Source organism: Vicia villosa, linkage group LG7 (genome assembly GCF_029867415.1).
Source record: "Vicia villosa cultivar HV-30 ecotype Madison, WI linkage group LG7, Vvil1.0, whole genome shotgun sequence".
Classification (NCBI taxonomy): domain Eukaryota; kingdom Viridiplantae; phylum Streptophyta; class Magnoliopsida; order Fabales; family Fabaceae; genus Vicia; species Vicia villosa.
In genome coordinates, this window is record NC_081186.1 from 28,921,789 (window position 1) to 28,993,877 (window position 72,089).

General features: G+C 36.4%; 2 protein-coding genes and 1 non-coding gene across 3 annotated transcripts in view; 1 reads left to right on the forward strand and 2 right to left on the reverse strand.

Annotated features, from left to right (window-relative positions):
- The window catches only part of LOC131618805 (uncharacterized), a 7,287-nt gene extending 5,496 nt beyond the window's left edge, over nucleotides 1–1,791 (reverse strand). Inside the window, exon 1 of the mRNA XM_058889961.1 lies at nucleotides 1,189–1,791. Coding sequence (XP_058745944.1) covers nucleotides 1,189–1,791 — 603 coding nt within the window. The remainder of the gene's footprint in view (nucleotides 1–1,188) is intronic.
- A 692-nt stretch (nucleotides 1,792–2,483) lies between these two features.
- On the forward strand, nucleotides 2,484–2,590 carry LOC131621175 (small nucleolar RNA R71). Its single transcript, XR_009289502.1, has one exon. It is a non-coding gene; the product is annotated as a small nucleolar RNA R71 (small nucleolar RNA).
- Nucleotides 2,591–44,572: 41,982 nt separating this feature from the next.
- Nucleotides 44,573–45,436, reverse strand: LOC131618806 (uncharacterized). The gene has a single exon (XM_058889962.1). The coding sequence runs from the start codon at nucleotides 45,434–45,436 to the stop codon at nucleotides 44,573–44,575; it is 864 nt and encodes a 287-aa protein (XP_058745945.1).
- Nucleotides 45,437–72,089: the final 26,653 nt, after the last annotated feature.

A 72,089-nucleotide genomic window follows, 5' to 3' on the forward strand; every position in this document is an offset into this window, starting at 1 on the left:
TTTTTGAACATATTTTGAACTTAATTTTTAGGTTTGAAATTTATTTTCATCTTTTTTCCTTATTTTAATTTAATTAATCGTGCATTAATTATAATTAAAATCAATCATAAAAATCCAAAAACATTTCTTTTATATTTCTTGCAATTTAAATTCCTAGATAAATGTATAGGTTGTCAAATTCATGTAAATAGTGTAGTTTACATTTCCCGCACAATCGATGTAATAGCGTAGATTTACTTTCCGCATTTTGCATTTCCGCATTTTAAATTCCAGCACATATAAACTGTGTACATGCCAAAGATAAAATTGAATCGTTAGATCACTAACTTCAAAGATAAAATATCTGAATCCAAACACAATCACACTTGCACCTCTTAGGGTAATCCTTTTCTCATTCTTTTCAAAATCAAAATCAAATTCTATTATTTCAAACGCAAAATCGAACTTTTGTTTATATCCGGTGAAAGGATAGATTTTTAAAGGAAATAGGATAAAGACCTTATAACTCAGGATAGACCTCCTAATTTGCTTGCTCAAATCAAAACAAACAAATCTCTCATATATCATTGTTTTTCAAAATAAAACTTTCAAAAAAAGACAATACTTTGTATATATCCAAACGAGGATCATTACGAAGTTAACGTTCTTTTTTCAAAAAACATCTTTTGAAAGATAAAAACACTTTGTATACATCCGCACAAGGATCATTACAAAGTCAATTTACAAAGGTATTTGGAACCACATACGAGCATTTCAAGGCAATCGAAAAGTAATTGAAAACAAGTGAGCTAAGAAAATTAAAGAGCCCATGGATAACCATGGATACAAAGGGTGCTAACACCTTCCCTTTGTATAACCTACCCCCTTAACCAGAATTTCTTAAAGGTCTTTTTTCTGTTTCTTTTATAAACCTTTCCTTAATTGGATAAAATAAAAGGTCGGTGGCGACTCTCTGATTTTCAAAAATACAAAAGCAGAAACAAAAAAGAGTCAGTTCGCGTATCTCTCCACGAGAGGTATGGCAAAAAACCGAGCGCACGACAATAACTGACCGATTTTGACACGTATGTCTTCTAAAATACCAATGGGGTATTTGAAAGATATATCGGCTAGTTGTAATGACATCTTAGTAGGTTGAAGTTCTCCTAATTTTAACCTCTTACAGACAGCCAAAGGCATCAGACTTACGCTTGCTCCTAGGTCTAAAATTGCTTTGTCTATCATATGATTTCCTAGGACGCAAGGGATAGAAAAACTTCCAGGATCTTTGTCTTTCTTGGAAAGTTTATTCTCGGATATGGAATGACATTCTAAAGGTTTGGGATCGTCGAGTCTCCGTTTGTTAGACAAAATATCCTTCAAGAACTTGGCATATGATGGTATCTGGGTTATTGCCTCGGTAAAAGGGATCTCTACGTGGATTTTCTCTATTACCTTAATGAACTTTTGGAATTGGTTCTCTGTTTTGGTGTTTTTCAACCTTTGTGGGAATGGAATAGGTGGCTTGTAAGGTTGTGGTGTGCGATTCTCTACCTCTGGTTTTGATTGCTTTTCGGGTTTCTCTGGTCCCTTTGGTTCCTCTACCTGGTCCTTTGGTTCACCATCTTCCTTAGGTTTTTCTGATGTGCTTAGGTTAGGATTTCTAGGTCCTTCATAAGCGGTTCCACTTCTCAAGTTGATAGAATTTTCTTGGCCTTTGGGGTTGGGTTGAGTTTGTCCAGGGAATTGTCCTTCAGGTACAACTTGTGTAGAGGTGGTTTTGGCTACTTGGGAAATATGGGTCTCAAGCATTTTGGTGTGGGTTATCATCTGGTCAAACTTGGTTTCCAGTTGAGTAACTAATTTGTTTGTGTGAATGTGTTGATTCATAAACTCCTTATTTTGCTGAGTTTGATTCTGAATAAAGGTGTCTATTTTCTTTAAGGTTTGGTCTTGGTGGCACAACTTGCATTGGTTGGTCTTGTTTTTGTGTTTGGAATCCTTGGGGTCTCACTGATCCGGAATTTTGGATGGGGTTATTGTTTTTGTAAGCAAAATTTGGGTGGTTTCTCCATCCAGGATTGTAAGTATTCAAGAAAGGGTTCCCTTGGGTATAGTTAACTTGGTCTGAGCTAGAGTCGTTCAAAAGGTTACAGTCAGTGGTTTGATGTCCTTGAGTTCCACAGAGTTCGCATTCTGATTGGATTGCTGCCACTATGGTAGGATTTTGAGACATATTCTTGACTTTCAAGGCCAAGGCGTCCATATTAGCTTTCATCATGTCCATGCAACTTATCTCATGCTTTCCTCCATGGCTCTCCTTTTTCTCTACCGTCGCTCGTTCTATTCCCCATTGGGCGTGGTTTTGGGCCACGTCCTCTATCAGGGCACAAGCGTCGGGGTAAGGTTTGTTCATTTATGCTCCACCAGTGGCAGCGTCAATGGACATCTTCGTGTTGTAATGGAGTCCATTATAAAAGGTGTGTATGATTAACCATTGCTCTAGGCCATGGTGCGGACAGGCTCTCAAAAGTTCTTTATATCTTTCCCAGGCATCAAAAAGTGATTCGCTTTGGTTTTGAGTGAAACTAGTGATTAGGTTCCTAAGGACAGCGGTCTTACTTGGTGGAAAATATCTGGCAAGAAAAGCTCTCCTAAGGTCTTCCCAAGTCATTATTGAGTTGGCTGGAAGGGCGTCTAACCAGTCATGGGCTTTACCTCTAAGGGAAAAAGGAAACAATCTTAAGCGGATGGCTTCGGGTGTGGCTCCATTTTCCTTAAGGGTATCATCTAACTGGATAAACACTTTTAGGTGTTGATTCAGGTTCTCAGTAGCGAGACCAGCGAATTAGTTTTGTTGTACTAGTTGTAGTAATGAGGGCTTAAGTTCGAAATTATTGGTTGTTATAGCGGGGTTTACGTATAGCCTAAATATAAAACTGCAACTGCACAGCCTATCGAAGTAATATATAAGATTATCGAACCACAGAGACCAATCGTCAATCTATCAACTCTATTGCTAAGGTGCTTATCTAAGGTGAACAAGAATATTGTTGTGAGTGCAGTGCAACAAGGAAAGTAAGCAAAGTGAATAACAGTTTAAGCGACAAGTTGGAATGTAAATCATGAAATCAGGCTATGATCCAGACATGCATAAATGAAACGACTCATGGGGCAGTATTTTCTATTCGTAGCAAAAAATCAATTTAACGGGAACTTGTAGCTTTTGGCTACTAAGAACCGAATTTACCCTTTAAATTAACTTCCTTTATTGTCACGTATAAAGGGTGCCTTCGGCGTTAAAGAGGTAAATCTATTTTTAAGAAATTGATAGTTTTGACTTAACAGAAAAGTAATTTTGACTTGGAAATATTAACTTAAAGAGACTTTTGGCTTTTGGCCAAGAGTCAGATTCCAAACCTACAAACGCGTCCGAAAATAGTTTCAAAATCGTTTTCTAAAAAGAGTTAATGATTCCTTTTTAACCAACCAAATCGCTTTCGCTTCTTTTGTTTGGTTAAATAATAATCAAGTCATATCATTAATATGGACGACTTTCGATCTTACCCAATAAACATTTAAACACAAATTGACTTAAGTTAAAAGCAAAACATCCCCAGAGTATTTTCACTAGCATGATATTTGGAACACAATCATAATGACAATCATTACATTCAAACCTTTATAATTTATACAGACATAATAAGTGCAAGTCTATCACACATGTAGACTATGATAAGAGCGAGTAATTAAAAGGGTACGAGTCTATAAATCGTGTAGACTATGGTAAGAGAATTTAGAGTCTATAAAACATGTAGACTATGGTAAGAGCATTTAGAGTCTATAAAACATGTAGACTATGGTAAGAGCAAGAAGATAAATAAAGCAATTAAATTGAACCTTACTCCGATCGGAGATTTGAATCTGATACAAAGTGAAGGCTGGTATGATGAACTTCAACCAGAGTGCTCCAAGACTCGATTACAACTCAATCTACACCATAGTAACTCCCCGATGTGAAGAGATTATTACTTTACAGAAACTTATAGTATATGGCTTAAGATTGTACTAAGCTTGGATGAAACTAAAAAAATGAAAAACGAAAACTATATATAGTGGATTCTGGAAGTGCGTAAGGACAGGAGTGCCCCTTAACTCCTTCTGAGCGGGAACTGCTTTGTGAAGGCCGTGGGCGCGGTGTTGGGTAACGGACGGGATCGTGGGATCATGGCAGTTGGCCCCATCATGGAGTGGGCCACATCATGGCATCCCCTATGGCCGGCGCGGTGCTGAACGCTACAAGTGTGAATCTTCTTGAAAAACCCTATTTTCTTAGCGTTTTGGCTCGTTTCTTCACTAAAGGCTCCGAAAGGTCAAAAATCCTGAAAACAAAGGAAATAGAAGGATAATACAAGAAAATGATAATAAAAACTAAGGAAAACATGTGATATTCGAGCCAGAAACATAGTGCGATTCAGTGTGATCAGACACCAAAGCATCCTCATTCCTTACTTTGATAGCTGAAAAATAAGAGTTAACAGAGAACTCTTCGTCGACTTCTCGTAACCAAGCAGACTCATACTCCACCTTCTACACAACTTCATAATTTAACACTATGGACAGGAATTCTACCAAAATGTAACTATCAATTGCAGACAGATCTACCACTAGATCTTGAAAATTCCAGCACCACATCCCATCCTCCCAACCTCATGTTCTGCAACACTCATAAACAAAAAAGAAGTTGCATCATAAACTTCCGGAAACACATCCTTAAGAGCTTGATTTCCAAGCCATTTACTATGCCAAAAGGAAATTTGTCTGCCATCACGAAGTTTTAAAGAACGACAAAGTATAAATAGGAATATAATTTAAAAGTGTTTATCAAATCAACTTTCCCTCCCAAAGAAAGAGACTTGTCCCTTTCCACTTAGATAATTTGTTCCTTAAGTTTCTAATGACATCCTTCCATATAAAATATCTCCTAGGACTATCACCAACCATCACACCCAGAAATTTAAAAGACAAAGGATTGCGGCCACTAGCTAAAAAAGAACAAGTTGCATTTATACTACAATCACAAACATTGATACCAAAGTTGTTGCTTTTAAAAAGATTAAATATGAAACTTGATATCAGCTCGAAACCTCTCAAAATGACCTCCATGCTCCATAAGATATCGCTGCAACCATCTCCAAAAATTATAATATAATCAGTGAATTGCAGGATATCAATAGATTCCTCTTCACCAATTTGAAAACCTCGAAACTCTCCTAACTCCACTATTATATCCATTAAACTTGTGAGTCCTTCCATTATAATAACAAACAAGAAGGGAGATAAAGGATCTCTCTAACACAGACCTCTCTCCACCTTAAAGTCCACCGTCACACTATCATTCACAATTACCAACATAGGATTGTAGAAAACGCAAGCCTCCACCCACTTAATCTAGTTAAATCCAAAGCCCATATTAATAAACAAAAATCTCAGATAGTTCCCACTAACACTGTCGTAAGCATTCTCGTAATCAACATTTAGCACCAGACAACTTATATTTTCTTTTTTGGCCTGGTTCAACACTTCATTCACCATAAGAATACCATCTGAAATAATTCTGCCAGGAATAAACGTCGACTCTTTAATGGAAATAAGATTTCCAATGACTTTCTTCACAATCACATTAAGGATCTTGTATAGGCAGTCGACAAGACAAATAGGTCTATACTCGGACAAAAATTGAGGATTGTTAACTTTGGGAATTAACGCAAAAAATAAGTCGTACAAGCTTTAGCTAACCCCACCTTCAAATGAAAATCCTTCACAAAACACTCAACATCCTCCTTTACAGTCTCCTAATTATTCTTAAACAAGTCGAGAGTGTATCCGTCCAGACCAGCATTCTTTCTCACATCGTAACTCTAAACTACCAATTTAATTTCTTCCTTAGAAGACACTTCTTCTAGGTGCAATCTATTAACATCCTTCAAAAATTTAAATTGGATACCTTCAGGAATAGGCCTATTGAAACAACTTTCTTTGAAGAAATTTTCAAAGTACGTCTTAACTTCTGACTTAATCTCCGACATTCCTTCAACCCTACCCCTTGATGTTTCCACCATATTAACCGTATTCCTCCTATACTTGTCTCTTAAAGAATTATGAAAGAAACCAAATTTTGATCCTTTTCTTTCAACAAAACCTGACGAGATTTCAAACGTAACATGCTTTCCTTCAACTCTAACTTATTCCACAAATCCTTAGAAACCAAGGTTCTCTCTTCCACAAAATTAGATATGGAGTCTCCATGATTTTCTACAAGAAGCTTATCCATATCATTCAACCCTGACACCTTCTCCTCCACCTTCAAATAAACCCACCCAAACACCTCATTCCACAATTTCAGCCTAACTTTTAATCTTTTCAGCTTTTCACAAAGACTAAAATCTCATCGACCTTCAACCTTTATTAACTTTCATTCCTCTTTTATGAAATTGGGAAAATCGGCATGCTTGAACCAGCAGTTGTTGAACCTGAACAATTTTGGACCCCAGTCATTACCACCAGACTTTAACCAAATGCGGCGGTGGTGAGATAATTCCCTTTGACCTACCCATTGATTTGATATCTTCCAAGCAGAAATGAGATTTTCAAACATAAAAAATCTATCCAATCTTACTCATAGTTGTTCTACTACCATTATACCAAGTTGTTAGATCCATGGTTTTATGGTTGGCATAAATTTTTCTAAAACATGGTTCATATCTGATGTTGAGCAACATATTGTAACATCTTGACCAACTGTCATGACAGGTTTTGCTGTCATGTGTTTTGACATATGTTCTGCCAAATGTTATGACATACTATACTAGAACATCATGAAAGTTCATTTGGTTTAATTCCTTGAAGATTTGATTGAAAAATATGAGATTTTAGTGCTCATACAGGCGCAGCCAATCAAGGATATTTAAGGAGCATTGCATATTTGATTTGGTTTCATAAAAAAGATCTTGGAGACTTTTTAGGAAACTTGAATTTGATTTGTTCCTATTTTGTGTGAAGATCTTGTTGCTGATTAAAAAGGAAAATATTATATTTGATTAAAGAGTTCAAGCCCATACTGCAAGAGTCTATAAATAAGGACTTGCTAAACCTAAAAGAGAAAGCACTCACAAAAACAAACCGTGGGTGCAAATAAGGGTTTAGGTTTTGAGAGTACTTCAAGTTCTTTGTGGTTTTTATTTGTATGTTACTCATGTATCTTTTGATACATTGAGTTTGCCTAATTGTTACTTGATTGTAAATTAAGTTATTGTTCTCACTCATGAGCTTTTAAGCAAGGAGTTGAGAATGTTCTTAGTTAAGGTTTTTAACTAATTATTGTTTATTGGAAGTGTAATCTTCTATTTGGTTGTTTTGATGTAGTCACTGGGATTGAGATTGTTTTATCATTGAGGTGTTTGTGGGAAGTGAGAGGGAGTTCTCATATCTAGAAGGTTCCTAGGTAGAAATTTCATATAAATATTGATAAGGTGATAAGTTGTAAATTGGGACTGTTTAGGGTTTGAACTAATACTATTATAGTGGACTTCCTTCATGTCTTTATTACCCCCAGAGTAGGTGAGGTGCACCAAACTGGGTTAAGAATTGAATGTGTTCTTTTACCTTCTACAATTTAATTCTACATAATTTCTGTTTGGTAAAAAGTATTTTTTGTCAGCAGGTGCTGTTATAACATCTGTATTGACATTTTTATTTGTGTTGAGACATCTGTCTTGACATTCGTATTGTAAGTACCAGAATTTCAATTGGCATCAGGGCAGGCACCCTTTCCTGTTTATTGAGTGAGCTCCATGGAAAATATTTTCTGGTACTGTGGATAAGGAAGGAGAATACAACAACAAACCACCGCTGTTAGATGGCTCACATTATCACTAGTGGAAGGTCAGAATGGTGGCTTTTCTGTAATCCATCGAAACCAAAGCTTGGAAGGCTATTTTGAAAGGATGGCATCTGTCATACCCCAAAATTTTCCCATCATATTTCAATATATTTTGACTCACCTGACTTTCAACTGCTCAAGAATATACAAGAATTTGGCGTATTTACCTGTCTCTTAAGCAACAAGCCACAAATTAGGGTTTTGCTCCTCTTAGAGTAAAATCAGGTTCGGATGCCTCAAGTGGACTTCATGGTCTCTCACATGCCTCAAAGGATCTCCATGCCAAGTTTCAAGCCCTAATTCATAGGTTTGTTCAGTTAAGTGTTCAAATGATCAACAATTGACTAGTTTGACCTAAAAGTCAACTATGGTCAAATCATAGTCAAAACTCATGATTTTTGGTCAACGTAAACATTTTGAAGTTGAATTCATCATCTGATCAAGTGTTGATCATGAGTCATCAAGGAAAGCTCAGAAATCAACAAAACCTAAAGTTGCTAAATTAGGGTTTCTGGAAGAAAGTCAACCCAATTTTGACTGATCATATCTCTCTCATACTTTATCAGAAATTCCCCAAAAATAGCTCATTCTCAAGGAAATTCAATTCTCTACAACTTTGATTTTGGGCCCAAATTCAATAAATGCACCATTTGAATGATATGAACCAAAACATTACAGGTCCTTCTAAAAGCTCGCAAAAAGCTGTTTTTGTCAGGAGCCATATCATCAAGATAAAATCCTCAAATGCAAAAAAGGTTCCAAAGTGGCTTATAAAGGACATCTTGAGCTTTCCAAAAAGTCCTAGATCATCTCCATATGATAAATATTGAATGAGTTATGACTTACACAAGTTGGTCGATTTTGAAAAAACACACTAAAGGCAAAATGGAGAAGTTTGATGTTTTGAACTATTGGGCCTAAAATATGGATTCTAAACTTGTCCATGAGCCTTAAAATGATCTTTAAATTATTTTATATTTATAATATTTATCTTATTTACTTGAATTTAAATTCAATTAAATATTGAATAAATCATTATAAAATATGAAAAAATTAGTTTTAATCAAAGATTTGATTTCCAATCAATTTTAATCAATCAAGACGACCCAAATGTTCATTCACGGAAGTCCAAATTTCGTTCATAGGTTATGGAGAGGCTTTGGCCAAGAATAGAAAGTTTGCATGCAAATTATAAATCAAATATTTTCCTAATGAAAGCAAGATATTTCTCCATGTTATTAGACCTAATTCTCTCCTATATATATAGCCAACATATGCAGCCACAAGGGGACGAAAAAAAGGAGAATTGGACGGAAAGCTAGGGTTCCAACTTACAAAAAAAAATCTCACAAAAGGTGTGGCATCGTATCACAATTAGCAGCCACTCCAAGGCCAAATTCACGTTCCATTCAACTCACAAGGTGTTATAGGGTAAGTCTGAACGAATTATAGTAGGTAACCATGCCAAAAGCTCGTGCTAGATGATTCACATATTCATATTTTTTTTTGTGAATTTTGTATCTCATTACATAGTACGTTTTAACCTGAGCTAACAGTTTCTTTGAGTTCTTGGCATGTTTTAGAGAAGGTTTCAATTGATAGTTGGAAGCTTGGACACAAGAATAGGGAACTACCATTACTAGGGCATGGAAGCATCTCGTCTTCATTTTGATCCTTATAAGCGTTTTTACGCAAAACTAACACCACCAATCAATTCAGGAGGTCTTAAGGAGTGAATCTGGGCTGGTAGTTTTTTGTTTGCATTCAATTTTGCAGATTTCATGCTATTGCCATGGAGGAGGACGAACTGACAAGAAAATCTGCAAGAAAGTCCAAGGGAAATTCCGCAGGCCACGCGAAGAAGATGATGAATAGGACCAGGGAGGATCTCGTTACACACACACACGGTTTCAATAGGTGGGCCTAATCTTATTCTCTCTCTCTCTCTCTCTCTCTCTCTCTCTCTCTCTCTCTCTCTCCACGCGTGTCATACCCCAAAATATACCCGACATAATTCACATCTGTTGATTTATTAAGGGTGTTAAAAATTAAGAGCCATGGGATTTAACATATCTATTGTTAAATTTGCTCTCTTATAAAACCCTCTTTAGTTAAATAGAGATGTGTAATTGGCAGATATTTGGGCCCACATTGTTGGCCCAATATCTCCCTCAAAGGATTTCTTTATATTCTACTACAACTTATTTATTCATTTTTATCATTTACATGTCTATTGTTACTAACTAATATTATTGATTACTAGTTGATTTATTATTACTAATATTAGGATTATTATTATTATTTTTTTGTTAAGTAGAGGTTAAATCATATATTAATTTTTCTCATATGTAAAATGTATACAATTTTTATCTTTATTTTATGGGTTATGGTTGCTGTTAGAACAAGAATATAGATATTAACTAATTTTTTATTTATTAATTATTATTATTAACTTTCATTAATTAATATTATTTTATTATTAACCTTTTGTAAATTTATTTTCGTTTTTTATTTTTTTTCTTTGTCATTTCTTACCAATTATTAAATATTAAATATTATAAAAGAAAAAAATGATTTTATTTTTAGAGAGTTGATCGAGTCAACCAAGCCAACTAGGGTTACCAAAACAAACCTTGTTCATCTTCTTTGGAACGGCGCCGCCCCACCACCATCTTCAAACAAAACCCTAATTCAACCAACAAACCCAGGCCCATGAACAAACTTTCAATCGAATCTTCAGCAAAGTCAAAATCAAATCTTAACAAAGTTAAATCTTAAAACGAATTTAAATCAAATATAAAAAATCACATAATTTCATTCAATCAAGATTACAAAGGAATCTAATATGACAATCAACTAAAATCTGAAACGAATCAAATCACTAAAACCTAATTGAATCTAACTATTCCTAATTTAATCTAACCCTAACTAATATAAAAACATAGAAAAAATTAGAAGGGGGGGAGGCGGAATTCTGAGGACGGAGGAACGAAACCCTAAGCGCCGTAAACGCCTGAGCTTGCTTCTTCATCTTCGAACCTGCGAAAAAGAGAGAGGGATCAGAAGAGGAATCGAGGAGCTTACACGTCCAGAATACAAGAACATAAGGTAAATAGTACTAGACACTTAGCTTAAGGGATTCGATTGTTTGTTGATGTGTTTGATTGTTGTAATTTCCCTGGGAATTTGAGAAGTTAGGGCCTCGATTCGAGTTTAGGGCTCATAGATTAATAGGTTTGGGGTTTGTATGCAAGGGTTAGGGTTTGGTTTCTGGGTATTCTGGGTTTATGAGGTTGGAAGGTTTGAGTTCTCCGGTTGATCTTCAACCGGGAACTAGGTTTCTACGGCGGGCTAGGGAGGATCACGGTGGTTTGGTGGTGTTCGGACGGTGGTATGCGGTTGCGGGTGGTGAATTTTTCTGGGTTTAGATTATGGAACGAAAGAATAAAAGGGAGAGAGAAGAGAGGATTGAGAGAGAATGATTAGAGAGGAGAGAGAGAGGAATCAGAAGAATGAAAAGGGAATTGGGGATTTTGTGGTTAATTCCTCTCCGGTCGTGGGATGAACGACATGTGGCTCTCTCATGGCCACTTGTCGCTGATGCTGAACATGATTCAGTATAGCGAGCTTCATCATACGCCCTCAACCTCAACACATGTAGGCTGTCCGATTAGTCTAAGTTCAAATCCAACGTTTCACATGCTGTAACACACCATAACATCATGCGCCTGCGTAATATTGGATCCAAACGGACCCTTAACTTAATGGGCTCAGCCCTTTGATATTAACACACCCCAATAATTACTACTCAGAATAAAATGCACCCCCTGCGCCTAATTTTTTTTCCAATTAATACAAACTAATTAATTTTTTTATTGATAATTTTAATAATCGTTTAATTTTTTTTATTCAATTTAATTTTCTCCTCAAACCGACTAAATCTATTAGTCGTAGTAGACGAGAAATAATCTTTTTGATTATTTAATAATTTAATTAATTCTTACTAATTCTCTCCTCGACCCGACTAAATCTATTAGTCGCTTTAGACGAGAGATAAAAAATACATAAAATCCAAAACACATTTAATTTGCTGCCCGCGACGATCAATCTATCGATCTGAGTAACCAGCAATGCCCCTTAATCCGTTAGCTATACTGACCAAATCTATTGGTCACCGCATCTAACGGTGCCATATCAAATCAGGGTTGTACGCCCAAATAAACATTCAAAACACACTAAATCACGACACTACGGATCTTTATCCTGGGCAATTCAAAATGCCTTTCAAATCAAATTCAAACTACGATAGGCCATTCAAAAAGCCTCCAAACCATATCAATTCAAATTCAAAGGCGTACAATCCTGTGCCCGAACTACGTTGACTCTGATTCTCCCTAAGGAGATACGTAGGCACTTGGATAACCAAGGCGAGTCCCCTTTCCATAAAATCTCATTTTTTCCCCTATTCACTTCTTTAGCTATTAAATCCTAATATTTTAGCCATAAAATTTGACCTTAGATTCAAAGCCATAGGAAAGGGTTGAGGGTGCCTAACACCTTCCCTCGACTTGATTATAATAATCTTACCCCGAATCTCGTTTCTACGTAGGGTTTCCTATTCGCCCTTCAGAATAGGTGGCGACTCTAAGTCTTAATTTTTAGGGCAGGTTGCTACAACACGTGTGATGATCCTAGTGAGTGGTCAAAAAGTCTCCCTCTCTCTGCCTAGATGTCGCTTCTCAAATAGCCAGTCAACATGTACATGGGGCCCACGTGCGTTTCTTTTTGACTTTTACCATTATTAATTGATTTTTATATATTATTTTGTTTAAGCAATTATAGAACAACTAACCAATGCAGATGGGAAGGTAAAACGTGAAGGGGTGTGTCTAACAAGACATGGGTTCGATACCCAAGGAAGACCAACTATTTATTTTTACGTTTTTCTTCATCTTTTCCCTTCATTACATATCCGATGTGTAAGATCCCTTCAAGCCCACGATACACCCTCCTTCCAATGCCACAGGATTCACCCATCTTTTAACCCTTTAGGTTTATCTTGCCCATTAGGTTTTTTAGACACTAAAGTTAACCTTTAAGGTTTAGGTTTACCACTTTTGTCTTCAAACATTGAATTTCTTTTATGCGCGAATTCTCTTCTCATCTCATATTCTGTGATTGTCGAATGTTTTTTGTTTAATATTTTTTGCCTTTTTTAGTTTTGCCTTTTAATTGTTAATTCTTTTATTTAATTATTGCCTTTTGGTTTTATTGTTTAAATTCTTGTCATTTAAAATTCTAGAAGGTGTATAGGTTGCCTATTCAATTTTTGATGTAATAGTAATTAAGTTTTATTTTCCGCCTTTACTTTCCGCATCTTATAACCGTACTATAACTGTTATTTTATTGTTTGTATATATTAACTGTGTGGTTAGTAAATAGGGAGTGGCAACGATTAAATGAATTTTGTTCGCCTAATACAAGATAAATATCTGAATCAAATTCACATGATTGTTGCACCCACACACCTTTAAGGTAATCTCTCTTATGATGCCTTTCGATCAAAAATAGTCAAGTCCCTCAGATGTAGGGATACCTTAGGCTGCTGCCTTCGATTGAAATCATCATAGTCCCTCCGATAAAAGATCATAGTCCCTTCGAGTTGCCTACGATTAAAATGATCTTGTCCCTCGATGTTGCCTTCGATTAAATGATGATTGTCCCCTCAATTGCTAAGGTATCCTTACTGGTTGCCTACAAATGACTATTCACATCCTTTCCTAAAGACTTCCTGCCTTTCTTATGGTATGGATAGTCTTATAGCGAACGATGACCCTCGATGACCCGATACATCCAATGAAAAGACTACCTACCCTCGTTGTGGTATGGATAGCCCTTTCAAACGAGAGACTTGAAGAATAAGATCCACTCTTACGGTAGGTGCTCTTAACTTCTCGCTCATAATCAATTCAAATTCAAATTACTTTTCACACCTCTTTTCAAAAACAATTTCCAAAAGGCTACACTTATTTACAAGTTAAAGTCCTTATTCAAAAATCTTTTCTAAACACACGACACCTTTCAAATAAACAAACAAAGTGAGCTAAGAAATTAAGAGCCCATGGATAACCATGGATACAAAGGATGATCATACCTCCCCTTTGTATAACCTAGCCCCCGAACTCAAAATCTTTCAAAGGTCTTTCTTGTTCTTTTTGCCTTTCCAATTGCATAAAATAAAAGTCGGTGGAGACTCTTGCTATCTGCAATATTTTAAAAGTCAGTTCTCCCACCGTGTTACAACATCATCCTATTATGAAGGACAAAGATGGGAATGTGTCCTTAAATCAAGAAGAAGATTGGTCAGAAGATGATGATAAATAAGCTGTTAGAAATTCCAAGGCTTTGAATGCTCTATGAAATGGAGTAGACAAGAATTATTTTAGGTTAATTAATACTTGTATTGTAGCTAAAGATGCTTGGGAAAATCCTCAGAATAAGGCACATCTAAAGTAAAGATGTCTAGACTTCGACTTCTCACTACCAAATTTGACAACCTAAAGAGGAATGATGATGAAAGCATTCAAGACTTTCACATGAATGTTCTTGAAATTACAAATTCATCTAGTGCTTTGGGAGAGAAGATTTCAGATGCAAAACTAGTTAGAAAGATTCTCAGATCTTTACCTTAAAAGTTTAACATGAAGGTAACTGCCACTGAAGAAGCTTAAGATATCAACAACATGAGAGTTTATGAACTTATTTGGTCTCTTCAAACATTAGAAAAGACAGTGATGATCAAAGAAGAGTAATAAAAATAGATAATTCTTACAGTAAGATTGATAAAGAAGTTACAAAGAAGGTCATAGACCTAACGGGGAGGTATGAATCTGATAAAGATTCTTGTAATGAAGATCTAACCTATGAAGAATTAGATGTTACTTTGTGAGAAAAGTGAAGAAGTGTGTAAGTTGAGTGAAAAACAGAAGAACGTCTTGACCCAACTTCAGGAGGAAAAAGAAAAACTCTTAGCCATAAACCTTGAGCTTCCAGATAAGGTAAATCTATTATCTTTTAAACTTGAAAACATAACTAATGAATTTGGTATGGTGGATGAAATTATTCAAACTGAAGAAAGAGGTAGATAATTCACTAGTATAGGTTTTAACTAACAGTCTTTAAATAATAAAGGAAGAACTTCTGTGACAAAACACTTCTTTGGTAAAAGGAGGATGAATTAGCAATGTCAGATCAAATGTTCCAACATCATGTCAAGTTACAAAAAGGTCAAATCAAAGCTAAGTTTCAACCATGGAAGTGACATTTCTATGGAAAGTATGGTCACATCAAAGCTTTCTATTTTAGGTTGTATGGTTATCCAAGACATTCTCCTCATCCCAAAGATAATCATGTAAGGAATAAAAACAAACAAAAATGTAAAGAAAAGAATCCTATCATTGGTCCTATAAATTGTACCTCTACGGGAAACTAATCTGAGGTTGTTATTTGTTTATTCACATGTTCAATATTTAAGAATGAAGGAATCAAAGAAGATTGTCATAACCTTGAGGTTCTAAATCTGATGTTGCCTAAAGCAGATAGAAGAAAATGGAATCAAATAGATAGGTAAAATGAGTACAATGTCAAAATGAATGTTTTGACCACTTATTGTGAACACCGGGTCATCAAGAAACAACAGTCTGAAATCTCCAACCGTCTTTCAATATTAGACCGCTATAAGAGAAGTTGTCTTAACCAATCAATGATGCACGCTAATTTAGGAAAATCATTGCATTCATTATATAATTCATCTCAACACGGTATCATATCATATTTTACCCTTTACATTCCTGAATCTCTTTCAGTAAAAGAAAACACTGCAACAACTATTTGGTGTTCTCGTACTTCTCAACCAAAACTCATGACAAATGGTTCTAACTCTAGCTCTAGCACCGACTCCTTCGAGACCATAATGAATGTTGTTCCTCTCGCCACTATTCCTCCACTTGTTCCAACAAAGATGAGGACCAAATCATCTGGTACCTAAACGGATGCTACCTCCAGGGTAAGAAAATCCTCCCCATTTGTGTCCATTCCGAAGGAAACTAGTGATGTTACGAATATAAAATCTAGTAGTAATGAAAAAGAACCTCACTCTTGTCATACCCTAATTTTTGACCCCCCTGAGATGACATATCTTCAGGATTTTCATCAGGTCAAAGCAAGTACCCAGAGCAGTCACTTCTTCATCTGGCATTTAATCGAGGATGTTCAAAGACAAGAAAACTCAGGCAAAGGATCAATCAGTAGAAGGATTAGTCTCTAACATAATCATAGGACTCAAGAGCTTCATTTTCTCACCTATGATTGATTAGACACCCAATCCTCTGAATACAGATTTACTCAGGTCACCAGACTAGGGTTTTTGAGCCTATCAAGGACTAAAATCAGGGATCACCTTTGGGAAACCCTAAAAAGCCCCAGGGGATCATTCAAATACATCAATCATCTTCAAATAGCTCATATGAAAAGATCCACTGGACATCACACCTCAATTCAAAGTCTACAGTCATTATTTTCATATGGTCGACAATTAGGGTTTTTGACCTAATTCACCAGGATAGTTGACTTTTAATCAGAGGCATGGATCCAAAACTCAAGAAATGATTCAAGAATCTCTACTACCTCAATATAACCCATTTACATCACTCATTTGAGGAGAAGATCTTGATTCTACACAAAAATCCAAAATCTCACTTTATCTGGAAAAAGTCAACTGTATGGGATCACCTTTGACTTTTAAGATTTTTGGTCAAACCATGACTTTCAAAGATCAAAATCATCAATATATAGATATTAAAGTCATTTGATCAAAGAAATTCAAAAAGAATCATCAAGGAGCAAAAAGTCGGGAATTAGGGTTTTTGAGGGCATTGTGGGAACTCAAAATTTCACCTACACAACTCAAAAAACTTCCAACATGAAAGTTATAGATCTTGCAAAATAAAACAAAATCTTACATTGAACTTTTTTCAAAAGATCAACCATTTAAGAGTTTTGGAATTTTGAAGCTTTAGGTTATAAAAACTTAGAAATTTTTCTAAGTGTTTTTAACCTAGTTTTCATCCAACTTTGGGCTCATTTTTCACAAATTTCCCTAATGATTCTGAAGGAACCATAAACTAATGATTTGAAGTAGATGTTTAGGGCTTTCCAAATTGTGTTCAAAGTTCTCCAAATTCATTTTGAGCTAAGAGTTATGCTTGTTCAAAGTTGGCCTCATGAAGTGAAATTATAGGTCATGACCTCATTTATGGATGCTACACGACCCATACCACATCTGAAAACATGCCATGCATTCATTTTCACCATAGCATAAGAATTGAGGAAGATTCCCAAAACAAGAACATGTGATTATGTAATGATTACATTTGGGAATTTATGGCAAATTGATGAATCACCCAAGGAATCTTCTCACCAACCAATTAGAGCTCATTTTTGTCTCAAAATTGTCCCCTAAGATCAAGCAAAATCGAGGGCTAGGGGATTGATCAAATGGAATCAAAATTCTCATCATTGCATAAGAGATATTTGCAAACTTCCTTCATGGCCAAGAAAACCAAATCAACCTCACTAAGCAAGCTCACTCCTCTGCAACTATACTGAACCATTTGCCTATAAATAGGAGAGCATACCTCAGTAGAAAAACACACCAAAGCAACAGAATTCTTGCTTTCTCTTTTCTTTCTTCATACTTACTTTTCTCAAAGGTCCTTTGGCAAGAAGACTCGGATTCTTCAAACCAAAGCTCTCTCTTTGAAAATAAGTATCCAAACACATTGAGGGAGGCATTTAGAGGTGATCCAAACCTCTAGAACACTTCTGGGCGTGGAGAATCATCATCTTCACCTCTCATTTGGAGCACTTGCAGTTGGAGGACCACAGAACAATTCAGGAGGTTCCAAGCAAGGTTAGGCATCCAGGCACGTTCCTCAGATCATAGTGAAGCTGTTCAGATGGCTGCAGCTCATCTGTAACTCCAGATTCATCATCCTCCATGTTCACTTGAAGCTCAAATCGAAGGAGTCGAGTAGAGCAATTCAGAAGGTTTGAGGACACAATAAGCATCCAGTTAGCATCACTGAGTCCCAAGGAAGCTTTTGGGATCATTCATACAAGCCCAGGTGCTCTTTATCATCCTCACGACCTCCATTTTCAGAGGTAAGTTTCTGAACTCCACCTCTTTAATTTAAGCACTCTTTGTGATGAAGCTCGATTCTATCTTGTTCAGCATCATCAGAGGATTGAAAACCCACTATCATCATTCATTTATCTTTCAGTATAGTCATTTAATTTGATTTTCAAATTTTAGGGTTCTTCATGTTTTTTAGTAAATTAGTTAGATGTAGTTAATATAAATTTGTGTTAGTTACATATTTAGAATCGTGAGTGAGTTTAGAACAAGTTTCATGTTTACACCTGGGCCATTGGTTGAGATTTGAGAGAATCAGAATTTCAAAAATGTTGGAGCTTGAGGTTGAAGACGAAGATGGAGGGTGGCGCCATTTTTCAAATCTCTGAACAGAGTTTATTTTATATTTAATGATATGTGTTTCATAAACGAATGAATAACTTGCCCCAGTGGTCACACATGCGCTCTTAGTCTCCTCATGCCCAAGGTCTGAGGTTCGAATCCCCCTCGCCTCAGACCTTTTGATTTTATTTTCTTTTTTTGCTTCTATACACTTGAACATTATATGAATTGCATTGAAACCAGCTTACTATCACCACACGCGCGTTGGCTCAGTGGTGTTTGTTTTGAGTGTGTGACCTAGAGGGCGTGGGCTCAAATCCTCCAAGGGCCAAACTATTTTTTTTAACACCCATTTTCTTTCATTTTTCTCACAAACTTCACACAATTAATTCACCTATCAAATTAAGTTATTTTCACTTCATTTTTCACACACTTATTATTTAATATATCTATTTTGTGAATAATCAAAAAATCATAAAAAATATTATTTATTTCATGTATTTTTATTAGGTTTAAAATAGTATGTTTTTAAGTGTTTTCTTAAATACTTTAAATATATATACTCATTTTGTTTTAACCTAATTATTTTGTGGATAATTTTATGATAAAACCCTAATTGTTTAGGCCTTAATTAGGTAAAGAGCTTTATCTTTACCTTAATTAAGTTGACTTTTGTCAATTTTCAAAATTGTTTTCAATCTCCGATTAAACAAGATGATTAAGGTTTTCAAACAACAAAAACTTACATCATTCCAATCTTCATTTTCACTGCTTCACAAACAGTAAATAATCTCTAGGCCTCTATTAGAGTGTAAGACCCAACACCTTCTTTCTTTTCATAGTTTGTTTTACAAAACTGTATTTTCAAAATCTTCTTTCTGTTTTCAAAACATTCTTCTGGTATTTGAAGGGCATTATTCCCGGTGAAACTCTTCGGATACCTATGTGACCTATGTCCATCTTCACTTCTTCTGTTTTCAAAAAACCATTAACTGTTTATCAGATATATATTCAACTGTTATCCATCAATTGCTGGTAAGGCTTTGTACATACTTCTTCAAAGGCCTCCACTCCATCCAGGTTAGGCTTTACAAGCTTTCAATTTACAGTCTTTGTTTAAATTATTGTCAAATAAACTATGCATATATTTGTTTAGAACTACGTCTGAGTGTAAACCTTAGGACAGTTAAACTATATATATATTATAGGAATATGACCTAGGATTGAGAATGTCTTCCCGGTGAAGGCTCTTTCCTAATTAGAGATCTGTAGTTCAAACCCCCAAGATGAATTATTCCCGGTGACACATCTTGGCAAAAACCTTAGAAATCCAAAAAATAGGACACATCCACCCAAAGAGGAATTATTCCCGGTGAAACCTCTTACCCATTTGCTTAGAGCCAAAATAAGTTCAAAACTACATAGCTTTCTCTTGTGCTATAACAAGGACCCTCGATTAGCCTCCTCTTGGGCTTTGTACAAGGACCCACAGGCTTCTTAAAAGCATTTCCAGCTTCCTCTTGAGCTTGTATACAAGGACCCATCAGGTTTCTTATAAACATAGGAACAGGTCTTTAGTCACCTTTTAACATACCCTGGTGAGTTTCTTCCAATTAAAACCAGACTTTAAACAAGCTAAGTTTGTCTCAATTTTACATTGAGTACACCTTTTGGAATGAGAGACATGGACAGTCTCTGTCACCCTTATCTTCATCAATTTTCCTTAGCAGAGTCTAAGATCCATGTTTGCTTATCCTCAGTCAGTGTCAGCCTTCATCTTGGGCTTTAAACAAGAAGTCTCACTAGATAATCTTTCTGCCAATCATTTTAATAAAAACCCCTGGAAAGGGTTAGCCTCCAACACATTCTTTCATCTTAACAAAAACCCCTGGAAAGGGTTAGCCTCCAAAATCACTTCTTCAAAAACCAAAGATTCATTTCTCTTAGGAGATAATTTCCCCAAAAGAGTCCAAAACTCCTGGAAAGGGTCAGCCTCCAAAAACATGACAAAAATCAGTCTTTTAACAGACAATTTCACCAGCTGAGTCAAAATCCCTGGAAAGGGTTAGCTTCAAAAAAAAAATCAGTCTTTTAATAAATAAATCCTTCAATAGAGTCAAAAACCAACAAAAAACAGTTAGCCTCAACCTTGGGCTTCATACAAGGCACCAAAAAAACAATAAACTCCCTTGTTAATAGTCAGCCTCAACCTTGGGCATTGTACAAGGCAGATAATAGAGTCTCCCCTAGTGAGTCCTTCATCATTCAGGTAGCCACAACCTTGGGCTTTGTACAAGGCAGATAAACCATATGTCGTGTGTCAAAGATTCCTAACATCTAGGATCTTTTCCCATAGAGTCATCCATACTCAGTTTATTTAAGAGTCCGCCACAACCTTGGGCTTCATACAAGGCAGAAAATAATATTTCCCCTAGTTAGAGTCAGCCTCAATTCTGGGCTTTGTACAGAACACCAAATAAAACCCCTAAAAATAGATTTTCCCTAAGTAAAGTCAGCCTCAATTCTGGGCTTTGTACAGAACATAAAAATCCCTTGTAAATTAATCCCCAGTGGAGTTTTCTCCCAGAATCATAATAATAATCAATCAATTAAAAAGCCTCAAGCTTGGGCCTCATGCAAGCCAGTTAAAAATCAAATCTTTTATACAGTAGATAGACATAGTTTATCTCTATAGAGAGATCTTTCTTCTATCTCACCACATTCAAACAAACAAACATTACATTTCATTTCAATTTCAATCAAGTCTCCCATTTAGGATTTTGAAAGGCATGAGCTGGCAGTAAAACCCAGACATGTGGTAACTTTCCCTAATTTGGATGAGCATCTTTTTTTCATTTAAGAGGCATTTGACTGGTATACTTGCACATACACAAGTAAGGTCCCCCTCTTGAATGAAATGAATTCAGTTATTCTGTCACTCTTTTAATGTTTGTGGTGGAATAGTAGAAATACCTCTCTATAAAGATGACTTCATGTCTCTTTACTGTAAACAGATATTTAATTCAAGCTTCAACCTTGAGCTTCAAGCAAGGCACCCAAAAAATAATTAAAAATTAATTAGTTCCCCGAACTACATTAAGCTCTGACTTCCATTAGGGATATGTAGGCATGAGGTTCACAAGGAATCTCAACGAGCTAATAAAATACCAAAAATAGTCAGTCAGTCTGTCTGTCTTTCTTTTATTCAATTCAATTCCTTCTCCTAACACAAAGGAGAAACTTTCCCAATAATCATTAGCAGCACGAACACATTTAGACACAGAGAAGGTTCCTGTAGAGTACTACAGATATGTAGGGTGTTTAAACACTTCCCTATGTATAACCGACCCCCCGGACTCCAGAATTTCTAGTCTAGGTGTAATCCCCACACTTAGCAAACTCCTAGGGTTTAGTTGAGATCTTTTTTTCCCCTTTCCTACTCGTAGGACAAATAAGAAAGTTCGTGTGATATCGTAGGAAGAACTGAAACAAAATTCATCCCACCACGGGCGCATTCTCCTTCCAAATTTCGCGTGAAGGGTCTAGCGTGCCGTCCTCCCAAGTGAAACGGGGAGGTAAAAAAAACGACAACCACAACTCTATAACTAGCTTATTTTTTATGTTGAATCTAATGCTACTATCCCTATTAAGGAAGGTACTATTTAGAAACCTGAAAGAAACCCTATTGCTACTAATGCTATCTCGGTTGATCAAAGCAATCGTAGGATAGTCTCAAGGGTCTTTAGTATTAACCCTAATGTTGTGCATGATGTTGAAACATCATCAGCACAATCCAACCATCCCACTCAAGAAAATGACAAAGAAACTGAATCCATTGAATGTTCTGAACATTCTCAAGAAGAATGAGTTATGGAAGATAATGAAGGTCGTGTGTCTTTGGAAGAAGAAGGACCCATAAAGAGGAAAACACTGTTATGAACCAGGATGAGACTATTGATGTTGTTCTTGTTGATGATTTGGATACTGATGAGGAATAAATTGTTAGGAAATTGACTCCTGGAATATCAAAGAGGTTAAAAACTAGAAAAGGAAAAGCTATTGAATCCTCAAGCAATCCGTAAAAGACTCCCAAAAGGAGTTCTATTGCTACTATTGGAAGGAAGTGGAGTGAAGTAGAAACTCGTGCTTTTCAGAAGAAGTCCCTGAAGCGAAATAAAGCATCTCCTAGTGATTCAAAGTATGAAGAGGATGTTGAACCAAATGTTCAAGACATTGTTCCATAAGCCAAAAAGATTGTAGCTGGGAAAAAGGTCTTTGACAATATTCCAGAAGTGGCAATTGATAACATCTCATTTCACTCTACTGAGAATATGATAAAGTGGAAGTTTGTAAGTCATGGAAGGTTATCCTTAGAAAGAGAATTGGGAAAGGATGCTCTTGGATACAAGGAAGTTGTCAGTCTCATTAAGGAAGCAGGTGTGGCAATCTGCTTTAAAGTTTTAATAAAAAAACAGAGTCGCCACCCTTAATTTATTTTAAAGGAAAAAAAGGGAAAACAACTTTACATTTTTTAGATTTATGGGTAAGCAGATAATTTAGACAAAGGGAAGGTGTTAGGCACCCTTTGCCTCCCTTGTACTCAAGGGGGCCCGTTTAGCCTTTAGGTTTTAAAAAAAATATGTGAAAAGTTAGAAGATTGTTAGTTTAAAAAAATATTATAAAAAAGGTTTGGCCTCATATAATATGAGTTTAAGTTATTGGCCAAAAAGAGCAAAAATCTCAGGGGTTTGGAAAATTATGTTAGTGCCTTGAGTTATGTAATTGCCATTTATGTTTGGCTAAAACATAGTAGCAGCAATATGTAATAGGATCTATAGAACTTGCAAATATAAATATGAACAAAACAGGTACAACAATAAGATGTTCCATGGAATGTTAAGACATGTTCGTGACATCATGTCTTATGTGATATTACGCCCACTGAAGCTGGAATGTGAAGATTCAATATGTAATTAACAGACGCAGAATATTCTATGGAATATTATGTAATCCTATTTGGCGCGGATTTATAGATCAAAAGAATCAAGTCAGAAATTGAAGATTGTGTAGTTTCTAATTGTGGAGACAATTTAGGAAACTTATGATTAAAGACCTTTCTTTTAGCAGAAGATTTCTGCTGATTTGTAACAGCAAATATACCTGTGATTGTAAGCCCAAGTTCAATTGGGAATATGTTATAAATAGAGAGCTTTGTAACCTAGTTTGTAAGCATGTCGAGTATTGAAAAGATGTAAATATTATGGTTTGTTAAGGTAGACCACCCGAGTTGTGGGATGGCTGCCATGTTCTTCTCAAAACCGGTAGGTGAGAGAAGTAATGTTCTCACTCAAATCCTTTAGGTAAGAGTTGAGAGAATTGTCTCTTGATCAAAGTTATTAAGCAAAGATCAAGTAAGTTTTCTTGTTGATTTTTTAAATAGTTGTTACAGGATTGTAACAGTTAGGTATCACTAGGGAGTGAGCAGAGGTTCTCTTGTCTTGGATGGAGTTCTAAGATAAAGGTTTCATTGGGTAGTGACAAGGTAAACCAGAGGTTGTTTATCTGTAAACCAGAGGTTGTTTACATAAAATAGTACTACTGATAGTGGATTCTTCTTCCTGGCTTGGTAGCCCCCAAAGTAGGTAGTTAGACCGAACTGGGTTAACAATTCTGTTGTGCTTTTATTGTTTTGCTGCACTGTTATTTACTCCTACCTTGTATGTTTTTTTAATGTCAGATCAGATGTCACGACATCCTTATATGACATCTGAGTCTGGTGTCACCAGAATTTCAATTAGTATTAGAGCAGGCATCCTGTCTGTTTCTGGATGAGATCCATGGGGGATACTTTTTGGTTGTGTACAAGGTAGAAGATTGTTTGAATAAGGAGTGTTCATATTGTATTGTCCCTTGAAGTGGAGGATGTACCTATTTGTGGAAGAAAGAACAACCTGACTAGAGTCGTTGTACCTTGTTGATGAAAGAAGATAACGAAGCTGGAATAAAGAAAGTTAAATTCATAAACTTGATGCGGGAGTGAAGAATTTGAATTAAATTGTTCAGCTTTTATTTAGCTCAGAGAAGAAGATTGTCAAAACCTTCATGCGAGAGTGAAGATATTGATAAGGTAACGTTTGTGCTTATGTGTTTCCATCTGGTTACGATATTGGTCAGGTCCAGTCTATTGTTTGGTGAAGAATCAAGCATATTGTAGGGTTGATTTACTTTCAATCCATGGATGTCATGCTTACAATTAAATTATGGAGTAAGCAGTGTGTGAATTTTGTTGAAGTATGGCTATTTTTCGCTGCATTGCCTATGGTGAAACCCCTATTGTAAAAGAAAGATTCTAGGGCTATTTATATTCGACAGAATGTATGGCAGAACCTTACAACTATAATTAAAGTGTCAAAGATACTTGAGTAATCTCTCAAGTCCACTCATAATGGCATGGTTTATTAGAGTTGATGAATGTCAACTGATTAATGATATTTATAATCATCTGAAAGTGTGAACCTTGAAGAGTTTCAAGGCTGGAGTGTTCCTAGAAGGAGGAACAAATGTCCTACTGGATGTTGGGACATTAGTACTGGTATGCAGCTACCAGTTGAAGAACAGATATTCTGGTGCTAAACTAATGTAGTGTGAGTACATTGGTTTGGAACCTACTCCTGACCTGAAAGAGGAGACATATGATTATAAGTTGATAAGGTCACGATCAACATGTACTTCTACTCCAAATCTTAATTTATGGGAGTTTAGAAGAAAAAGCTCAGTGCTAAAGAAGACTCGTGAAGGTATTCCTTTCTTATCCTTTATGTTTAAATCAAGATAAGCTTATATCTGGTATCTTCTTCTGATCAAAGGAACTAGATATGTGGATTTTCATTCATAACCATAAAGCAGTTGTTGGAGCTGAATACTGTGTCTCAACCACAGTGAAATATGGTCACGAATGTCGACTGCCCTAGTTTTTATCTAGAAAGGGTAGTGTTATTTAGAATCAAGGAAGTCAGATGGCTTAGAAGAATCTGACTAATTCAGTGTTATGCCATAACTGAGTCTGTTCCAGAAACCTAGATGAGGGAATCTCCTCTATATGTACAGACTATGGCTTCATTCATCTCAAAATCAGAATGAAAGTCTGAAGAAAAGCTTATTGAGATGTTGGCTATTTTATACCTTGATATGTCTGGATGTTGCTGATAATTACACTCTATTGTTTCCACCCCAAGTTCTATGAATTAGATGTTAGAGATGTTAACCAAGAACCATGAAGGGTGGTGTCATATTAGTTGTTACATCATCATCTCATTGTCTTCAGTTATTTGAAAGTATTTTAATTACTAAGAGAAAAGTATATAAGTGTGAAGATGCAATCAGTTAGAATGATATAGTCTGAGTAGTCAATTCTAACTGAATAACTGATAGGTGACGGGAGACTTAGTACTTATTAAATGTGCAGCCTGAATGCAAGATTCATATACTCTGTCAGGAGTTGAGTATTTGTAAGAAGAATTCATGGACTAGTGTGAACTAAGTATCAGTATTAAAGTTCACTGTTATCTTCACAAGTTTAGGTAGTGCGACAATGTTGTCTGGTGATTATTTAAAGAGTTGGTTCAAGCAAGAAGAAAACATATAGGTACTGTTAAATATCTTGATGGGAGCTTGATATTAACAATAACTGCATGGAAATCTGAATCAAGAAAAGAAGAAGTATGTGATGTATAGAAGAGAATGTTCTACATAAAGAAGTAACATCACAACTATTGAAGACACCAGAGAGATAAGATTCAGACTTATCTACTGAAGATTGATTTATGGTTATACAATTATAGTTTCTTCTACTTCAAGTTACAGAGTGTGGCAATTTGAATCTTGTGTAGCATGCAAACTGAAGATTCTAAATTTGGAAACTGTGACATGAAGGGTGCTTTAAGGACAAACATCAAAGATGTCCTAAATTTGTATATTTTAGGGGGAGTAAGAGAGTATGAAGATCAGCAAGGAAAATGTTATTATGCTTCTATTCATATGGAAAGTTTTTCAAAAGCTAATCTCTTAAATCCAGAAGAACAATGTCATACAAGATGTCAGAACATAACTCAAGACATGTTTTATCCTTGAAAACCAGCAAGGATCATTCTTTGTATTATCATCTAAAAACATGTATTGATGGTGTATATCACTTGTTCTGATATAATGCATGTTCCAACCATTGCACAAGTCCATCTGATGCAGTTCTTTCTCAAATAACATCTCTTGATCAAGAAATTGGTTAAAGTCTAGGTATGTTATTTAAATTGCTCAGGTCTCTAGAGTATTTTCTTTTTCATTTTCTCTTGAGTCTTGTTTGAGTCTCTCATGTCCTTCTTTCGGATATGGGTAACTTTAGAGTCTATTTAGGTTATGTTTGTCAACCTGTGACAAACATAGGAAATAAGGGTAGTGTTCAGACATTGTTAAGTCTGAGGTCCTTCTTTGCAGTTGTTTGTGCAAAGGTATTGAATAGGCTTTCTATTTTATGTCAGTTTGTCTTTTGCTTAGAGTCTTGTTTTTAAGTCATGAACACAAATTGTTTCCCGTGTTCTAAGTCATCCAATATAGAGGAATGTTATCTCTATGGATAGTCAGAGTGTTTGAGTCCTGTTTAGAGTTATAAACTCTGGTTGTCTTGTGTTCTAAGTCATCCAATGAAGAGATTTGGTTCTCTATACTTGTATATGGATGATTCAAGTGAGTTTGTCTATCAGTTGAGTCAGTTCTCAGTGTAAGGGGGATCAAAGAGTACACTACTGCAAACATTTAAATCTTGTTGAAAAATAATATATTTTCTCAGAACTAAGGAAGATTTACTTTGCTTGGATGTCCCAAGGGATGTTGGAACATCATCTCCAAAGGTTTTATTGGTTCCTCATCCAATGATTGTGAAGTTTGAAGAAGCAACATTATTGTCTGAAGTGGCTGTTTTGACATAATGTGGATTAGAATGGGCAGGTTCTGATCGTGTTGGTAGTAGTATGTTCTGGCAATACATGATTACTCTCATGAAAAAGATTTCACTAGCTGTTAGTAATTATAAGGACAGAAGTCTGATATCAGATAGTGTGATATGATCAGAATGGCTGAAGATGAGGAGGTTTCTTCTGCTGTTAGTAAAAGATTGTGGCTGTCTTTATTGTGTGTAGAATGTAAACCAAAGACAATTGTCATGGAATATGTGAGAAATTCCAGATCAAGTGAGCTTTTGTGTTGACTTAGCAGACCATGTATCTGAAATAAACATGGTGAGATTATGCTCAACAAAGTGTAAGAAGTGGCAGTTCTTCATGTTCAGAATGAGGCAATATCTTTGTGTTTTCATATGGTGTCAAGTGGTCATCTAAAGAAAGAGCTTTGGTTGCTCATGTCATGGGGAGTCAATGGATTGATAAGTGTATGAAATTGTGTTCCCTTAAAAGGATATCAGATAGGTGTACATGATTCAACAGGATACAGTTTGTTGTGCCCTTATTTGGATTTGTGTGATTCTAGTCTTGAATAGCTAGTTTGTAAGATGTTACACCAAGAGGAGGTAATGGCATGTCATTGTTGAATGAACCAGCCAATAAGAAAGAGATTCTGGTTCAGGGTATTTTTTTTAAGCATGTGAGAAGATATTTATTGTGTGCTGAATTGGCCCTAGAACAACAGGAGTTCTGTATCTGTAACAGAGAGAGTTAGTAAAGCTATAAGGAAGTTATTAATTCGTCTGCTAGGATGGTTTTCTCGAGGTTAGTTTATGAGGTTGGTCTGTGTGCATGAGTAGTAAAGAGGTGACAATGTCTGACAGGATGTCCTCACATGTTTGAAGACACGGTATCTAATGAGCTAAACAAAGAAATTTGCCTTGATATTATCTCTACACATCAATGGACGGTGTATAGTATATCTGCTGACAATGCATGCGTTGGTTTTAAAGAGATAACTCATTCCAAAAGAAACAATCAACAACTGCTTTGGAAGGAGTAAATTTTATTTTAATGTTTCCTAATAACACGTTTGACCATAGACCAAAACCAAGACCATCGTTAATTCAAATGCTCTCAAATGGCTATATAAAGAGGTCTTTTCTCTTCTCCTGTCAGAACAGATTCGTGTATCAACTTCCATAACCACTATGTCTTTTTTGGGTGTTCAAATTAGTTGTGTCTGGGTTTGGTTCTGTGATGGGTTTCTATGCCAAGCTATGGCCATAAAAGGAGAAATAATGGCTAGGGATATTATTCGCTTCTATCATGTACTTTTATGTGAGATCATCAAAAGTGTTCCATCAAATACAGTGTCACGTATAGGATGTATTGTAGTTGTGATTTGTGGTCTGAGTTATGAACACAATTGTGATTTGTGTTCTGAGTTACAAAAAATGGTGGTAGGAATGCATTCAAGTTCCTTCTTAGAATTCAAGCTTGGATTGGTTTCTAGTTGAAGACTGAGTAAGGGTTCTCTTATGTCACCATTGGTCCTCAGTAACAATAATTGGTGCTTGCGCTGAGGGTCTTCTCTCCCATCTTTTTCCTCATGTACATCTCAATGCATGAATATGCTCCACTGCATATTATGACATCGGTGCAATCTTTGTCATATTATGGCTAAAAAGGGGGAGAGATGTCCGATAGTATTTTGAAGTCCACTACTATCAAAAGAAACAAAGGATTATTTGAAGACAGTGTGGATTGAAGATGCTATGATGTGCTGTAAAAGATCTGTTCTTTGAAGTGTATGCTGTTTTGCTGCAATTTAATGTGTAGTTTTAGCCAAAATAAGCCAAAGGGGGAGATTGTTAGTGCCTTGAGTTATGTGATTGGCATTTATGTTTGGCTAAAACATAGTAGCAGCAATATGTAATAGGATTTATATAACTTGCAAATATGAATATGAACAAAACAGGTACAACAGCAAGATATTCTATGGAATGTTAAGACATGTTCTGTGACATCATGTCTTATGTGATATTGCGCTTGCTGAAGCTTGAATGTGAAGATTCAATATGTAATTAACAGATGCAGAATATGCTATGGAATATTATTTAATCCTATTTGGCGCAGATTTAAAGGTCAAAAGAATCAAGTCAGAATATTGAAGATTATGTAGTTTCTAATTGTGGACACAATTTAGGAAACTTATGATTAAATACCTTTCTTTTAGTAGGTTATAAGTAGAGAGCTTTGTAACCTAGTTTGTAAACAAGCCGAGTATTGAAAAGATGTAAACATTAGGATTTGTTAAGGTAGACCACCCGAGGTGTGGGATGGCTGCCATGTTCTTCTCAAAACCGGTAGGTGAGAGAAGTATTGTTCTCACTCGAATCCTTTAAGTAAGAGTTGAGAGATTTGTCTCTTATTCAAAGCTGTTAAGCAAAGATCGAGTAAGTTTTTCTTGTTGATTTTTTAAATAGCTGTTACAGGGTTGTAACAGTTAGGTATCACTAGGGAGTGAGCAGAGGTTCTCTTGTCTTGAATGGATTTCTAAGATAAAGATTGCATTGGGTAGTGACTAAGTAAACCAGAGGTTGTTTACATAAAATAGTACTACTGATAGTGGAATATTCTTCCTGGCTTGGTAGCCCCTAGAGTAGGTAGTTAGATCGAACTAGGTTAACAATTTTGTTGTGCTTTTATTGTTTTCCTACACTGTTATTTACTCCTACCTTGTCTATTTTTTAACATCAGATCAGATGTCATGACATCCTTATATGACATCTGAGTCTGCTCTCACCAGAATTTCAAATTATATTACAATCGTAAAACTTAGACCAAAGTGTAGCAATAATAAAATACAAAGAGAGGAGGAAGGCCTCATGTATCATCACTGGACAAAATAATCATTTTTAAGAAAGGGGCCTCATATGAAATTATTGGCCAAAATAAACATTAAAAAAAAAGATTTTGAAAAAAAAAGGAAGGCCTCAGGTATCATCATTGGCCAAAAATATTGTAATTTTAGATAAAGGATTTGAAAGAGGTTTTGCATAAAAGGAAAAGGTTTGTCGGTCGTTATCTGTTAAGTCAACACGGCTAGGGTTTATTCAAGACAAACCCTAGGACAAACCTTCAAGAGGGAGGAGAAAATCCTAGGAAAAATAAAAGAGTTGAAAGAAAGTGTTTTGAAAAATATACGTGAAATGAAAGAAGCCTCCTCCCCAATAGGATTCCCAAGAATCCTATTTATAATGTGGAAATTAGGTTAAAGATCCCAAAAGGGAAATAACCCATATCCAAAAATCCCAAAATTGGATATGTCGAAAAAAGGAAAGAAAATTAGTAAAGATAGAAAAAAAAACCAAAATGTCACTTGTGGGATTCAAACCCTTGACATTGTGCTTACAAGCTTTGCTCCTTTATCAATTGTGCTATATTATTTATTCGAAATAAAAAGCCAATTAAAAGTATATGAAGTGCAAGCGAGTATTTGCTATTTAAGATATACAAATAATTTTAAATATACTATTATATATTTTTAAATAGATAAAATAAATGAATATAAAATCCAAAATGTTAGCGTAAATACCAAAGAAATTAAAACCCAAAAGGTAAATAAGCCAAAGAATTTTATAAAAACCCATTTTTAAGATTTTATGCTTTTTTGAAAACGGGGTGGACAAATAGGTATCTTGGAAGATGTGAAGATGCGCAAAGTGAGGTAGAGGTAACTAATAATGCCATCTACAAAGAGATCACTGCTGGACAAGTGACTCAATGGCTAAGGAAAAGGAAACTATTTATGAGTAATCTAAGTGTAAAGTATGTTGTGTTGAATAGGATAGGAGCTGCCAATTGGGTTCCTACAAACCACACCTCCCCAATATCTACAGGGCTAGGAAAGTTCATTTATATAGTTGGAAATAAAATAAATTTTTATTTTGGGACCTACATCTTTGAGAAAACCATCAAGCATGCGCATTCATTTGTATGAGTGAAAATGCCCATTGCATTTCCTACTCTCATTTGTCGCATAATTCTAAATCAGCATCCTGGGATTCTGAATAGCTTAAATACAATAAGCAAGAGGGAGACAAGGGTGTGACTGATTTGGGTGAAGAAAATCAAGAAGTTGAGGAAGAGAATGATGGAAGTGGAGAGACCAGTGGAAAAGACGAAACAAATAGCAACACTAGTACTTGAAAGAATGTGCTCATTTGTTTGTGTTTGTTTGCATTGATAACATTTTGTAAGGGCTTATGACCCATAATTGTTTGTATGCACCTATGTGCTAATTTTGTTTGTAATCTTCAACAATGTGTTTCCATTAATGAATATGTTTGTTTCCATCAGAATTGTGTGTTTCCACTTGAGATTGTGTGTTTCCATATGAGTTTTGTGATTTCATCTGTGTTTATTGTTTGTGTGCAATGTGTGTGCTTCCATTTTTATTTACATTTACTCTATTTTTTTGTAAATTTTTGTCTAAAAGGGGGGAGTAAAGTGTTAGTGTATTATGTTTTTCCTGATGGAGGATTTGTATGCATGATGTCTTACCTTATGTTCTGATATCTTGTTTGATATGGAGAATGGAGGATTTGTGTGCATGATGTCTTACCTAATGTTTTGATATTATGCATGATGTAGAGAATCCTAATGTGAGGCTTTATTTATCTTATGCTGCATGTGCCTCTGATTTGTGAACTTGGGTAGTTCATATCCGGTGATTTAGATTTTCCCTTGAGGGGGAGAATCGGTTATGTATGACAGGGGGAGTAATGGACCTGTCTGATTGTACAAGCTCCAAGAGTTGTGTTGATGTGATGTCATACCATATGTCTGAACATTTGGTTTCTGGAGAGCTTTGAAGAAGTCTCTCATGTAAATATTGTGTATCATTGTAATATTATGTTTGTAGTTTAAAAAAGTTTACATGTTTTCATGTAGATTGTTTTTTTCGTTAAGGTTTTACTCCTATCTCCAGATTTATTATGCTTTGGTTGTTTTAGTCAAAATTTGCCAAAGGGGGAGATTGTTAGATCCTTGGTTTTAAGGTTGGCATAAATTTTGCTAAAACATGGTGTAGAAATGAAATTTTTGAGACTAGAGCCATTGATTGACTTGACTCATATATTTTTACAGAATCCCCATCGCGCTTTATTATTTCCAAAAGGAAATGGGAAAAAGAGCGAAATAAAACCCACAAAAGTTTTTAAAATTAAAACTAATAAACTTATCAGAGATTTAGGTACGAGGGGTTTGTTATGGAAGGGGAAGGTGTTAACACCCCTCACATCTACGGTGCTCCGTAGAAACCTTTTTGAAATATATATTATTGTTGTTATTGTTATAAAATGCCTTTGTGTTTTTGTTTAAATAGAGTAGGACGATGAGAAAAGAAGTTTTAAAAGTGAGCTCGATAAGACATCGCATCTTAGGCCTACATACCCCTTAAGTGTAATAGGGAAGTCAGAGCTTTTGTAGTTCCCCATTAAAGCAAAAATAAAAGGGCCAAGAGGCAAAAATATTTGTGGGTGTTGAGCTTTAACAATACTTAACGAGTTTTTAAAATTTTAATCTTTAAAAATACTTAACAAGCTTAACAAGTTTTAAAAGATACCAAGTTTTAACAATACAAGGCAAGGGTTTAATAAAAGAGGTTGGTTGAGCTTTAACAATACAAAACCAAGGTCTACTTAAAAAGGTTGAGCTTTAACAATACAAAACCATTTTTAAAATAAGGAGGGTGCAAAGCTTTAATAATACTAAGCACAAAGTAAAAGAGCTTGAAAAAAAGATTGAGTACCTTGACAATTTTAGTCAATACCATTCTCATTCCTTTGGAGTTTAGGCAACATCTTAAGCAACATATTAGGGAATATCTCAAGTGTGTGTGTAATATAACATGTGTATCATGGATACAATCAATGGTGAGTTTCAACAATACATCAAGGACGTAAATTGACAAGTATATGTACAAGTATATCAACAAGGATGGATCATAGCAACAAGTTATATTAACATCGTATTGCTAAGAGGTCAAGAGACCAAAGGATCAAAAATTTAGGGTTTTAGGTTTTTTTAGATATGTACACCTAAAACTAATTAAATTAAAGTTGATTAACTAAAACCCTAAGTGGAGTGACTAGGGGAACACGGTACAAAAGTTCAAAATACAACTTCAAAAGTTCAAAATACAACTTCAACTTCAACCTTTGATCAAACCAATTTCCAAATATTCGAATTTGTTCATCTCTCAACCAATTGCAGTGATGTAAACATGAAAATTACTCAGAATTTCAATATGAATCCAGACATGTATCATTCATGAATTAATTTTAACTGTAACTTAAGAATTTCTCAGAAAACCTCAAGAACCTTAAAACTTAACAATTAAATTAAGTGATGCATACCAATGATCAATAACAACTAATTGAGGGTTAATGACCCTCATATGATGCTTAACAACATAGAATCGAGAACTACTCAAAATGGTACCATAATCATAGAGTTGAAAGTCAGGTTGACTTACCTCTGAAGTGAGACTCGGAAGTTGGATTAATGGACTCTTGGAGGTGTTGTGATGATCTGAATAGCTTCATTGAACTCCCAGGAAGCTATTGCAATGCTCACTATGGATTGAAAGTGCCTGGATTCTTCTAGAGACCTCGAGTTGCAGAGTTGTTTTGGCTTGGATTAGATGAAGTGTTTGGGGTGTTTCAGTGACAAACTAATGCATACAGAAGCTTAGATATGGTGCGTAGCGGGGAAAATCTGAGATCGAAGCCATAAGATTGAATCGACTCAATATTTCAATGAAAATTGCCACCGCGCTTTATTGTTTCCGAAGGAAAAGGGAAAAGAACGAAGAAAACCCAAAAATTGTTTTTTTAAACAAAAAGAGATCTTAGGTACGGGTGTTGATTATACAAGGGAAAGGTTTTAAGCACCCCTCATATCTGTGGTACTCCACAGGAACCTTTTTGAAAATTTGTGTCGTGTGTGCTAAAAAGGGTTTGTTTTATTTTTTAAAATAAGCTCGGCAAAGCATTAAGCCTTGTGCCTACATACCTCCTCGGTGCAATGGAGAAGTCAGAGCTAATGTAGTTCCGCTTAAAAAGGAAAACATTTTAAAAACCGAATAAACACTTTATCGTCGTCGGAGAGAAGTACTCAGCCATTGATCATGAGTACAAACGAGTTCTTTGCATCACAAATGAAAGAAGGGCTCCAACTCTGATGAAAATCAATGAGTATGCCTCTAGCTCTCTCACGTGGAAAAGATCTCATTATATCAATCAATTTCAAGATCGTGGGGTATCACAACTCACTACAACAATTAATCGTGTCTAAACTATTGCAAAAAAAGGCCACTGAAGGCAAAAGATATTTTTTAAAGAAAAAGGTTTTAAAAAGGTTACAAATATAAGAAGATTTTGAAAATATAAGAAGGGGAGGAGATGAAGAGGCTATCCTAGTGCATAAAATAAAAGCTAAGGAGAGAACGATCTAACCAAAAGAAGAAGCCAACACTTGACATTAAGAGTCAAGGTAGATTTCCCATCCTTTAGACTATCCACACTAAGCCAACACATTACCACTTGGGGATCTAGATGAACTTATTATCTTTAGCACCACTTTGCATTAAGCACATTAAAATTCTGATGAAAATCGGGCAGAGTAACGACTGTTTTTGGGTAAAATCCTTATCATAATGCCTTGGAATTAACCATCAAGGGCTTTCAAGGAAACACCTACACACACAAACAGACAATAATTCAATGCCAGACAGACAAAATAACGACAGAGTAACAACAGAATAATAGGGTCCAGAGGTGCTAAGTCCAACAAGTCTAAGTCTCCAAAATGCTCGGGATAGTAACCAATAGTCCATAGGGTCTTATGTATTTTTTAGATTTTTGTTATTTATCAGTGTTTTAGCACAAAAATAGAGTATGGCCCCAGTGGACAAAAAGAAAATAGCTGAAACATAAACAAAACGTCCAAATGGACAAAAGAGAAAATAACGGAATATAAACGTCCAAATGGACAAAAGAGAAAATAACGGAATATAAACGTCCAAATGGACAAAGAGAAAATGGCGGAAGCATAAACATGATGAAATGATAAAATAAAGCAATAAAGCAAAAAAAATTAGCGGTATAATAAAGTGCGGAAATTAAAGTCAATTGTTAGATGTTAAAGATAACCATCTTGAAACTTGTCAAGTATGTTATCAAAGTTAGTAATAAATATCGATGGTGAGTGAAGGATGTTCTCGGATTTAAATTCAATGGAAATTTATCAGAAGCTTGATAAAATCATAGCGACTACACGATAAAATTCCATAAGTTTTAAATCAACCGCATACAATTCTCTTCCATTTTGATATTTTTTATTCGGGACACGAAATATAACGCTATGTTAAGCAGATCGCCAAGTGATTTATGTAGAAATCACCCTACAACGAGGCCGGTCAAAACTTTATGTGCTAATGCATGCGAGAGAAGCGATATATAGATCACTCTCCGAAAGCAATACCGCACGAAAAGAAATTAGATAGCGATCTAGTCTTTACCAAGAATCCATAAGAATTCTCAAGGTGTTAAGACTTTCATCGATCAAAAGAAAAAAAGATAAGAAGAAGAATAAAAATGCATAAAGTAAAATCAACTCACACTATCATTAATATCATTCATCTAATATTATGGATTTAGTCATTTCAAACCTATCAACATCCTAGATCCAATGATATTAATGAAGTAGAGGAAGAAGGAAGGAAATATAAGCATAAAAAAGGCAAAAAAAAAAACAGTCTGCCTCACTGGAAATCGATTTACCTCTGTAGGAAATCGATTTCCTGAGTGCAGAATTCAAATTTTGCACCAAAACAAGGTGGAGATCGATTTCCCCCTGTAGGAAATTGTTTTCCTACGCGCAGCTTTCAGAAAAACAGCATTATGAAGCATAAAACCTTATTCAAGCAATAACACAAACACCTTATGATCTCATATATCAATGTGCACGAATTTTCCATCAAATCTTCACCAAATGTCACCAATATTGCATCAAAGATGCATCACACACAAACACAAAAGAATCACATTGTGAAAGATGAAAAAGAATGGAGAAAATTACCAAATCTTGAACAAAACTTAGATCCTCTTCAAGAACAACCAACACAAATCTTAACCTCTCAACAATTGAAGAAAAAAGTGAGATGGATGATGGTTTAGCTCAAAGTTAGTGAGGTTCAAGATGTAACTCACTAACTTTATGAAAGAAGAAAGAGCTTTAGGTGAATTTGGTAGGGATGAGGAGAGAAATTGCAAGAGTTTATTTGGCTATTCAAGCTTGTCAAATGAAGAGGCGAAGGCCTCAATTAGGGAATATCTCAAGTGTGTGTGTAATATAACATGTGTATCATGGATACAATCAATGGTGAGTTTCAACAATACATCAAGGACGTAAATTGACAAGTATATGTACAAGTATATCAACAAGGATGGATCATAGCAACAAGTTATATTAACATCGTATTGCTAAGAGGTCAAGAGACCAAAGGATCAAAAATTTAGGGTTTTAGGTTTTTTTAGATATGTACACCTAAAACTAATTAAATTAAAGTTGATTAACTAAAACCCTAAGTGGAGTGACTAGGGGAACACGGTACAAAAGTTCAAAATACAACTTCAAAAGTTCAAAATACAACTTCAACTTCAACCTTTGATCAAACCAATTTCCAAATATTCGAATTTGTTCATCTCTCAACCAATTGCAGTGATGTAAACATGAAAATTACTCAGAATTTCAATATGAATCCAGACATGTATCATTCATGAATTAATTTTAACTGTAACTTAAGAATTTCTCAGAAAACCTCAAGAACCTTAAAACTTAACAATTAAATTAAGTGATGCATACCAATGATCAATAACAACTAATTGAGGGTTAATGACCCTCATATGATGCTTAACAACATAGAATCGAGAACTACTCAAAATGGTACCATAATCATAGAGTTGAAAGTCAGGTTGACTTACCTCTGAAGTGAGACTCGAAAGTTGGATTAATGGACTCTTGGAGGTGTTGTGATGATCTGAATAGCTTCATTGAACTCCCAGGAAGCTATTGCAATGCTCACTATGGATTGAAAGTGCCTGGATTCTTCTAGAGACCTCGAGTTGCAGAGTTGTTTTGGCTTGGATTAGATGAAGTGTTTGGGGTGTTTCAGTGACAAACTAATGCATACAGAAGCTTAGATATGGTGCGTAGCGGGGAAAATCTGAGATCGAAGCCATAAGATTGAATCGACTCAATATTTCAATGAAAATTGCCACCGCGCTTTATTGTTTCCGAAGGAAAAGGGAAAAGAACGAAGAAAACCCAAAAATTGTTTTTTTAAACAAAAAGAGATCTTAGGTACGGGTGTTGATTATACAAGGGAAAGGTTTTAAGCACCCCTCATATCTGTGGTACTCCACAGGAACCTTTTTGAAAATTTGTGTCGTGTGTGCTAAAAAGGGTTTGTTTTATTTTTTAAAATAAGCTCGGCAAAGCATTAAGCCTTGTGCCTACATACCTCCTCGGTGCAATGGAGAAGTCAGAGCTAATGTAGTTCCGCTTAAAAGGGAAAACATTTTAAAAACCGAATAAACACTTTATCGTCGTCGGAGAGAAGTACTCAGCCATTGATCATGAGTACAAACGAGTTCTTTGCATCACAAATGAAAGAAGGGCTCCAACTCTGATGAAAATCAATGAGTATGCCTCTAGCTCTCTCACGTGGAAAAGATCTCATTATATCAATCAATTTCAAGATCGTGGGGTATCACAACTCACTACAACAATTAATCGTGTCTAAACTATTGCAAAAAAAGGCCACTGAAGGCAAAAGATATTTTTTAAAGAAAAAGGTTTTAAAAAGGTTACAAATATAAGAAGATTTTGAAAATATAAGAAGGGGAGGAGATGAAGAGGCTATCCTAGTGCATAAAATAAAAGCTAAGGAGAGAACGATCTAACCAAAAGAAGAAGCCAACACTTGACATTAAGAGTCAAGGTAGATTTCCCATCCTTTAGACTATCCACACTAAGCCAACACATTACCACTTGGGGATCTAGATGAACTTATTATCTTTAGCACCACTTTGCATTAAGCACATTAAAATTCTGATGAAAATCGGGCAGAGTAACGACTGTTTTTGGGTAAAATCCTTATCATAATGCCTTGGAATTAACCATCAAGGGCTTTCAAGGAAACACCTACACACACAAACAGACAATAATTCAATGCCAGACAGACAAAATAACGACAGAGTAACAACAGAATAATAGGGTCCAGAGGTGCTAAGTCCAACAAGTCTAAGTCTCCAAAATGCTCGGGATAGTAACCAATAGTCCATAGGGTCTTATGTATTTTTTAGATTTTTGTTATTTATCAGTGTTTTAGCACAAAAATAGAGTATGGCCCCAGTGGACAAAAAGAAAATAGCTGAAACATAAACAAAACGTCCAAATGGACAAAAGAGAAAATAACGGAATATAAACGTCCAAATGGACAAAAGAGAAAATAACGGAATATAAACGTCCAAATGGACAAAGAGAAAATGGCGGAAGCATAAACATGATGAAATGATAAAATAAAGCAATAAAGCAAAAAAAATTAGCGGTATAATAAAGTGCGGAAATTAAAGTCAATTGTTAGATGTTAAAGATAACCATCTTGAAACTTGTCAAGTATGTTATCAAAGTTAGTAATAAATATCGATGGTGAGTGAAGGATGTTCTCGGATTTAAATTCAATGGAAATTTATCAGAAGCTTGATAAAATCATAGCGACTACACGATAAAATTCCATAAGTTTTAAATCAACCGCATACAATTCTCTTCCATTTTGATATTTTTTATTCGGGACACGAAATATAACGCTATGTTAAGCAGATCGCCAAGTGATTTATGTAGAAATCACCCTACAACGAGGCCGGTCAAAACTTTATGTGCTAATGCATGCGAGAGAAGCGATATATAGATCACTCTCCGAAAGCAATACCGCACGAAAAGAAATTAGATAGCGATCTAGTCTTTACCAAGAATCCATAAGAATTCTCAAGGTGTTAAGACTTTCATCGATCAAAAGAAAAAAAGATAAGAAGAAGAATAAAAATGCATAAAGTAAAATCAACTCACACTATCATTAATATCATTCATCTAATATTATGGATTTAGTCATTTCAAACCTATCAACATCCTAGATCCAATGATATTAATGAAGTAGAGGAAGAAGGAAGGAAATATAAGCATAAAAAAGGCAAAAAAAAAAACAGTCTGCCTCACTGGAAATCGATTTACCTCTGTAGGAAATCGATTTCCTGAGTGCAGAATTCAAATTTTGCACCAAAACAAGGTGGAGATCGATTTCCCCCTGTAGGAAATTGTTTTCCTACGCGCAGCTTTCAGAAAAACAGCATTATGAAGCATAAAACCTTATTCAAGCAATAACACAAACACCTTATGATCTCATATATCAATGTGCACGAATTTTCCATCAAATCTTCACCAAATGTCACCAATATTGCATCAAAGATGCATCACACACAAACACAAAAGAATCACATTGTGAAAGATGAAAAAGAATGGAGAAAATTACCAAATCTTGAACAAAACTTAGATCCTCTTCAAGAACAACCAACACAAATCTTAACCTCTCAACAATTGAAGAAAAAAGTGAGATGGATGATGGTTTAGCTCAAAGTTAGTGAGGTTCAAGATGTAACTCACTAACTTTATGAAAGAAGAAAGAGCTTTAGGTGAATTTGGTAGGGATGAGGAGAGAAATTGCAAGAGTTTATTTGGCTATTCAAGCTTGTCAAATGAAGAGGCGAAGGCCTCAATTTATAGAATTGGAAAGAGGGGTGTGGGTAATTTGGTAATTGTTCAATTGGTAATTAATTTGTGTTTAACTTGATAAAGTGGGGTTAAAGTGAGGTTAGTGAAAGAAATTAATTTGTGGTGAGGTGGAATATTGGTAAATGGTAAAGAATAATCAAGAAAAATGTGTTTGGTGCTCAAATGATGTCATGCTTCCCACTTTTTTTCAAATTTCGTCCTAGGAAATCGATTTCCTACATGGGTAAATCGATTTCCATAGTGAAATTTTCAAAAATTCTTTTTCTTGCACTGTTTTGATTTTTGCTCGATCTCTTACCTGTAAAACACAAACAAAAGAAACAAAAATGCATATTTTTGGATTTTGGTTAGTATAAAACAAATTAAATAAACATAGGTGCTTGATGGTTCCCCTCAGAGGCGAAGTGAGCATAACACCCAAAAAAATGAAATCTCAAGATTGTGATATTGATTGACGATTGAAAAGCAAATGATGTATGATCTTAGGGTTAAAAATTGGGGTATGAAAACGGCAATATATGCTGACACATTCCACATGGTTGATATCGAGGATGGATCCTTTGAAATACGTATTCGAAAAGCAAGCTCTCACAGGTAGAATCGCAAGGTGGCAAATGTTACTGTCAGAATACGACATACAATATGTCACTAAAAAAGCAATAAAAGGGAGTGTACTGGCAGAACATCTCGCCCACCAACCCCTTGAAGAATATAATTCTATGAAATTCCACTTTCCTGACGAGGACATCATGGTGGTAAGAGATTACGAAATACCAGGGCCCGACGAAGGAATTGAACCAGGGGCAATATGGACACTTATGTTCGATGGGGCCTCAAATGCACTAGGACATGGTATAGGGGAAGTCTTGACATCTCCTGACAATCGTCACTTACCTTTCACCGCGAGATTATGTTTTGACTACACCAACAATATTGCAGAATACGAAGCATGTATATTAGGGTTAGAAGCTGCTTTTGATCTGAGGGTTTAAACTACTTGAGGTGTATGGGGATTCAGCACTGGTAATCCACCAAGTCAATTAAGAATGGGATACTCGATATGAAAAGCTAATACCATACCGGGACCTCATACTAGAGTTAATGGCTGAATTTGAGACAATCACTTTCACTCATATCCCAAGGGAAGAGAATCAAATGGCTGATGTACTAGCAACACTTTCCTCTATGTTCAAAGTAACTTGGCCAAACCACGAACCACGAATAACGGTTAGACACTTTGATGAGCCGGCCTATTTCCTCACGATTGAGGAGCAGCCAGATGATAAGCCATGGTACCATGATATCAAAAGGTATCTGGAGAAACAAGAGTACCCGGAGAATGCCTCTACGATTGACAAAAAGACACTAAGGAAATTGGCAGCTAAGTTCTTCCTGAGTGGAAATATCCTATACAAACGGAATTACGATTCGGTGTTACTAAGGTGTGTGGATAAAAATGAGGCCAAGGAGATTATCAAAGAAGTACACGAAGGGACCTTCGGAACCCATGCAAATGGACACTCAATGGCGAGAAAAATACTACGAGCAGGATATTACTGGCTGACAATGGAAGCTGACTGTTTCCAATATGCAAGAACATGTCACAAATGCCAAATCTACGCTGACAAAATACATATGCTGCCTAATCCATTGAACATACTGAGTTCACCGTGGCCGTTTGCAATGTGGGGGATTGACATGATAGGGATGATCGAAGCGAAAGCTTCTAATGGACAGCGATTCATATTGGTTGCCATAGATTACTTCACCAAATGGGTTGAAGCCGCTTCCTACACCAACGTGACAAGAAGTAGTCACCCGGTTCATTAAGCATAACATCATCTGCCGGTATGGGGTTCCAAACAGGATCATCACCGACAACGGGTCGAATCTAAATAACAACATAATGAAGGAGTTGTGCAAGGATTTCAAGATTGAACATCACAATTCTTCACCATACAAGCCTAAAATGAATGGCGCCGTCGAAGCTGCGAATAAAAACATCAAAAAGATAATACAAAAGATGGTGAAAACATACAAGGACTGGCACGAGATGCTTCCCTTCGCCCTACATGGTTACAGAACCTCAGTGCGAACATCCACAGGGGCAACACCTTTTTCCTTGGTTTATGGTATGGAGGCAGTCCTCCCTATCGAAGTGGAGATTCCTTCATTACGAGTCCTGGCTGACACAAAGTTAGAAGAATCGGAATGGGTAAAAACTCGTTTTGATCAGCTTAATCTCATTGAAGAAAAGCGACTGACAGCTTTGTGTCACGGGAAACTCTATCAGAAAAGGATGAAAAAGGCGTTCGATAAAAAAGTCTGTCCTCAAACTTACAAAGAAGGTGATGTCGTCCTCAAGAAAATTCTACTACCTCGACTTGACGCCCGTGGAAAGTGGACACCTAACTACGAAGGTCCATATGTCGTAAAAACGGTATTCTCAGGAGGAGCACTCGTCCTCACCATAATGGATGGGGATGAGCTACCGCACCCAATCAATTCGGATGCGGTCAAGAAGTATTACGCCTGGCAAAGGCAGGATCATAGGCTATGAGCCGAAGGCAAACTACAAAGGATAAGGATTCGTGCAATTATCCACTTCTAAGGTCAAAGGATTACTGGGACCCTCGATAACAAAGGAGCAACAGCAGTATTAATATCATTTCTATTTGTCATTTTCTTTTTCACATTTTTGTACATTCGCTGATTTAAGGAAATATCAATAAAAGCTTTCTTTTCTTTCATACTACGCTTTCTTGTCATTACAATACCATTTGCAAAGGATGAATTATTTTCATAAACTTTAACTCGGATTTACTATGAGAAACTTACAAATTTTTAATACAAAGCAACGAAACAAAACTACGAAATCTCCGGAGGGTAGCATACGCCTTACACCGTGATCACTCTGATATACCATGACCCTTTTACAAAGGATATTATCCACGGATCATTCAAATACAATCCGAACTAGGATTTGCCCCAAACATCTCAAAAGGGTTAAATAAATTCAATGGGTGATAAGGAGATAAGACGTTGAAATCGTCATACATACATACTCATTTGCATACACGCAACATTTACATGTTTAGACATCATGCATCTACAATGATTATACACGCATATGAGCGTCACACTATCAAACATCATTCATATACAAACTATTCATACATCTACATTGTACAAACAACGGGATCACATGCATATACATGACGCATATGCATTTACAAAACAATCTTTTACACAGGTGACCTTGCTAGTATTATGGCAAGTAATCCCTTTGGTGCAGGTGAGCTTGTCAGAACCATGGCAAATAATCCCTTGGGTGTAGGTAAGCTTGTCAAAACCATGACAAGTAAGCCTTTATACAGGTAAGCTTGCTAGAACCATAGCAAGTGATCCCTTTGGTGCAGGTAAGCTTGTCAAAACCATGGCAAGTGATCCCTTTGGTGCAAGTAAGATTGTCAGAACCATGGCAAGTGATCCCTTTGGTGCAGGTAAACTTTCTAGAACCCTAGCAAGTGATCCCTTTGGTGCAGATAACTGCGAAGACTTACTAGAACTATAGTAAGTGGGTTACACAAACTGCGAAGACTTACTAGAACTATATTAAGTGGGTTACACAAACGGCGAAGACTTACTAGAACTACAGTAAGTGGGTTATTTACAAACAACAAAAGCTTGATAGCACTATAGCAAGTTGACTATCTTCTACACAACAAACTACGAGTCTTCGCTATGAAAGTCTCAGGCGTTAGCAAGACGATTCCCTTCTTTCACAAACTGGTATAAGGAAAATTCAGGGGTCTTCCATTATTTAATAACTCTTCAATTCAAAAAACGTGAGACCTGCGTATTCTCACGCCATTCAATCCAAGGTAATTAAATAGGGGCAGCTGTCATACCCCAAAATTTTCCGACCTCATTTCATCTTCAATAACTCAAGGCTCAAGGGTTTACTCAAGGCACTCTCCTAATCAAGGATCCCCTGAACTAGGGTTTTGCATTCTCTTAAGGAAATTGATGAATAAAGTCTCCAATGGATTTCATATGGCTTATTGGGTTTTAAACTATCCCCATGCCAAAATTCAGGCTTCAATTCCAAAGATTGCTCATTCAATTGCACAGATAGTCAATAGTCGACTAGTTTGACCTAAAAGTCAACTATGGTCAAATCATAATCAAAACTCCTGATTTCTGGTCAAGCATCCTTGTTTTGAAGTATCATTTATCATTTGATCAAGGGTTTACTATGAACTCTTTGACCAGCGTTTCATAGCATTTACTCAGATGGACAACAGTTTTGATTAGGCCAACAGCCTCAATCAAGTCCATTATGTCCTTACAGTCACGCAAATTTTGAGACAATTCCCTCTCAAGGGCCAGTCTCTTGTGATACACAAATTTCCACCTGCTTGCACTTACAGCAAAGTGGAAGGATACATTGTCAATGGGAACTTCATGAACACTAGTAGCAAGCTTGCTAGTTGTGAGCTTCTTCCTTAATGGAATGTCATGGACATTCACCTCAACATCAGACTCAGATTCTTCAACAGCTCTTGCCTTCCTTTTCTTTGGAACAACCTTGCTCCAAGATTTTGAGGGACCAACTCCAATACTTTTAGTTCTGCTTTTTACAGATCCTACAGAGGTACTTTTCTTCTTGATAGAATCTTTGGAAGGGCTTTTAACCGCAGCTTTCTTCACAGGAGAATTCTGAATCACAACTTTGTCTTTTCTCCTGGTCATGAGTCTTTCGGCTACACTAAGGTTTGCAGTAGCAAGAAAATTATTATTAGAGTATTCATCTAAATCCACAACATTTGTACCTCTTCCAGCCTTTGCCCTTGGACTATCATCAGCTTTAGAGTTTCCGATGTTATTGACATCCTCTGTGACATTGGTGTTATCGACATCTTCTTGAACCTCTTCATTGTCCTTCTCTTCAGTCATGTGAATGTCACTACCCGCAGTGTGAACATCATTATGATTGCTCTTGGGAGGATCATGGATCACGGTTTGAAGAGGGACAGATATCCCAGGGACCTGATGATTTTCATCCAAGATTCGTTTGACAATCTTATCTATGAATTTATCTGTCATACCCCAAAATTTTCCTACCTCATTTCATCTTCAATAACTCAAGGCTCAAGGGTTTACTCAAGGTAATCTCCTAATCAAAGATCCCCTGAACTAGGGTTTTGCATTTTCTTAAGGAAATTGATAAATAAAGGTCTCCAATGGATTTCATATGGCTTATTGGGTTTTAAACTATCTCCATGCCAAAATTCAGGCTTCAATTCCAAAGATTGCTCATTCAATTGCTCAGATAGTCAACAGTCGACTAGTTTGACCCAAAAGTCAACTATGGTCAAATCACAATCAAAACTCCTGATTTCTGGTCAAACATCCTTGTTTTGAAGTATCATTTATCATTTGGTTTGATCATGGTTCATCAAGGAAATCTTCAAAATCAACAAGATTCAAAGTTACTAAATTAGGGTTTTGGTCTAAAAAGTCAACTGTACTTTGACCAGGCATAACTCTCACATGGAACATCAGAAATTTCTCACTCAGCCTATTTTGAAGGAAATTGGATTCTCTACAACTTTGTCTCTCACATGCCAAGGCCAAAAATGCTTCATTTGAGAGATATGGTACAAAAGATCTTAGGTCCTTTTCAAAATTCAACCAAAAGCAGTTTTTTGTCAAAGGCCATATCATCAAGATAAAATCTTCAAAAGGGAAAAAGGTTACAAAGTGGCTTATAGAGGACATCTTGAGGTTTCCAAAAAGTCCTAGAACTCTCCCATATCTTAAAAATTGCGGGAGTTAAGCCTTGTCAAAGTTGGGAAATTTTGAAGGAAAAATGAAAAATAAAAGTGGTTCAAATTGGTTTTTCTTGCAAATGGGCGTAACTTTTTAAGATCTAATCTTGGTCCACAAGTTATCCAAGTCACGAATTTCATTTGCCACTAATTATAGGATTGTATTTGATTTTATATGATTTTTTATTCATTTAAATGGTGATTAAAAGTTATATAAATCAAGTAAAAATCAAATATTTGATTGGAAACCTCATAATAATCAAATTCAATCAGCATTTATACCATATTACCAATCAAATTTCGTGCCTAAGTGATTGGAAAGAGATTGGTGCAAGATTGAACAAAAGTGGAAAGTTCCATGAATCAAATTTCACAAATTCTCCATGATTGATCCAAAAATATTTTGGACCATTTGTTTGACCTAATATGTTCAATTATAAATAGAGAACATAGGACATTGCATTAGGGGTCGATTTTCTGGAAAAGAGAGCCTCCTTCAAGAACACAAAAATTGATCAAAAACTTGAATTCAGTTTTGGGGAATTAGGAAGTTTCAAAGGGATTTGAAGATTGTAAAACATTCCTTGGAGCATTCTGAAGCTTTGTGGATCATCACGCTGCATCAACACCCCCAGAATAACCTCCAATAAGCTACGGTATGTCGTTTTCAATTCAAACTCGATTATAGCAATTCATGCATCCTCATTAATTTTTGCTTGCATATTGTGGTTTACATTGATGCTCTGAATGTTTCTGGGCAATAAATTGGTTGTTTACGTGGTTTAAACAAGTTCCACCATTGTTAGGTCGAAGAAGCTTGATTTGGGGTTTTTTGCTAGGGGTAAAATAAGGGAGAATTAGGGTTATAATTGAGTTCGGGATACTTGGACGAAAAGAATGGCATGGTCACGAAACGTTTATGTTCATGTATAGGGTTTTTAGGGTTGTTAGGTAAATCTGCTACGAAGACCATTGATAGCAAAATCGTAGCAAATAGTTACAGGTTTTTTCAGTTTATGTGGGGAAGACGATGATGTGTCTCTCTGCCAATGGTCTATTTGAAAACGCGCGCGCGTTTCATTTACTTTTTTTGGGTTTTACTTATTACGAATTGGAGGCGTATGTATTTCAAAAGGCGCGCTTGGTTGAAGTGGTTGGTGTGGGTGTGTGTGGGTAAAAGGGCGTGGGTTCAAACCCCCCCTCCCACATTATTTTTGTCAAACGTTTGATTTCTTGATCCAATGAGGCGCTTATCCTGTAGCCCACCATGCGCCTCATGATCTAGCCATAGGATCCCTCATTCACTTGGATCTGACGCCCCTGAGTTGTTTCCCATACCATAGACCTTCAATCTACCCACATACAATTAAAATCTATTAATTCTATTTGTTTGTTTTAATTATTTTTTATATAATTATATAATTAAGTTTTAATTATTATTTATATTTATAATTTGACTTTTAAATTGAATTAAAAATATAATAAATATTAAAATTTTATTTATTATTCGTTTCGATCGAATTAATCCGTCGCGATGGTTAATAATCGATTATTTAATTAATTAAATAATAAACTCAAATAAGGTTTATTTGCTAAAGGGTTTTAACCGATTCTATTGGTTACGATGACTAGCAATTTTCATCAATTCGTTATTTATTTTCAGTGTTTTAAAAACCAGACCGGACCGGACGGTCGGACCGGTCGAACCGGGAACCGGCCAGGTAACCGGTCTGGTTCAATAGTCGGATCGGGTATGCCATCAAACCGGTGAAAACCGGGAAAACCGGAAAAACCGGAAAACCGGCGGTTTAATTGTTTTTTTTTTTGTTTTTTTGTTTTTAACTTTTCTTAAAAAAAAATTTTTAAACTTTTTTTTTAACATTTCTTTTAAACTTTTTTTTTAATAGATTTAGTAGTGTATTACTTAAATAGCATTTTCACATAGTTCTTTTAGTGACAAATTAAAAACTTTATTGTCAATTTGTTATCTTTGCTAATAAATTTTCTTAAATAGCATAAACATAATGAATTTTATTTGATTTTCTTTTTAGGAGGATCCTATTTTGAATTAAATTTGGTATATATTGGAGTTATTTTGTTATAAACTATTCAATTAGATTATGTTGTAATTAGACTTTGTTTAGATTATGTTATAATTAGACTTTGTTTGCAATTAGACTTTGTAATTTTTTACTATTTTGTTATGTGTGATACGTTTGTTTAAAATTTGAATTTAAGTTATGAAATTGTGATATGATATGATATTTTTAAAAAATTTAAAAGGTAGTTATATTTTTTTAGAGACTGAATCATCCGGTTCGACCGGTTTTATACCTATATAATGACACGTCTATTCAACCGAGTTATCCGGTTTAATCCGGTTTGGTCGTGCGGTTCGACCAGTAACCTAGTGGTTCGACCGGTAAACCAGTGACCCAATACCCTCACCGGTTTGATGACCGGTCCGGTTTTTAAAACACTGTTTATTTTAATCAAATCTATTGATTACGAGGATTAACGATAATTAATAATCCATTTAAAATACTTTAATTTGTTAATAGTTATAATCGAATCGATTGATTGGGATAATTAACAATCCTTCGCTAATTTATTAATAGTTCTAATCAAATCAATTGATTACGATGGTTAATAATAAAATAAATTCAATTCCCAAAACAATTCAAATAATCTATTAAAACATTCAATCTGCTATTGATGATAATCGAATCAATCGATTAGAATAATTAGCAATTCTCTTAATTGTTAATTATGGTGATCAAATCCATTGATCATCGCGATTAATGAGAACATATTATAATCAGGGTTGTACGCCACATTCAAAACACATTTTCATCTTCAAACTACGAATTTCAAAACTACAATAAGGTAATTCAAAATACCTTCAAACAACCTCGTATTAATTCTAAGGCGTACAACCCTGCCCCGATCTATATTGACTCTGATCCTCCATAAGGAGGTACGTAGGCACTTGGTAACAAGGCGAGCCCCCTTCCCCAAAACCTCAATTAGGTTTAAATCTCACTTTTAACCCTATTCATTTTCTGTCATTAGCCATAAACCACAAACCTTACCATAATACTCTTACAAACCTTAAATGAAAACCTTAGGAAAGGGTTAAGGGTGCCTAACACCTTCCCTTGACCTGAATATAATAACTTACCCAGATTTCTTAACTTCGTAGGGTTTCCTATTCGCCCTGGTAGGATATGTGGTGACTCTAAATTTTAATTTTTAGGGCAGGTTGCTACATTATGCACATATCTTGTTCCTTATTTAGTAAGTTCCTCACGAAGGTTGGATGATGAGGGATTGGAGCCCTTAGTACGAACACTCTCCTTAGGTCTTCTTGCATGCGCTGTTCTTGGCTTTGTAGTTGGCAAATCTTCAGCGCTAATCATCATTAGAGGAGATACATTGAGAGCCTGGTTAGGGTTAGTTGACTCATTAGATGTTGCAGAGTCGGAGGTGGGAGACACTTTCTTTGGAGAGGAAGCATTCGGTTGTTGAGACATCTTGAGACTCTTTAGAGAGCTTCTTGAGACACGATTGTGAGGTGCTTCGGAGCAGTTCAAATTCAGAAAGGTATTGATGAGATCAATAGAGTAGGTTGCCGTCTTTTGTAGAAAATTAGGAGTAGGGTGAAACTTGACACGTGAACTAAATAGGGGAAGTTTCAAATAATGGATATTTAAAAAGCCCAAAGTGTATTCCCCTAATAGAATTAATTGCTATAATTCTGTTTGACAGAAAATATCTAACATACCCTTCATTTTTTCAGAGTGATTTTCATCTATGGTCTTGGTAGTACCATAAGCAAAAGATAGATCAGTTGTCACACAATTTTTGATTATCTGGGGTTTCAAAGTGTTGCCAACTGATGTTATAGCATTGCAGTTAGAGGGACTTTTCGATTTATTGCTCACTCTTTATTCACCAGCAGATTTTGATGTTAAGACATCTGTTGTGACATCTTCACATGCTCCTGAGATGGTTGGCTTAGTTCCTTTCAGGGCATCCATCTTTCTGGTTGCTTGTTCGTTAGGTCTTGTGTCTTGTAAATTTCTTTCCAGTTCAGCAATATCTTTCTTCCATGTAGCTTACTCTTTCTTCTAGTAAGAATCTATTAGTGGTCCTATACTCCCGCACTTTTGCACACAATTTCTCGTTTATCATACATGTCTCAGTAAACCCTGCAGCCAGTTCACTGATGGTGAGTTCTCAAACATATGATTCTTCATCAGATTCATCGGATTCATCATATTCTTGACAATCACCCTTGATTTCTTCTCTGATAATGGAGTAGGCAGAGGGGTAATTTGAGGTGTTAGGCTTCCATAAGTAGCAATTATCCATATATCTAAATCCCTTCATGACTTCTTCATTTTCACCATTTGTGACAATGCATTCTTCTTTAGAGAACCTGACATTGAAACCTTCATCACACAGTTGGATGATACTTATAAGATTTACAGCCAGTCCTTGTACAAGTAGGACATTGTTCAAATTAGGAACCCCATGACCTCCTGTCTTGCCAACACCTTTTGTTAGAACAAGATTTGTTCTGATTAATTATCTTAGTTTTGATGATAACAATAATATGAATTTTGCTTAAGATTATATGGTACTCTAATCCAATGCAATTTCCTTTTCAGGAAATATATAAAGAGTACGCATAAGTCAGCGCTCAGAAGCTTTGTCTCAAAAGGTTCAGCATGCAACATCAGAACATGGTCTGGCAAGACATCAGAAGATGGTCGAAGCAGAATCAGAACATGGGTCTATGGAAGCATCAGAAGAACAAGAGAACAGAAGCACTGAAGTTCTGATGGTATCACGCTCAGAAGCACTTCAAGGTCAGAAGATCAGAAGATGCTACGCACCAAGCTGTTTGACTCTGATGATATTCAAACGTTGTATTCACAAACATCAGATCAGAAGGAAGTACAAGTGGCAGGCTACGCTGACTGACAAAAGGAACGTTAAAAGCTATTAAAGGCTACGTCAGTAGACACAGCGTGAACAAGGCTCGAGGTAGTTGACAAAAGCGTATAACATTAAATGCGATGCTGTACGGAACACGCAAAGCATTAAATGCACTCAACGGTCATCTTCTCCAACGCCTATAAATATGAAGTTCTGATGAGAAGCAAAGTTAACGATTCTGCACCAAAACAACTCATATCTAACTTGCTGAAACTCTGTTCAAATCAAAACTCAGAATCTTCATCTTCATCAAAGCTCACTACATTGCTGTTGTAATATATTAGTGAGATTAAGCTTAAACGATTAAGAGAAATATCACAGTTTGTGATTATCGCTTTTAAGAAGCAATTGTAATACTCTTAGATTGATTACATTAAGTTGTAAGGAACTAGAGTGATCGTGTGGATCAGAATACTCTAGGAAGTCTTAGGAGTGAACTAAGCAGTTGTAACTAGAGTGATCGTGTGGATCAGTATACTCTAGAAAAGTCTTAGAGGGTATCTAAGCAGTTGTTCCTGGAGTGATCAGTGTGTGATCAGTAGACTCTGGAAGACTTAGTTGCTGACTAAGTGGAAAACCATTGTAATCCGTGCGATTAGTGGATTAAATCCTCAGTTGAGGTAAATCATCTCTGCGGGGGTGGACTGGAGTAGTTTAGTTAACAACGAACCAGGATAAAAATAACTGTGCAATTTATTTTTATCTGTCAAGTTTTTAAAGCTACACTTATTCAAACCCCCCCTTTCTAAGTGTTTTTTCTATCCTTCAATTGGCATCAGAGCGCCGGTTCTAAGGTGCAAGCACTTAACCGTGTTTAGAAAAGATTCAGGAAGAGAAAAACGCTTCAGTAAAAGATGGTTGATGAAAGTGAAAAGTCTACACCTACACCTGCATCTACATCTGGCTCTGCTGAGCAATACAACGGTAACAATGGTTATACTAGACCGCCGGTATTTGATGGTGAAAACTTTGAATACTGGAAAGATAAACTGGAAAGTTACTTTCTTGGTCTAGATGGTGATCTATGGGATCTTCTGATGGATGGTTACAAACATCCAGTAAATGCCAGTGGCGTAAAGCTGACAAGGCAAGAGATGAATGATGATCAGAAAAAGCTATTCAGGAATCATCATAAATGCAGAACTGTTTTGCTGAATGCTATCTCTCATGCTGAGTATGAGAAGATATCTAACAGGGAAACGGCCTATGACATATATGAGTCCTTGAAAATGACTCATGAAGGAAATGCTCAAGTCAAGGAGACTAAAGCTCTAGCTTTAATCCAGAAGTATGAAGCCTTCAAGATGGAGGATGATGAAGACATGGAAAAGATGTTTTCAAGATTTCAAACTCTTACTGCTGGATTGAGAGTTCTTGACAAGGGATACACCAAGGCTGATCACGTAAAGAAGATCATCAGAAGCTTACCCAGAAGATGGGGTCCTATGGTGACTGCATTCAAGATTGCAAAGAATCTGAATGAAGTTTCTCTGGAAGAGCTTATCAGTGCCTTGAGGAGTCATGAAATAGAGCTGGACGCAAATGAGCCTCAAAAGAAAGGTAAGTCTGTTGCATTAAAATCCAATATCAAGAAATGCACTAACGCTTTTCAGGCTAGAGAAGAAGATCCTGAAGATTCAGAATCTGAAGAAGAAGATGAACTGTCCCTGATCTCCAGAAGGCTAAATCAACTCTGGAAGACCAAGCAAAGGAAGTTCAGAGGCTTCAGAAGTTCAAAGAAATTTGAACGTGGAGAATCTTCTGATGACAGAAGATTTGACAAGAAGAAGGTCATGTGCTATGAATGCAATGAGCCTGGACACTACAAGAATGAATGTCCAAATCTTCAGAAGGAAAATCCCAAGAAGAAGTTTCATAAGAAGAAAGGTCTTATGGCAACCTGGGATGAGTCAGAAGATGATTCAGACTCTGAAGATGAGCAGGCCAACTGTGCGCTGATGGCGACAGAAGATGATGGATCAGAATCTACATCAGAATCAGATTCTGAAGAGGTATTTTCTGAACTTACTAGAGATGAGTTAGTTTCCGGTCTAACTGAACTTCTGGAACTCAAGTCTCAGATTAGTCTCAAATACAAAAAGCTGAAAAAGCTATTTGAATTTGAAACAAAGAAGCTTGAGTTGGAGAATTCTGAATTAAAAGAAAAACTTTTAAAATTATCCAATAATGTTGGACCTCCTTCTGATTCAGAAAAATCCACTCCCAGTCTAAACCATATTCTGAAAGAATATGATTTAAGTTTCAGGAAGTTCTTATCTAGAAGTATTGGCAGAAGTCAGCTAGCTTCTATGATATATGCTGTGTCTGGAAACAAAAGAGTTGGCATTGGTTTTGAGGGTGAAACCCCATACAAACTTGAACCTGTTGATGAAATGAAATTCACATACAAGCCATTGTATGATCAGTTCAAGTATGGCCACTCCCATGATATTAGGCACACTTCTCATGCTCAAAGTTTTCAAATAACACACACCAAAAAGCATGTGACACAACCTAGGAAATATCATGAAACTCACATTAAAAATTATCATGCTGTTCCTCCTTCTGCTTACAATGTTAAACCTAAGTTCAATCAGAACTTGAGGAGAACTAACAAGAAAGGACCCAAGAAAATGTGGGTACCAAAGAAAAAGACTATTTCTTTTGCAGATTCTCTTGGTGACAAAGAAGATAAAAGTCAACATAACATGTCTCCTGGACTCAAGCTGGTCTCAACTCTTGAAGGGAAGAAAGACTGTCTTCCAAGTTCTGGTACTTAAATCTGTTGAAGAAACTTTGTCTGAAGAAGATCAGAAAAGATAGTTTATCAGTCTTGAAATCATTTGTCTTGTTTGTTTCTCAAGCAATGGTGTTTCGTTCTTGTGTATTCTAAATGCTCTAAATGCTACAGAATATACAATATTGAAATATTAATTGTGGACGAATCAATAAATATCTGGTTTGATGATAAACTTGTTTCTGATGAAACAAAGCGCTTAAGAATTTCTGCAGATACATTTTTGTCGTATCAGAAGCTGCAGAACAAAGAAGTGAACCTCCAGAAGCTGTGTATATCAGAAGTAATGGATCAGAAGATCATTCAGATTTATATCAGCACACTTCAGAAGGAGTGTTTCCAGAAGAGAAAATTGATCAGATCAGAAGCAGTGATCAGAATCTGAAGGCGTAAAGTCTATTATGAAATTTACAGCTGTCATCTATTATCTGATGGTGAACACGTGTCTGTACGGTTAGTACAAAGCGTGCAGTTGAAAAGACGCCGACCTAGGTAACTGTTTTAAATCATTTCATTTACCACGTTCTCTCTCCTCACGTCACTCATCATTTAATAAAATTGATTTCTTTTGATTCTGGAATTGTTCAGTTTATATTTCTTATTATTTTCCTTTTTCAAATCCGTCTCTATATATTCTTTTCAAATCATTTCTTACATTTTTTTTCGCTCCCTTGTCTCTCTCTCTCCTTGCATTCTCTCGTTTGAAAAGTTCTTAGCCGTTTTCTAAAAAACCCTAATCGAAAACCCAGTTCGCTCTTCTTGTTCGTTTCTGTTCATTCTGCATCCATGGCTGCCTTCTCATCCCAATATGCTGAGTCATCTGTTCCTCATCATCTCCAAGAAGAAACTTTGCAACTCTCTCCTGTTGTTGCATGCTCCATTCCTAAAGATGAATTGGAAGTTCTGTGTGAACTCATGGTTGACTTTGACAACATTGAAGAAAACCAATTTCACCTTAAAGAAGACATCATCTTTCAAGGATGGACCTCGTTGTTCGCTGAGTTCGTTGGTCCAGTTTATCCGGATCTTGTCAAGGAGTTCTGGGTACATGCTGTGGTTGCTCCAAAATCTATAATTTCTTTCGTTCATGGAAAGTTTGTCGTTATTACTGAAAACATCCTAAGAATGATGTTTGACCTGAAAAACCCTGAAGGGGTTTTTGAGCTTGATCAAAGGGCAGATATGGGAGATGTTCTATCCACTCTTTATCCAAATGTCAAGAAAACAAAATATGTCAAGGAATTGAAAGATGTCTATAGAATATGGACAAAGATCCTTCTTGGGTGTTTCTACCATAGGAAATCAACACATGCTTCGGATTTCATCAGTAATGATCAAAGGTATATTCTTTATTGCATTGCCACTCAGAAAAAGGTTGATGCAATTTACATTATCTTCAACCATATGTGGAAAGCAGTAAAGGATTCCAGAAACGCTTTCAGAAAAGAAAATGGTGGAACAATCATTCCTTTTGGTAGAATTATTACAAACCTTCTGGTGCATTCCAAGATTGTTGAGAGTCTGGAGTCTGAAGGTATTATCAAAAACCTTGCTGTCACCTCTGGAGCCTGTCTGAATGCTTTTTCTTTGAAGAAGATGAAAATTATTGACACTATCCTCAAAGTTCCTAAACCTCTAGCTGGAACAAGAATCAGAAGAAAACCAGTACTAGCTGACTTTGAAACCTTCTTCAATAGTGAGGTACCTGAAGTCAGAACTAAGTATCTGAAGTCACAAAAAGAGGATAAGAGTCTTAAAGATCAAGACAAAGGTGCTCCTATTAAAGTGAATCGTAAGAAGGAAGAAAGGACCAAAAGAAAGTTTGATCATCCTGCTGCTACCACCAATAAAGAAATGGTCCCAGAAGAAGTCATTGCAAAGGTTGCTAAGGCTGTCTCTGCTGATTTTGAGAAGAAAAAGAAGGAAGCTGAGAAAAAGAAGAAGAAGTCTAATAACAATGCTGAGAGTGTTGGAGTTGTTGAGAAGAAGAAAATCGGAAAAAGAAAGATGATTCTTCAAGAATCTGATGAAGAAAATCTCTCTCAAGAGGCTGAGAATCAACCAGAAGTTATGGCATATGTCAGAAGGAAAGAAATCGCTAGCGGCAAAACAAAGATTTTTGAAGAGCCGAAGAGTAAGAAGCAGAAGAAGACTGAGGATGTGGCCAAAGCTTTTCTGAGAGGTTCCAAAGGTATATGCATTTCTGAACCTAATTCTGTTCCTGCTGTTTGTTCAGAGGCTGCACCAATAGAGGTTGTCCCTACACCTGAACCAGAAAAAGCCACATCAGAATCACCAGTCTTTGTCCATGTTCTTACACCTCCATCTTCTCCTATAACCATTCCTTCCTCTCCACCTACCATAAATCCTGTTCTGGATATACCACCCCTTCAAACTCTCTTTCCATCTCAACCTTCCCTCAATGCCTCTCTTGAACATACTCCCTCCACCTCTCAAAACAATCCTTGTGATTCTCCTTTTCCAACCTCTGCATCATATGAGCAGCTGCTCCGTGATTGCAACTACACTCCCAAGCCTCGTCCTGAAGCTGAAGTGGTAGTGTTAGATTCTGATACTGAAGCAGAATCTTCTTATAGGTTGGATAGAGAACCTCATCCGTACTTCACTTCCAACCCTGCCTTTTCAAAAACCCAAATAAAATTCCGCCCTGTATATCCTATTGGTGTAGTTTTTGAAAACATAAAGAAGAATCTCAGAAGTACCTTTGATACTCTCAGAATTGCTGAAAGTTATGGATTGAATGATGTTGCTATGCGGAACTTCTGGAGGATCTTTCGCAGAGAATCAGATGCTCTGTTTTTAGAACTTCAGGAAGCCTATGTAGCTGCTGCCCCACGGCCTCGTGGAATTCTGAGGAATTATGAAGACTTCTGGTTTGCTAGTCTCAAAGGAAGACATCTGTTGGAAGAAAAGCCCTTCTTGGATGAGATGGAACAATTAAGATTGGCTGCTAAAATGGAAGCAAATCCATGCAGGGATATTGTTATCTTTATTCCTCAATATCCTGTTCTGCTAGGAGACTTCAAGACTCTCTTTGACTATCTGAGGGAAAACCCGTCTGTGAAAGACCCAAGCTTGGTCATTCCAGAAGTTGTTGACCCACCAGAAGTTGAAGGTCCTTCTGCTCCAAGGAATCTAGCTGCCATTCTTCAGGCACTTGAGAATGGAGAATCGGAAATTCCTGCTGCAGAATATGGAGATGCTTCTATGCAAGAAGCAGATGCTGAAGATCATGTTGCCAAAACTGTTCCTGTTGAGGAAATCCCTGCAAATGATCTATCTATGGAAGCTGCAGATCAACATGCCATTCCTGTGGTTGAAAGCGGTGAAGCTTCTTCTGATGAATCTTCTCGTCTTGCAAGGACTCTGGAAGAAATTCAGAAAAGACAGGATGAGCAAAGTTCACTCAATGCTGAGTATAGCGCTTTCATGGTGAAGCAAGAAGGACACAACAATATGGTTCAAGAGATGCTGACCAAGATCTTGTCAAGACTAGGGCCATCTTAGATTGAGTCTGTATTGTTTCTTTCTTTTCGTTGCATCTGTCTTTGTGCATCTGATCTTAATTATCTTCATATACTTCTGTATCTGCTGTCTGCATTTCAATGAAATCATCTTCTTCCTCCGTGTGATTCGTTTTAATCATCTGAATCGTTTTAAAATATGCTTTTTGATGATATGACAAAAAGGGGGAGAAAGATAAATGATAAATGATTTGATTAATCTATCAGTTGCTGGGTAAAGCTCCCACACATTCACTAACAAGAACTGCAAGTTCTATATGGTTTAAGTGTTTTGCAGGTATAAAGAAGTGAAGAAAATCTTCAAAGCAAACACAAGAAGCAAAACCATGGAAACTGAAGCAAGCTAAGTGCTGTCAAGCTTCAGAAATCAGAAGCAAGAAAGAAGATAGAATTTGATCCATATTTGTCTATTTGTTCTGACAAAATTCTATTTGCTCTGATACATATAATGTTATGGCTCTGATACATATAATGTGTTCGAATATACATTTTATGTTCTAACTCGTTCATGCTGACTTTTGTCGTTTAGTTTTTGTTCTGTAACATTTCAGGATGTAGAGATGCTCAGATGATGCTCTGGTACATTCAACAATGTTCTGATACAAATCTAGCATGAAGTGATGTTGGTAGAAATTCAAAGCTCTGAAGCTATCCGAGGGAAGCAGAAATCAGAAGCTGCGAATGTTCTAAAGATCCAGAAAACTCAAGTTCTGAAGCTGTCCTGAATGGAAGCAGAAATCAGAAGCTGTGAATGTTCAGAAGATCAAAGAAATTCAAGTTCTGAAGCTGTCCTAAATGGAAGCAGAAATCAGAAGCTGTGAATGTTCAGAAGATCAAAGAAATTCAAGTTCTGAAGCTGTCCTAGATGGAAGCAGGAATCAGAAGCTGTGAGTGTTCTAGGGATCTAAGGAAATTCTAGTTCTGAAGCTGTCCTATGGAAGCAGAAGTCAGAAGCTATGAATTCCCTAAAGACAGAAGCTTATATGATCGTCTCTACCGAAATAATCAGGGAAGTCTTTTATTAAAGTTCTTCGAGTATTTATTTCAGGGGGAGATTATTTATCTCAGGGGGAGATTGTTAATCTCAGGGGGAGACATATTCATATGCTTATGCTATAGCTGTGTAATTTGTCTTTTGCCGTCTGTTCTTTCTGATCGCAAATTCATATCATTTATATATGTTTTTGTCATCATCAAAAAGGGGGAGATTGTTAGAACAAGATTTGTTCTGATTAATTATCTTAGTTTTGATGATAACAATAATATGAATTTTGCTTAAGATTATATGGTACTCTAATCCAATGCAATTTCCTTTTCAGGAAATATATAAAGAGTACGCATAAGTCAGCGCTCAGAAGCTTTGTCTCAAAAGGTTCAGCATGCAACATCAGAACATGGTCTGGCAAGACATCAGAAGATGGTCGAAGCAGAATCAGAACATGGGTCTATGGAAGCATCAGAAGAACAAGAGAACAGAAGCACTGAAGTTCTGATGGTATCACGCTCAGAAGCACTTCAAGGTCAGAAGATCAGAAGATGCTACGCACCAAGCTGTTTGACTATGATGATATTCAAACGTTGTATTCACAAACATCAGATCAGAAGGAAGTACAAGTGGCAGGCTACGCTGACTGACAAAAGGAACGTTAAAAGCTATTAAAGGCTACGTCAGTAGACACAGCGTGAACAAGGCTCGAGGTAGTTGACAAAAGCGTATAACATTAAATGCGATGCTGTACGGAACACGCAAAGCATTAAATGCACTCAACGGTCATCTTCTCCAACGCCTATAAATATGAAGTTCTGATGAGAAGCAAAGTTAACGATTCTGCACCAAAACAACTCATATCTAACTTGCTGAAACTCTGTTCAAATCAAAACTCAGAATCTTCATCTTCATCAAAGCTCACTACATTGCTGTTGTAATATATTAGTGAGATTAAGCTTAAACGATTAAGAGAAATATCACAGTTTGTGATTATCGCTTTTAAGAAGCAATTGTAATACTCTTAGATTGATTACATTAAGTTGTAAGGAACTAGAGTGATCGTGTGGATCAGAATACTCTAGGAAGTCTTAGGAGTGAACTAAGCAGTTGTAACTAGAGTGATCGTGTGGATCAGTATACTCTAGAAAAGTCTTAGAGGGTATCTAAGCAGTTGTTCCTGGAGTGATCAGTGTGTGATCAGTAGACTCTGGAAGACTTAGTTGCTGACTAAGTGGAAAACCATTGTAATCCGTGCGATTAGTGGATTAAATCCTCAGTTGAGGTAAATCATCTCTGCGGGGGTGGACTGGAGTAGTTTAGTTAACAACGAACCAAGATAAAAATAACTGTGCAATTTATTTTTATCTGTCAAGTTTTTAAAGCTACACTTATTCAAACCCCCCCTTTCTAAGTGTTTTTTCTATCCTTCACCTTTGACTTCTCTTATTTATCCATCACCAAGAGTCACATAATTGGTTCCCTCAAGTTTGATTTCTACTAATAAGTTCTTTCTTCCAGTCATATGATTTGAGCAACCACTGTCAAGGTACCAATCTTCCTTGGCAGGCATTCTTAGAGAAGTATGTGCTACTAGAGCAACATTCTTGGCCACCCACTGTTGCTTTCTGTGAAGGGTATCATATTCAGGTTTGGCTTGATGAGTTTGGTTTGGATATCCAACTAGTCTAAAACATAATGGCTTTATGTGACCAAATCTTCCACAGTGGTGACGCCTCCATCTTTGGAATTTCTTCTTTGTATGGCCTCTTCTTCTGTTTCCTTGATATTGTGACATTGGTGTTGACACCTGGTTTGTCACACAGGCTTTGGGTTTTGATCTCCTGATCCCAGAAGTGAATTCCTCTTTAGCCACAAATCCTACTCTAGACATATCTCCTGCTCTTTGTCCGGACTCTAGAATTTCTTTTAGAGTATCTGTTCCATTGTTCAGCATTCTGAAGGATTTAGTCATTTGATCAAGCTTGTAGTTCAACATGCTCATTTCAATACTGAGAGAGTCTATGGTTGCAAGATGTCTATTTTTCTCAGTTTCTAGCTCCTTTATGATTATCTCTTGCTTCTCCACTTGTTTGCAGACTTCAGCATTCTAGATACACAACTTCTTGTATGAGGCGGCAAGTTCATCAAAGGTTAGCTCGTCATCACTAGAATCATCATCAGATGCATAGACCCTCGTTGGAACTGTGACATGTTTTGCAGTTTCCTCTTTAGACTCGGAGTCTTCATCAGACCAAGTAACAGACAGCCCTTTCTTTTGCTCTTTGAGGTAGGTGGGACATTCAGCTCTAATGTGTCCATATCCTTCACATCCATGAAACTGAACCCCTTTTCCTTGATTGGGCTTCTCTTCATCTTTGAATCTCCTGCTTGGATCATAAGTCTTGCTGATGTCATTGGAAGTGTTCTTGACATTGAGTCTGGACTTCTGATCAACCCTTTTAATAAACATGTTTAATTGTTTTCCAAGCATGGCTATGGCTTCTGATAAATTTTCATCACTTCCACTATTTCTTTCTCTTGAATTATCTTCTGTGTTGGAAACAAAAGCTATACTCTTGTTCTTCTTTTCAACAGATTCACAAATTCTCATCTCAAAGGTATGTAGAGAACCAATGAGTTCGTCCAGCTTCATGTTGCTGATGTCCTGAGCTTCTTCTATAGCAGTCACCTTCATAGCAAATCTCTTAGGCAATGATCTAAGGATCTTTCTTACCAGTTTTTCTTCAGACATTTTTTCTCCTAAGGCTCCTGAGTTATTTGCAATCTCAAGGACATTCATGTAAAACTCATAAATGGTTTCATCCTCTTTCATCTTGAGATTTTCAAACTTAGCGGTAAGCATTTGAAGTTTAGACATCTTTACCTTGGATGTGACTTCAGTTTTGTTCCATTGTGCTTTAGGAATTAGAACATTGGTTCCATCTTCTATAACCTTCTCAGGATATTTCCATCCGTTTTCCACAGCTCTCAAGGCCTTGCTGTCCACAGACTTTATGACAAATACCATACGAGGTTTCCAGTAGTCATAGTTAGAGCCATCCAGGATAGGTGGTCTATTCCCAAACACTAACAATTCCTTCTCCATAGTACCAGAATTTTGTTGTCCCTAGATCTCACCCAGATGTAAACAGGCAGGCTGCCTGCTCTGATGCCAATTGAAAATTCTTGTAACTCACACGCAATGTCGTACTAGATGTTATGACATCCAAAATTACACAAAACAAAACGTTAAAACAGAAGTGCATAAAAACAGTAAAGAACACAACAAATTGTTCACCCAGTTCGGTATAGAATAATACCTACTCTGGGGGCTACCCAGCCAGGGAGGGAATCCAATATAAGCAGAATTAATTCGGAGTTAAATTCCCCCGTTTACAACTCCTCACTTAAGACCTACCCAATATAATTCCAATCTATTCTGAGACCTGAGTATCTCCACTCACTCCCCCTCAATAACAGCAGTGATTACAAACAAATATTAAACAATTTAGAGAGAAGATACACTTTAAAAACACACATTGATCTGCTTAAAAGCTTCAATCAAGAGACACACACTCGTGCTTAAAAGCTTAGCGTGACAAATAACATAAACAACCTATTCCAATACAATCATCAAAAGACAATTTCTTGAAGTACAAGAGACTAAACACACAGGTATAGAACTACGGTTCTTCACAATTAACAAAGTTTCTCTCTGCGTTCCAAATTAAGATTGCAGTCTTCTTATATGCAGCTCTTAGGCCTTGGGCTTCTTAAGAATCAAATTAGGGTTCACCAAGTTAACCTAATTTATACGTAATCTGGTTGTTACAGAATATGTTGTCAGCGAAATCTTCTAGTCGAAATATTCAGCACACAATAAAAGGTTTCCTAAATTATAGATTGAGAGAAATCAGGAAACACAATAATAAAACATAACAACTCCTGCTGTCAGACAAGGGTGTCATGACATCGGTCATGACATTCACTAACAAAACTTGTATTAGCTTAACACATATGCAGCCTATATAACACAATATAAATCATGTCATGACATCAATCAATACATTAAACATCCAAGAATGTTTTACTACAAAATGCATCCAATTTAAAAACATTTACACCATTCATTGAAATTCAAATGCAAAAGGAGAGAAGTTCTCATCTAAAATGAATTCTAAAAGGATCCACATACAAGTCCAGGCACCATTCATATTACAAAAAAATCCAAGATCATTACAAGATCATTACAAGAAATCATTACAAGAAATCATTACAAGAAACCAGAATTGGAATTCACATTGAAGATTACAAAAAAAGAGAGGCTAGATTGACCAAAGCATTTGGCATATTTGACACATTTCAACCCACTCTTCATCTTCAAAATCAGTACCAAAATGCATCTTTAATCTCCCCACTTTTTCTTCATGAATCCTGCAAAAACAATCACAAAAACTTCATCTCACATCTTCAGATTTCCAATTCTCTTTCCCTATATGCTTCGAGCATCTTCACACATCAATATGTTACCATCCGAGTGTCCAAGGTCCCTACATACAAAAAAGGATAGCAGCTATTCCACACAGTTAACATTTTAACCATTCAACTCACAAGTATAAAACAATCAGCACCATATGTTCACAAATCCTAATACAGTTTCCATCTGTTTATTCTTCTTCAAGACAGTTCTGCACTTAGATTTCATCATCCAAAAATAAACAAAAAAAACCAGCACAATAACTCACAACCTAATCTCCCATTTCCCAATTAATCCACCTAATAGTCAACTGACCAGCCTGCATCACTAACATAAAAGATTCCATGCCACATTCAAACTTCTATTCCTAACAGTCTTACTAACTTGTTTAAACCATCATCATATCATATATGCACAGAGCAAAACAGAAAATACAAGTTCAATACCAAAACAGCCCCATTACCATATTTAAACACATTCAACTAAACCTTCTACTCCATACTGACCATACTCAGAATTAGATATAACCGATCAAACTACATCACTTACCATATTCAAAAAAAAATCTAAATTTTGTAGCACAATCCAAGACCATGCCTTCGCATTCGCAGGACCAGCCATGCCCTAGCTGAGCAGTTGATAAGCTCTGCACACAATGAACAATACATGTCATCATTCAATGCACACATAAAAAATCAGCGCAAAGTCAACCTTCACAAATAAACTCCAGTTCAGTTCTTAACTCCTACCCCATATAACCACCAAAGCTACTTCCCATAAACCAAAATCGGTCCCTGCTTTTGCATAAAATCAATTTTGATCTGTCATACCCCAATTTTTGACCCTAAGATCACATATCATTTGCATATCAATCATCAATCAAGAAGTTTTAACTTAGAACTCTACTTGTGATGTTGTGCTCAATTCATCTGCAAGGGAATCATTGAGCACCCATGTTTTAGTTTGTATATATTGTTTTACTAACCAAAATACCAAAAATATTGCCTTGTGCTTTTGTATGATTGTATTTTGTAGGTACCAAGTCAAAGTATCCTTCAAAAAAGGCATTTTTCAACAATTTCACTGTGCAAATCGATTTACATAAGGTGTAAATCGATTTACACAACTGATTTTGCCCAGATTTTGCTTCTGCCATCAGTGCAAATCGATTTGCATAATGTGCAAATCGATTTACATAACTATTTTTGCCCCAGATTTTGCCTTTTTTCAGCAATGTAAATAGATTTGCATAAAGTGTAAATCGATTGCACCAGTGCGAATTTGGAAAAATGAAGGCAAATTTCAGCTTTTGAAAGTGTTGACATCATTTGCAAGCATGGGAAGCATGACTTAGCTCTTGTATTTGATTACCTACATCATTTAATCATAAACCCTCATGTGATTGCATCATGACCATTGGATCTCTTTTTTGGCTCCAAATCCATCTCCCAAGCCTAATTCTATTTTCCAATCCTAACTCCAAACCACAAAAATTCCCAAGCCTAGCTCCTATAAATAGAGCCATTCCCCTCTTCATTTTTCAAGCTTTGATAGCCAAGAAAACTCTTGCTCTTTCTCCTCTCATCTCTTCCAAACCCCTCACTCAAAGCTCTCTTCTTCTTCCATAAAAATTAGAGAGTCACATCTTGAACCTCACTAATTTAGAGCTAAACCTCCATCTAAACATCACTTTCTTCATCAATTGTGAGAGATCAAGGCTTGTGGTTGTGTGTTCTTGAAGAAGATTCAAAGTTTGTGAAAGATTTGGTAAAATTCTAGATCCTTTCCATAATCCAGGATGTGATCCATTGTTGTTTATGTTTAATGCACCTTTGGTGCTACATTGCTGTGTTTTGCTTGCTTACTTGATACATTTTCGTGCACAAATTGATCCAAGATCACAAGGTGTTTGGTTTTATGTTTAAACAAGTTTTCTTCCCTTGATGTGCTGTTTTTTTGAAAAACTGTGTTGTGCAAATCGATTTACATAACTAAAAATTGCGCAGATTTGAAAACAGAGTTATGTAAGTCGATTTACACTCTGTGCAAATCAATTTACATCTGAGCAGAATGTGTTTTTTTGCCTTTTTTAACTTGTTTTTGGTTCTAACTCATCTTCTACTCCATTCTTTTGATATTTTCTTTGGATCACAAGTTAGAGGCCTAATTTCTCTCTAATTTCAATGGACTTAGGGCGTCGATAGGATAAGAATCCAAATCCGCAAAATTAAGTGATTGAAATTATGGATGAAAGGAGCTTTTGAATGTGGTTCCATCTTTTATTTCTTTTTATTTTGATCGATGAAAGTCTTAATGCCTTGAGAATTCTTATGGATTCTTGGTAAATACTAGATTGCTCCCTATTCTTCTTTTCATGCGGTATTGCTTTCGGAGAGTGATCTACATATCGCTTCTCTCGCATGCATTAGCACATAGAGTTTTGACCGGCCTCGTTGTAGGGTGATTTCTACATAAATCACTTGGCGATCTGCTTAACATAGCGCAATATTTCGTGTCCCGAATAAAAAAAGATCAAATATGGAAGAGAATTGTATGCGATTGATTTAAGAATTATGGAGATTTATCGTGTAGTCGCTATGATTTTATCAAGCTTCTGATAAATGTCCATTGAATTTAAATCCGAGAACATCCTTGACTCACCATCGATCTTCATTACTAACTTTGATAACATACTTGACAAGTTTCAAGATGGTTATCTTTAACATCTAACAATTGACTTTAATTTCCGCAATTTATTATATTGCTCTTCATATTTTGCTTTATGCTTTATCATTTCATCATATTTACATTCCGCTATTTTCTCTTTGTCCATTTGGACGTATTGTTTATGTTTCCGCTATTTTCTTTTGTCCACTTGGACCATACTTTACTTTTATGCTAAAACACTAATAAACAACAAAAATCAAAAAAACACATAAGGCTCTCTTTTGGACTATTGGTTACTATCCCTAGCATTTTGGAGATTCGGACTTATGGACTTAGTGCCTCTAGACCCTTATTCTGTTATTACTCTGTGTTTGTTCTGTCTGTCTGGCATTGGATTGTTGTCTGTTTGTGTATGCAGGTATTTCCTTGAAAGTCCTTGATGGTTAATTCCAAGGCATTGAGATAAGGATTTTACCCAAAAACAGCCGTTACTCTGCCCGATTTTCGTCAGAATTTTAATGTGCTTAATGCAAAGTGGTGCTAAAATAATAAGTTCATCTGGATCCCCAAGTGATAATGTGTTGGTATTAATAGTCCAAAGGATAGGAAATCTACCTTGACCCATAATGTCAAGTGTTGGCTTCTTCTTCGGTTAGACCGTTCTTTTCCTTAGCTTTTATTTTACGCAATAGGATAGCCTCTTCATCTCCTCCCCTTCTTTAATTTTCAAAATTTTCTCCCTTTTTCAAAAAACCTTTTTATGTTTGCAATCTTTTCAAAACCTTTTCTTTTAAAATATCTTTTTCCCTTAGTGGCTTTTCTTCAAAAGTTTAGACACGACTAATTGTTGAAACGAGTGGCGATACCCCACGATTTTGAAAATGATTGATATAATGAGATCTTTTCCGCGTGAGAGAGTTAGTGGCATACTCGTTGATTTCTACCTGAGTTGGAGCCCTTCTTTCATTTGCGATGCAAATAACTCGTTTGTTCTCATGCTCAAGATCAATGGCTGAGTATTTCTCTCCGACAACGATAAAGTGTTTATTCGTTTTTAAAATGTTTTCCCTTTTAAGCGGAACTACATTAGCTCTGAATTCTCCATTGCACCGAGGAGGTATGTAGGCACAAGGCTTAACGTCTTGCCGAGCTTATTTTTTAAAATAAAACAAACCCTTTTTTAGCACACACGACACAGATTTTCAAAAAGGTTCCTGTGGAATACCACAGATATGAGGGGTGCTTAAAACCTTCCCCTTGTATAATCAACACCCGAACCTGAGTTCTCTTTTTGTTTTAGAAACAAACTTTGGGTTTTACGTTCTTTTCCCTTTTCTTTTTGAAACAATAAAGCGCGGTGGCGATTTCAAACGAAATATTGAGTCGAGTCAATTCCATGGCTTAGATCTCAGATTTTCTCCGCTACAGAAAAATGGCGACTTCACTGGGATCCAGTTTTAAGTGTGTTAAGCCTATTTTTGTTTATCTGTGTGTTTTTATCTGTATATATTGTTGTGTGCTTTGTTTGTTTTTCTTTTTTTTCTTTTTGGTGCTCGATGGTTCCTCTGTGATGAGATAAAGTCCTAACCCGGACTTTGGTGAGTTACTTGAGATAGGAGGTGGTAAGACCAATAGTTGCATGTCAGGAGCAATCCTTAACATGAGCATCATATGGTGGAACCCCAATCAGTGGAGGCCTCATGGAAGGTGGTAGATGTTGTTACGAACCATCGTAAGAATGCTATTACTTTCAATAGTGAGTGTCTGTAGAAGCTGAATGACCTAGAACCCTTTTAACCCATCTAAGCCTTTTTAGGATGTAGCGCAAAAACAAGGTCAAGTACCAATTTGAGCTTGTTGTCATGCGATGCTACGCTCAGACGAGGTCTTTTTAGGCATATTATTGGCGCCCATAAGCAATTGTGCATGCCGGTAGTATCTGATAGAAGATTGAAAACTCTGGGAACCTTTCTAGAACCCGATTGGCAGGTACAAAATTCCTTAGGTCATACCTTTTGGGCTGGGTAGACCCATGGTTCCATGCTCGTGACGTCGAACCTTTGAACTATGATCTTATGTGACCTTGCATGCTTTTGGTTGTGGTTGATGCATAAACCATGCATTCATGCATCCATGAAAACTCTTTTTCTTTTGACTTTCAAGGAACTTAGAGGTCTTTCCTTGTAAACATCATAAGTTTCATCAAACTCAATGGATCTTGGGTGTTGATGGGGTGGAAATTCTAATCCACCAAAATGGATGACTGATTTTGATGATAACTTAATCGAAGCTTTAGTCCAATGTTTGAGTGTTTACAAGTTAATATCTTAAGTTCCTTGAAACTCAAAAATTAAAATTAAAAAAAAAACAAATCATCTGCATTGCATGCATCATTCTACATTTGGTCTTGCTTTCTAAGGAAGTTTTTCTAGAGCCTTATTTCCTATCTCATGGTCGGACAGTACAACACTCGTGCTAAGAAGAAATGGAGAGCATCAAGCAAGAGATTTGTGAACTCCGCGAAGAGGTGATTACTCTGAAGGCTGGTATGGAGCATCTGACTGCTTTGGTTGAGGCTCTAGTTGCTGCCCAGGTTAATCCTCCTATGAAGGAAGAAATGGTGGCAAAGGTCTTTCTTGAAACTCTGAACTCGTTCTTTCCCAAGGGGATAGTAGTCAGTACACCTGCTGACTTCCATAGAGAGGTGGATATGAAAGCACTTCTAGAAGAAGATGTCCGAAAGGAATGTTTGTTTGAATAAGGTAGCCCACTTGGTGTGAAGAAGTTTGGAAATAACTTTTCAAATAAGAGAATTAGGGGAGGAAACAATCTTCATCAACATCAGCATGTTTCCCATGTCATTCCTGTGTCTAATTCAGTTCATGCAATTCCAGATTATCATCAGAGTACTCGTCAACGAGCTCCTCCACCGAACGAGCAAAATCAATCTCAAAAGGGGAATTTTGATCCCATCCCCATGACTTACACAGAATTGTACCCTGTTTTGATTCATAAGAATTTGGTTCAGATAAGGTCACCGCCTCCTGTTCTTGAGAAACTCCCTTGGTGGGACAAAGCTGACGCCACTTGTGCTATTCATCAGAATGCTCTTGGACATGACTTAGAGAATTGTTGGCCTCTAAAAAATGAAGTTCAAAGATTAATCCATGCTGGTATTTTGACTTTCCAAGATGTTGGTTTTGATGTTCAAGCCAATTCTTTGCCAAAGCATGATTGCATCACTATTGATGGTAGCCTGAAGTTCGAAAGATGTTTCTTTTAACACAAATCCTGAGGGAGAGAGTCTTCTCAGTTTTTTAGAATTCTTACTGATTTTCATTTGTAATATTTCTTGTTTTTCAGTGCACTGTTTGCATGTGGAAACGTGTTTTTTTTTAATGTTAATGCTAATGCAATGATAATGTTTGTCTTGAAGTAATCCATTCGTTTCACTCATGTTTATTTGTTTTTATGCATTATGATACCAATTGCTTTTGCCAAACTCTTGCTTATGCAAAGATTGGAGGGAGGATGATGATATGAAAAACGCAAAAAATTTCTGGTTGTATGCTTTTGAATAAAACCCTGTTGATGATGTACAGGCATTGTTTCGAATTCCCAAACACCGGAGATATAAGGAAGATAATCCCTTGATAACCCCTTTGAGCCTTGAAGTAGGAGTTTCTTTTCTAAACAAAAAACCCTAATTTTTAACCTGGGTCAGGGTAGTGTTCAGTTAATTTGACCAAGTGTTCAGATTTCAAAAAGGATTGTGCATCCTGGGGTCGAATATGTCATATCCTCATCAAAGTTTGGATCATGGGAAACCACAATGGTTATTCCCCGCGCATCAAAAGGCTGGAAAGTATGAAACCACAATGGTTATCCTCCACCCGCCAAGGAATGAGGCAGTCACAACCTCTCAACAAGTCAACACAAAGTCAATATCACACGATTTGTTCAAAAAAAAGAATGAAAAAAGAAAGAAAGAAGAAAGCTCGCTAAGTCAAAAACTTGAAAATAAATGACTTAGGCAAAAGTTAGAGCATCCCGCTGGATGGCCAATTCAAAAGAATTAGTCCAAGCAAAAGTTAGGGAAAATAAAAAGTGAAAAGTGAAAAGAAAGGACTACAAAGCAAAAGTCCTCAACAGTGAACAAATCTGTGTGAATACAAAAATGAAGACAAAAGGGTGACTGCTACTCCAAGAAAGCTTCATTAGGTCCTTAATGGCACAAAATCCTTTTGAGAGATGAATACTTATGTTAACTTAACTGAACATAGGACTGGAGAACATCACGAAGATGGGGTGGGCTAAATAAACTTTGAGCCTAAAAATCTTTTTTCTGAAAAACCATGAACCTGGCCACGTTACAACCCTCAAAAGTCCTAATTGAAGCAGGGTTTATTTCGAAAGCATGCTTAAAATGAGAAAGCGTTCCTGACTCCTATCGGTTATGCTGAAAACTTGTGTTGGTATCATATGCATACAAAAACCAATGTCATTCCTTAACCAGAGATTCATTCACAAGGTTTTGCGACATCTTTTTAATAAAACTTCAAGACTTACATAATTGTTGCATTTTCATTATCATTCTCAGAATAAACATTTTTCTGCTCGTAAACATTTGTTTGACATCCAGGAAGTTTACATCTGATCATCAGTAGAAAACTAAAACATTGCCAGGGGCATGTTTATTTTTCCAGTTTGTTGCTTTTACAAGTTTATAATCCGTATGGGGAAAAGCTTGAAGACTCTGCCGAACAAAGGAATGTTCCAAGTACAGTCAATCTGGGGCATTTACGTCGAGATTTGACGAATCTCTCCAAGAATCTGTTGATCTGGGGAAGATTATTCCAATTTTTTATGCTGTTAAGGATCTCCCTGAACCCTCTTGAAGAGATTCCTCTCATAGACCATGTAGTCTGGGGCAAGTTGTGAATCAAAAGTTACCTTGATCACCTCATTAGCTTGAAGTACAAAGGTCGTTGCCATGATCAATCCAGAGTATGTCACTCTCTACTCAGAAGTTTTGAGATACTTGTTGACTGTTGGGTTTTCTCTCTCGCCTTGTGTTGAGTTTTGAACTAAAATCCCCCGCATGTTAACTCGTTTGCTATGATGATAATTTCTTATTTCTCCTGCAAGTTCAGGATGTGGATTTTCTCCAAGGAAATTTTCTCTTACCTCCCATAGTAGAGCTTGCAAGAATATGTTCTTTCATCCCTTTTGGTAGAAATTGATGATATGTAAATTCCTCGCAGAGATTGGTAGTTTCCAAAGAGTGTGCTTGGTGTGTATCTCCAACAAGTTTTCCCTCAGTGCGGAGTTCACGTTGTTATCCCTTCATTGGATTTATGGATCTTTGAAGTTTGACTTTGGGTTTTCTCCTCAGTCAGTATCTCTCTTGAGCCTTGTAGTAGGACTCTGTTCCTCAAGTGGCCTCTGTGTTTAAAATGTTTTCCCTTTTAAGCGGAACTACATTAGCTCTGACTTCTCCATTGCACCGAGGAGGTATGTAGGCACAAGGCTTAACGTCTTGCCGAGCTTATTTTTTAAAATAAAACAAACCCTTTTTTAGCACACACGACACAGATTTTCAAAAAGGTTCCTGTGGAATACCACAGATATGAGGGGTACTTAAAACCTTCCCCTTGTATAATCAACACCCGAACCTGAGTTTTCTTTTTGTTTTAAAAACAAACTTTGGGTTTTACGTTCTTTTCCCTTTTCTTTTTGAAACAATAAAGCGCGGTGGCGATTTCAAACGAAATATTGAGTCGAGTCAATTCCATGGCTTAGATCTCAGATTTTCTCCGCTACAGAAAAATGGCGACTTCACAGGGATCCAGTTTTAAGTGTGTTAAGCCTATTTTTGTTTATCTGTGTGTTTTTATCTGTATATATTGTTGTGTGCTTTGTTTGTTTTTCTTTTTTTTCTTTTTGGTGCTCGATGGTTCCTCTGTGATGAGATAAAGTCCTAACCCGGACTTTGGTGAGTTACTTGAGATAGGAGGTGGTAAGACCAATAGTTGCATGTCAAGAGCAATCCTTAACATGAGCATCATATGGTGGAACCCCAATCAGTGGAGGCCTCATGGAAGGTGGTAGATGTTGTTACGAACCATCGTAAGAACGCTATTACTTTCAATAGTGAGTGTCTGTAGAAGCTGAATGACCTAGAACCCTTTTAACCCATCTAAGCCTTTTTAGGATGTAGCGCAAAAACAAGGTCAAGTACCAATTTGAGCTTGTTGTCATGCGATGCTACGCTCAGACGAGGTCTTTTTAGGCATATTATTGGCGCCCATAAGCAATTGTCCGTGCCGGTAGTATCTGATAGAAGATTGAAAACTCTGGGAACCTTTCTAGAACCCGATTGGCAGGTACAAAATTCCTTAGATCATACCTTTTGGGCTGGGTAGACCCATGGCTCCATGCTCATGACGT

What these genes read in the sequence shown, in the direction of transcription:
- LOC131618806 (XM_058889962.1), bottom strand. Translation starts at nt 45,436, where the DNA reads ATGACAGATAAATTCATAGATAAGATTGTCAAACGAATCTTGGATGAA.